The following is a 72089-nucleotide window of genomic DNA, read 5'->3' as shown; positions in this document are numbered from 1 at the left end:
GACAAGGCTGGAGCAAAGCTTGGTAAGTCCAGTGAGGGTGGAACAAGACTTGGACTGTTAGGTACAGAGTGCAGGCAATGCTGGAACAATGGAAGTAGGACTGGAATAGTGTGCAGGGAAGGCTGGAACTCTGGACCAGCATGCAGGTAAGAGTGGAAGTCTGGAACAGAGTTTAGATAAGACTGGAACCGAAGAACAGAGTGCTATAGAGTATGCTCACTGGGGTCCCTTGGTAAAGGCATGGCTGCACAGCAGCTGGAACCATAACAGTACACATTCCCCTTTAATAGCCCCTCCACCTGGGTCCTATTTTCTATGGGTTTCACAGCTAGTTGTGTGAGGCAATGCCCCCTGCTGGGCAAACTGGCAGTGGACAGGTTCTCCCTGCTAGATGGACTGACTGTAGGCAGGTACCTCCTGCTGGATGGACTAGCTGAAGAGCATGCTCTACTGGGTGGTCAGGCTGTTGAAGAGCACACACTGCTGGGTGGTCAGATTGTGGAAGCTTGCACTCTTTTGTTCAATCAGGCTGTGGAAGAGTGGTCATTGCTGGGCAGTCATATTGTGGAAAAGTGCCCTCTTCTGGGTGGCAGGCTATGGAAGCACAATCTCTGCTGGGCGATTGGCCTGTAGAAAAGCACCCTCTTCTGGGCAGTCACTTTATGAAAGAGCGCTTTTTGTTGGGCAGAAAACTGTGGTAGAGCGCTCTCTTCTGGGTGATCAGACTATAGAAGAGTGCCCTCTGCTGTACAGATGAGATCAGACTTTGGATGTATGTCCTTGGATGGACTGGCTGTATCAGAATGGGAGCCAAGTGTTGTGCAGTCTGCATCTGGGCAAGAGCCCTCTGCTGCACTGGCTGCATTTGGGTGAGAGCCCTCTGCTGGATTGACTGTATCTGGGTGAGAACCCTCTTCTGTGCTGGTTGGATGAGAGCCCTCTGCTGTGCTGGTTGGAGCAAAGCTGGGAGCCTTTGTTGAAATGAAGTTGTGGACATTGATTATTTTGAGCACTGGGATTCTGAGGCAGAGCTCTTCTTGATCTGGATATCTGGATTTTGTTTGTGAAGTTTAAGGTTAGAAAAAGTACACACTGCTCTCGGAGGCTTCACTGAGGGTCTCGTTAGCTGCTGCTGATTTGCAGCTGACAAAGACTGAGCTTTGCCTGCTTTAGTCAGTCAGGTGTCTACAATTGGAGCAGGGAAGCCACAGTTTCACTACAATCAAGGTTTGTGTCAGTCTTTTCTGGTAAAATTTCTACCGGTTTTAGTTTAATTGCAGGTTTTACAATTTTAATTTCAGAGTTAGTTGGTTCTTTTTCTCCAAAAGCTGAAGTCAAGCTAATCAAGCAGGCTGGGGTTTTCTGAGTTGCTCTTTTGAGTGCTTTTGGAGAAGACTGAACATAGGTAGTTTTATTTAGCTTCTCTCCTGGCCAAGGCTCTTTGTCTTCACTGGTAAAGATTTCTGAGAGTTGTACAAGGAGTAATGACTAGGGATTTTAATTCTGGTGCAAGTATTCTAGGAGTGCCACAATCAAAATGTGTCCCTGTCCAGTGGGGAGAAGCATCTTGACATTTTGTGTACCACCACATAGCTGGATTAAGGAGATGGCAGGCAACTCATTCAGGAAAGTTATGTGGATTATAAAGTTGACAACCAAGACAAATCTAATACAGCTATATATTACATACTGAGGGTTCTGGTTTAAGAGTTTCTAGTTTCTCTTTAGCAGTTTTTAGGTGGGGCTTGGCTATGGCTAAGGAGCAGTCAGAAGTAGAAAAATTTCCACAAGACTCAAAGGGCTGGTTTGGGGTTCTGCCCCCACTTGTGAAGGTGATGTTTGGCTTTGCAGCCTATTTTGGTTCTGGTTCAGGTGGAGCATAGGGGGCACCATCTCCAGAGTGGCATGGGATGGCATAATGAGGCTGGGGCAAATCTAGGGCAGTCCGGTAAGGATAGATTAAGGCTTGGACTGTCAGGTACTGAGTGCAGGCAATGCTGGAACCAGGGTTTGGACTGGAAGAGTGAGGAGGTAGGACTGGAAGTCAGGGATTGTGTGCAGGCAAGCTGGAACTTAGGAACAATGTGCAGGCAAGGCTGAAACTCTGGGACAGCATGCAGGTAAGACTGGAACTCTGGAACAGCATGTGCGTAAGACTGAAGCTGGGACAGGAATGGACTAAGGACAAGACAAGGATGACACAGAACATGAAACATAAAGACTGAAGACAGCAATACAGTAAGGCCCTGAGGGGCATGACAGAGAGAGGCCTAGAGAGACCTAAGCAAGGCCAGGATAGACCAGATGTCAGGAACAGGTCTAGAAGGCCCCAGAGCAAGGAAGGTCTATATAGACCAGAGCGCAGGAAGGCCAGATGGCTACAAGGCAAGACAAAGCTAAGAGTGGAAGGCTGAGAGGCCAGGAGACAAGGCAAAGCAAGGCTGGGTTTAGAAGGCCCAGAGGCCATGAGAGAAGGCATGGCAAGACTGAGGTCAGAAAGCCTGGAGGCCATGAGGCAAAGCAAGGATAGGCCAGAGAAGGCCACAAGACAAGAGTGGCTAGAGCAGGGAGCCAAAGGAGACTCTATGTAGAAGCATTGAGGCAAGGGTTAAGTAGGGCTGAAGTCTGTGGTACAGGCAGGAAGGAGGAGCTTGGTCAGCCTGTAAAGTATGCTTCTTGGGGTTCCCTGGTGGAGGAGAAGCTGCACAGGTGCCAGAACCGTAACACACAGGATTAAAAAATTCAGCTTATGTGGCTCACACACCCATATGTGCATGTATAGGTGCCTGTGCGTTCATTTTAAAGTTACCATCCCAGTCTGTAAATGGGCTTTTGAAAATTGCTAGGATTGTATGTTGCTTTGAAAATTACTTCCTTAATATGTGCAATTTTGCATACATTGTGATGGTCACTGGGCATTTGTTCATGTATATTAGATATAGCCAACCAGCAGACAAATGATGTAGCTGCTAAGCTGATAACTCTGCTTGCTAAGCTCTGCAAACTTGCTTACGTGTGTGACAGACAGTCATTAAGTATTAGAATGGTACTGTGTGAATAAACTACAGAATGCTACAAAATTGTATTGTGACCTTTAAAATTCCAGTGCCATAATTTCCAATTCCATTATGCCACTGCAAGGAAAGGGGAAATGAGGAATTGGCAGAGGAGAGAAGAATGGTAAGGCAGAGGAATGGATGTTCCTGCAGAGTCAGCCAAACTAGCCAGAAGCATAAGTATTGGCAGTACTAGTAATGAGGATAAAAGAAGTCTTGATCCTAAGGTAAAGAGAGATTACCCGCAGAAAGCCTGGAGTAGAAGGTTAAAACCATAAGAAATTAAAATTGGGAGAGTATGTGCCACCATTGGCTACTCCTGTTTCTATGGTTTTGGAGTAAGGGCAAAAGGTGGCAGTGCTATTGGAGGCTGAGCAGGGCAGGGACAGGAGAAGAGCAGCACCTAAAACCAGCACTGCACTCCTCCATGATTATTGCATCACAGGTAATGGAGACAGTATTTGCAAAAACTGTTTCAGAAGAAGGATCATGTCCTAGATTCCCTGAATCACAAGATATTGATAAGCTAATAGCTAAAGAGAATTTGAGGCCTGTATTCAGTAGTATCCTATCATAGAGTGAAGAGATGGAGGAAGCAGATGATACTGCGGCTAGGGGTTGAGGACTGAGAGTGCCTCCCCAAGAAGAGCAGGGAGTGCAGATAGCGTAAGTGATGCCCCTGGTCTTTCCTCTCCTAGGCCGCCCTCAAACTTGATGCCAGCAACACCCCACCCTCAAGGATCTAGAGAGGGAGAGGAGATCCCATCAGACATGTATGATATGGAAACATTTTAAAATGCTCAGTTTTGCTCAGTGCATTCACTGTAGAAAGGCTATTAGTCAAGGGAAGGTACTGGGACAGATATGCAGTATCATTTATAGAAACACCACCTGATACCATTGGCATTATTTTTGGATATTATGTTTACATTATTTATTTATTTATTTACTTATTTATTTAAAAGTGTTTCTATACCGCTTTTACAAACAAAGTTTAGTTAAATGATTTACATAAATATAAAATCATAAAAATAAACTAAAAAATTACATAAATCTCATAATAGTAACATAAAGATTCATAAATTATCAAAATCTAATTAAATCAAACATATCAAAATCAAAAATCAAGTGCCATCTTGTAGCCACTGCATATGTATGGGAAAGCGGAATTTGAGGAAAAGGGGTAATTCCAAATGTATATAAAGACTAATGGGAAGGGGAAATTTTGGAATTGAAATATTGATATGAAGTAGTTAGTGTTTAGCTGCTGTAATTTTGAAAGCAATCTGAAACAAATATGTTTTTAAGGATTTATTGACGTGTGTTAGATTAGATAGTAATCACAGGGAATCCAGTAATGCATTCCAAAGGGAGGGACCTGCTAATGAAAAAGCCCTTTTCCTTGTAATGTCTAATCTTGCTAGTCGAGGTGAAGGGATGTCCAAAAGGTTTTTTTGTTAAGGATCTCAGATGTCTGTGGATTTGTAAATGTGGAGTAAAGAGTAGAGCCAAGTAGAAGAGGAGTTATACATGAGGGAGTGGATAATGGTAAGAATTTTATATTGTATTCTAAATTTTATTGGTAACCAATGATAAGCCTGTAAAACTGGAGTGATGTGATTTCTGATGGAAGTACCTGATAGGATATGTGCTGCGGCATTCTGAACTAATTATAATGAATGGATGATATTATCAGGAAGACCTAAATAGAGGGAATTACAGTAATCAAGACCTGAGAAAATAAGAGATTGGAGAACTGTATGAAAATCATGGAAAAAGAGTAGCGGTCGAAGGCGTTTTAGAAGTTGTAGTTTGTAGAAGGGACTTTTTGTCACAGATGAAATATGTTGTTTCATGGATAAATCTGTATTAATAATTACTCCTAAATGTTTTGCATAACTAGAGATTGGAATAGATGTACCATTAAACAGAAAATGAGAAGGAGGACCAATAGAAAACTCTGAAATAGAAGTGAGGTGCACAATTTCTGTTTTAGATGGATTTAATTTTAAGCAATTGTGTGAAAGCCATGTGTTGATAGACTTTAAATATAAGGAAACCAAGGAGAGAGTAGCTGACCAGGATGTATTATATGGAATCATGAACTGTAAATCATCAGCATAGATTTTAAACTGTAGGTTTAGAGAAGAAAGAATACGACAGAGTGGTAACAGATAGATATTAAAGAGGGTGGGGGACAGTGATGAGCCCTGAGGGATGCCTGAGGAAATTGTATATGGATCAGAGGAATGATTGTCGATGTTAACTTGTTGAGTACATCCTGTAAGGAAAGAAGAGAACCACTGTAAAACTGTGTTTGAGATACCAATGGATTCGAGCCCAGAAATAAGAATCTGATGGTCAACCGTGTCGAAAGCCACGAAAATGTCCAGAAAAACTATAATATAACCTGTATAGGAGTCAAAAGCTTGGAAAAAAGTATCAAAAGAAACTAACGAGAGTTTCAGTGGAATGTCCTTTACAGAACCTGTGTTGATTTGCGTGAAGAATGTCATGTTCTGATAAGTAGTCTGAGAGTTGGTGCAGGACTACTGAATCAATGAGTTTTGCTAAGGAGGTTAAAGAAGCAATTGGTCTGAGATTGCTGAGGTCAGTTGCGTCTTTTGTTTTATTTTTAATGAAAGGTAGAATAGAAGTTTTTTTCAGACTATGTGGGAACTGCCCTGTTTCTAAAGATTGATTGACTAATAGATATTGTTTTGTTCAATTAATTTGATCTATTTTATTTTATTTATTTATTTAACTTCTTTTACTATACCGACACTCAAGACCAGGTCTTATCGTACCGGTTTACATTAGAACAAGGGGAAAAATCAATTAACGTATAAGTGGAAAAGAGAAGTTACATTAAAACAGGGAGAGTAAAAACATGGATGTCGGAAGATAGGACAGAATTAAGTAATTGAACAATAAGTTAACAAAATTACAAACTATAAATTAACATAAAACAATAAATTAATAATACAAAAAACATGGATTATCCATAAAAAAGGTCATACATTGGATTTAATCTTCATAAATAGCAGCTATTTTGAGCTTGTTGTATAATCTATTTCAGTTTTTCAAATTCCCTGGTCTGATCATGCCCTCTTATCTTTGAAAATGATTTCTTGCACTAATGTCCATGAGCTGCCTAGCTCTTCTGTGAATACATATATCTCTGAATGTGGTTATGTGAACAGTGATGATCTTAGAGATCAAGTAAAAGCTGCACATACTATTTCATCTTATGAATCTGTCCAATCTGCAGTCTCTAGCTGAAATGAAAACCTACAAACTAATATGGATAAGTTTGAACCTGTAAAATGCTTCCACCCCCACCACTCTAAATATGAACTATGGTACACTTCTGTATTGGGTACCTGTGACACAGTGAGGGCAAAGGCGATCGGTGCCATTTTGAGTACTGGCATCGGACGGCCAGCATACAGGAGGTCGCTCTCGGGCCCCCGCTAGACTTTTGACAAGTCTTGTGGGGGTCAGGAGCCCCCCCCCCCCAAGCTGGCCAAAAGTCCCTGGGGGTCCAACGGGGGTCCCGGAGCGATCTCCTGCACTCCAGCCATCCGATGCCAGTACTCAAATTGGCACCGATAGGCTTTGCCCATATTATGTCACAGGGGCTACCGGTGCCATTGGTCAGCCCCTGTCACATGGTAGGAGCAAAAGATGGCGCCGATGGCCATGTGACAGGGGCTGACCAATGGCACCGGTAGCCCCTGTGACAAAGGCTATCGGCACCATGATGAAACCGGTACCGAGGGTGTGAGTGCAGGGGATGGCTCCTGGACCCCCCGCTGGACCACCAGGGAGTTTTGGTAAGTCTTGGGGGGGTTCAGGAGGGTGGGGGGGGTTGTTTAAATTTTTATTTAGGAGGCTGTATAATTCGGCGAAAATTCGTGTATTCGTGGGGAATCACGACACGTTTCGCTTCCCCACGAATACTACAAATAGTGCAATATACGTTGCGGATCGCCAATACAGTGAAAACGAATGCACACCCCTAGTGTTCATGTCTGCGATCACCTCCAGGCGATAGGAGTCTTTTGAGTCTTCGGGAATGTAGGCCCTTGAGGAGCGAGTACCAGATCCCATCCAACAATCTGAAATCAAGAATAGAGAGAGCAGAGCCCCTGAGGAGCAGGTACACCTGGTAAGTTTGAAAAGGCCGAGCAGCGGAGAAGACTTCCCCTAGCTGACTCGGAACGTAGTTGCAAGTAGCGTGGACTGCCGAAGCAAGAACCGTTGGAGTTCCTTGCTAACTCGCTTGTAGTTAGCAAACAAAGACCTTTTAAATTGAAAACGGATGATGTCACTACGGGGGGATGCCCCCAAGGTTCGCGCCCTTGCTGGTACAAAGTCTGGAGCGCATGCGCGCGCCTTACTTCATCAGCAACATGGCGGATCCGTAGCGTCAAGCCAACCCGGGGATACCAGGACCAAGAAGCGGGGAGAAGCCGCAGCTGCATCTGTCTGTCTGAGCCGAAGGGAGTCGCCACAGAGATAGAGAGGGTGGAGCGAGGGCGAGAATAGGCACGAACGCAACAGTGAGTGGTTTATAACTCATGTACTTTATGCAAAATTTCAAAAAGAAACAACTTGTATTGTGTTTTGTTTAAAATGTACAAAAGCTAAAGCTTCCATGAACTTTGTATCTGATATTTCTGAGGATGGAGAAGCAGTGACAAACTTGACCCCATATATTTGAAAATCAAATGTATATGCACTGTTTTTTCCCCATCCTCTCCAAACTAAAGACAGCAATAAGTATTATAAGTACCTTTCAAAATGTCCTGCCAGGCACAAGCTGTCTTGAAAATCCAGAGTTTAACCATAAAAGAAAAAATATTCATAAAGGTCTAAAATCTCATGAAGAATCACAGTTTAATTATAAAATATAGAAAAGAACTAATGTGTGTTTTGGTTACAGATAGACCAGTCACATAGTTGAGTAATTACTAGGGATGAGCATCATTTTTATGATGAATTAAAATATCATACGATATTTCATAATTCATCATGTATTGGGGGTCCCCAAAAATGATAGGAAAACCCCATGAAATTTTGTGTTGTTTTCTTATCGTTATGGGGGGGGGAGGGGGGGGGAAGGGCACACAGAAAAAAAAACCCCAAACCCACCCCAACCCTTCAGATCTAATTATTTACAATTCCTTACCCTCCCGACCCCCCCCCCCCCCCCAAAACTTGCCTAAAGTCCCTGGTGGTCCAGCAGGGGTCCCGTGAGCGATGTCCCCCTCTTGGGCCGTTGGCTGCCACAAATCAAAATAGTGCCGATGGCTCTTTGCCCTTACCATGTGACAGGGGCTATCGGTGCCATTGGCCAGCCCCTGTCACATGGTAGGAGCAATGGATGGCCCGCATCATTTTTTAAGATGTGGTTCTGGCATAGTCTGCCTTCTTGCCTATACCCTTCTGGGCTCTTCCTTCTTAGGTTAGGCTGCAGGGATCTTCTCTGGGCCCAGAATCCCTTGCTGGCTTGGGTCCTAAGAAGCACCAGGCCAAATAGCTGAGGCCGATCCTTTAAATTGTTCTAAGGAAGTTTCTTATATACTCCCTCACTGTAATGTATATAAATGTTGGGCAATTTATTATGAAGTCATGAAGGTTAACTTTTAATGCCACCCTTCTTATTGTACCATTTTTTAATTAATTAAATTAGTGGACATCTGCCCTTTTGTTCTGGTAGAGGACTTAATAGTGGAAAAATAAAAAAAAAATCTATGTAAGTAACTAATATGAATGCATTAATAAATATTAATTAATTTTGTAATTTGGATATTTTGACTCATTATTTCTGGAGGAATATAAATAGTAAACTAAACAAAAATAAAATTAAATCCATAATCCACTGCAATGTGCTTACAAGGGTTTTGAAATTAGCACTCAAAACTTAATGCAAGTGTTGTTCAAGAATATTAAATGGTTAGGATCAAACTGAAAATTAATTTACAACACTGATCATGTCAGATCAACTTAATTAATTTTTGAGAATGTTAGCAGGGGGACAGATGGCATCAAGAATTTAGATAATATTTATCTGAATTTTGCTAAACATTTTTATACAGAACTGCAGAAGAAGCATGTCAAAAATATGCAAATAGGTTGTATACTGAGTATAAACAATAGTGATTACATGTTATAGGCTGTAACTATGTAGGGAAGGAAGAAGAGCTCTATAGAGAGCCACACTAGAACTAGAAATTGAGAACTTTATTATACCCACCAATGCTTGGCATAAGGTGTTGAAAGATAACAGCATTTTTCACAAGCAGATATTAGAATATTGAAGGGGTATTTGGATTTTACTAGGATGAAAAGTTATCAAGTGGGAATTTCAATTCAGCACAACAAGTGTCAGAAGAGATTAAATAAATTTCAGATGCTCATAGAGAGTCACAGGTTGAGGGGAAAGTAATGGCAGTTTGTTAGCATTTATGGTTACCTTATATATATTTTTCTGAGACAAAATTCAAATGTCAATTTCATTCAACTTTGCATTCAATGCATAATCAGCTAAGTTGTAAGCAGGAAAAGAGGACTAGAATCTCAAAACCTTCAATTCGTGAAGATGAATTTAATGGTGGTTAAAGAGGTTTGGTAACTGTACCTTTGGGAAATCTTTGGACTTAAAAAGTTTGGAGAAAGGTGAAATAGCGGCATATATTCTTTAGAGTTTGTGTGTGTCTGAGATAATAAACAAGCCAGAGGTAGTTAATTCTAGTGTCTATCTTTCCCACCCACTCAACCCTTGATTTTTAAGCAAGAGACACTTTATCATTAAAAATCAATCAGGCTCTTATCTAAATCATACTATTATACCAGCCCTTATTGAAAGATTAATCATCCCCTTATAGGATACTAGCTGATAGGGATGTGAATCGTTTTTCAACGATTAAAATTATCGTCCGATAATGTTTATATCGTCTTAAATCGTTATAGAACACGATACAATAGAAATTCTAACGATTTATCGTTAAAAATCGTTAAATCGTGTTAGTGCGCACTAACTCGAGTTAGTGCGCACTAACTCCCCGTTAGTGCGCACTAACTCGATTTAGTGCGCACTAACTGAAAATGATACAAATAAACACTTTCCAGGTCACTGAAGGTCAGTTAGGAATGAATATGTGTTCCTATTGGCTGGCTGCCCTCTTATCTATTGATGTTACCAAGGTTACCACTGAGGTGATGGTTGGGGGGATGGGAAATGGAACTGGAAACTAACGAACACCAACAGAAAATGAAACAAAGTGTTCACACTTCCCAGGTCAGTAAAGGTCACTTAGGAATGAATATGTATGTATGTATTCCTATTGGCTGGCTGTGCTCTTATCTATTGATGTTACCAATATGGTTGGGGGGATGTGAAATGGAAACAGTTGGAAGCTTGACAAAAAAAGTAATGTAATGATCAGCACTCACGTGACTAGAACTTGTTTGTTTATTATTTTTGTTAGCAGGCACCTGAAATGCTAGTGCATGTTGAATTTGCCAGTCACTGTGCATTTTAGAAAGGTGGTCCTGGCTGGAACTGTACACAGTTCAAATATATGTAATTGATTGTTGGTAAGTGTATTTTTTTAAGTAGCCACACTGGCACCAGTATGTTTACTTTTCCTCCTACTTAACTCACTAGCTCAGCTTTGTAAGAAGGGCTTCTCTGCTTGTGTGTTGTTTTTGTTTGGTGTGAGCAGAGCAGAAACATCAGATCTTTATTCAATCTACTACAGTCATCTCTTACAGTGCCCTATCCCTATTAATACCAGGAGTGTTGTGATCTTCCTGCACACAGTGCCCTAACCCTGATACCAGTCTGAGACAGCTCCCTCCCTGCATTACTAGTGAGAGGCTGGCTTCACAGACAGGGGGGAGCTGCCTGACCCTCACTCCTGACTTCCCCCATGTCCCAGCTAGTGAATGGTGTGTGGGTGAGGGGGGGGGGGAGGATGGTGAAGTCTGAGACAGCTCCCTCCCTGCATTACTAGTGAGAGGCTGGCTTCACAGACAGGGGGGAGCTGCCTGACCCCCACTCCTGACTTCCCCCATGTCCCAGCTAGTGAACGGTGTGTGGGTGAGGGGGGGGGGGGAGGATGGTGAAGTCTGAGACAGCTCCCTCCCTGCATTACTAGTGAGAGGCTGGCTTCACAGACAGGGGGGAGCTGCCTGACCCTCACTCCTGACTTCCCCCATGTCCCAGCTAGTGAATGGTGTGTGGGTGAGGGGGGGGGGGGGGATGGTGAAGTCTGAGACAGCTCCCTCCCTGCATTACTAGTGAGAGGCTGGCTTCACAGACAGGGGGGAGCTGCCTGACCCTCACTCCTGACTTCCCCCATGTCCCAGCTAGTGAATGGTGTGTGGGTGAGGGGGGGGGGGGGGTGGATGGTGAAGTCTGAGACAGCTCCCTCCCTGCATTACTAGTGAGAGGCTGGCTTCACAGACAGGGGGGAGCTGCCTGACCCTCACTCCTGACTTCCCCCATGTCCCAGCTAGTGAATGGTGTGTGGGTGAGGGGGGGGGGAGGATGGTGAAGTCTGAGACAGCTCCCTCCCTGCATTACTAGTGAGAGGCTGGCTTCACAGACAGGGGGGAGCTGCCTGACCCTCACTCCTGACTTCCCCCATGTCCCAGCTAGTGAATGGTGTGTGGGTGAGGGGGGGGGGAGGATGGTGAAGTCTGAGACAGCTCCCTCCCTGCATTACTAGTGAGAGGCTGGCTTCACAGACAGGGGGGAGCTGCCTGACCCTCACTCCTGACTTCCCCCATGTCCCAGCTAGTGAATGGTGTGTGGGTGAGGGGGGGGGAGGATGGTGAAGTCTGAGACAGCTCCCTCCCTGCATTACTAGTGAGAGGCTGGCTTCACAGACAGGGGGGAGCTGCCTGACCCTCACTCCTGACTTCCCCCATGTCCCAGCTAGTGAATGGTGTGTGGGTGAGGGGGGGGAGGATGGTGAAGTCTGAGACAGCTCCCTCCCTGCATTACTAGTGAGAGGCTGGCTTCACAGACAGGGGGGAGCTGCCTGACCCTCACTCCTGACTTCCCCCATGTCCCAGCTAGTGAATGGTGTGTGGGTGAGGGGGGGGGAGGATGGTGAAGTCTGAGACAGCTCCCTCCCTGCATTACTAGTGAGAGGCTGGCTTCACAGACAGGGGGGAGCTGCCTGACCCTCACTCCTCTGGGGTATTGTGATCTTCCTGCACACAGTGCCCTATCCCTGATACCAGGGGTGTTGTGATCTTCCTGCATGCAGTGCCCTATCCCTATTAATACCAGGAGTGTTGTGATCTTCCTGCATGCAGTGCCCTATCCCTATTAATACCAGGAGTGTTGTGATCTTCCTGCATGCAGTGCCCTATCCCTGATATCGGGATGTGTGCAAGAAGATCACAACACCCCCGGTATCAGGAATAGGGCACTGTGTGCAGGAAGATCACAACACCCCCAGTATCAGGAATAGGGCACTGTGTGCAGGAAGATCACAACACCCCTGGTATTAGGGATAGGGCACTGTGTGCAGGAAGATCACAACACTCCTGGTATTAATAGGGATAGGGCACTGTGTGCAGGAACATCACAATACCCCTGGTATCAGGGTTAGGGCACAAGTTCTAGTCACATTGACTGATCACATTACTTGTTTTGTCAAGCTACCAACTGTTTCCATTTCCCATCCCCCATATACTGTCAGTAGGAAACTTGGTAACATGAATAAATAAGAGGGCAGCCAATAGGAATACATATTCATTCCTAAACTGACCTTAACTGACCTGAAAAGTGTCAAATTGTATCATTTTCAGTTAGTGCGCACTAACTCCCAGTTAGTGCGCACTAACTCCCGTTAGTGCGCACTAATCGGAAAAAATGATTTTTAACGATTTTTTAACTAAAAAATCGTGCCTAAGACAATTTTCTTGCCCTGCCACACGATTTCTATCGTTAAGACGATATGGAAAACGATTCACATCCCTACTAGCTGATAGGGATGTGAATCGTTTTTTGACGATTTAAAACAATCGTCAGATATATTTTAAATCGTGAAAAATCATTAGAGCCGCGATACAATAACAATTCCCCCAATTTATCATCAAAAAATCGTAAATCGCGGGAGGGTGGGAAAAACGGCAACCAAAACAACCCTAAAACCCACCCCGACCCTTTAAAACAAATCCCCCACCCTCCCGAACCCCCCCAAAATGTTTTAAATTACCTGGGGTCCAGTGGGGGGGTCCTGACGCGATCTCCCGCTCTCGGGCCATGGCTGCGTTAATAGAAATGGCGCCGTTGGCCCTTTGCCCTTACCATATGACAGGGCAAAGGTAGCGCCGGCGCCATTTTGGTTCCTGTCACCCGACGTCACAAGTGCAGGAGATCGCTCCCGGACCCCCGCTGGACCCCCAGGGACTTTTGGTCAGCTTGGGGGGGCCTCCTGACCCCCACAAGACTTGCCAAAAGTCCAGCGGGGGTCCGGGAGCGACCTCCTGCACTCGCGCCGTATTGCCAATATTCAAAATGGTGCCGGCGCTACCTTTGCCCTCGCTATGTCATACGGGTCGGGGTCGGGGTTTTCTTTGAAGATTTGTCACTTTGGCATTTCATATTAGTATTGCTTCTGAAACCATGTGATCTTCCTGCACACATCCCTGATACTGGGATGTGTGCAGGAAGATCACAACACTCCCAGTATCAGGGATAGGGCACTGTGTGCAGGAAGATCACAACACTCCCAGTATCAGGGATAGGGCACTGTGTGCAGGAAGATCACAACACTCCCGGTATCAGGGTTAGGGCACTGTGTGCAGGAAGAGATCACAACACTCCCGGTAACTGGGATAGGGCACTGTGTGCAGGAAGATCACAATACTCCCGGTATCAGGGATAGGGCACTGTGTGCAGGAAGATCACAACACCCCCGGTATCAGGGATAGGGCACTGTGTCCAGGAAGATCACAACACTCCCGGTATCAGGGATAAGGCACTGTGTCCAGGAAGATCACAACACTCCCGGTATCAGGTTTAGGGCACAAGTTCTAGTCACATTGACTGATCACATAACCTTTTTTGTCAAGCTACCAACTGTTTCCATTTCCCATCCCCCATATATTAAACCATCATGTCAGTGGAAACCTTGGTAACATGAATAAATAAGAGGGCAGCCAATAGGAATACATATTCATTCCTAAACTGACCTTAACTGACCTGAAAAGTGTCAAATTGTATCATTTTCTGTTAGTGCACACTAACTTCCTGTTAGTGCGCACTAACCGAAAAACCGATTTTTTTTACAAAAAAAACCATGCCGATCAGATTTCCCCCCCCCCCCCAGCCAAAATCGATCGTTAAAACGATTGGGCACACGATTCACATCCCTACAAAATAACATTGCCTCTTATCCCTTGACTTTTAAGTTTTCTTAAAAGCCTCTCATGAGGGAGTTTTTCAAATGCCTTCTGAAAATCTAAATACACTACATCTACCAGTTCACCTTTATCCACATGTTTAATAACACCTTCAAAAAAAATGTAGCAGATTTGTGAGCCAAGACTTCCCTTGGGTAAATCCATGCTGTCTGTGTCCCATTAAAACATGTCTATCTATATGTTTGTGATTTTGCTCTTTAGAATAGTTTCTACTATTTTCCCTAGTACTCAAGTCAGGCTCACCAGTCTATAGAAGCCCGGATCACCCCAGGAGCCCTTTTTAAATATTGAGGTTATGTTGGCCATCCTCCAGTTTTCAGGTTCGATAGACAATTTTAATGATAGGTTACACATTTTTACTAAAGGTTTTGAAATTTCATTTTTTATTCTTTTAGATACCTGGGGTGTATACCATCTGGTGCAGGTGATTTACTACTCTTCAGTTTCTCAATCTGGCCTACTATACTTCCAGGTTCACTGTGATTTGGTTCAGATCTTCTGAATCATCACCCTTGAAAACCATCCCCAGACCCTTGCCCAAACAGTCTCATTTGTAAACATGGAAGCAAAGAATTCATTTATGGGTAGATTTTCAAAACGTTGTGCATGTGAAAAACAGGGGTTACATGAGTGGCCAGGTCTTGCACTCGCCGCATTCATTTTCAAAGGGGCCCAGCCATGCATGTAACTCCTGTTATGCGCAGATGTGCCAGACTGAAGGAAAGGGGCAGTGAGTGGGTGGGGCTGCTCCATTGGAGCAGTAAGCAACAAAATAAAAAAAACGAAAGGTAGGAAAAACGGTTTAGGGAGTGGGGAGGAGAGGGGTAGGGGAAGGGAGGTTAGGGTAGTGGGTAGGGAAGTTCCCTCCCAGTCAGCTCCTTAATTGGAGCAGAGTGGGAGGGAACTAGGGAAGGCCGGGATGCGTCGCTGCACAAAATTTGCTCAAGTCTATACCCCCCTTGTGAGCATCGCCCGCACATATACGTGTGGATTATAAAATCTGGCATGCATGTTATAAAATCAGCGCATCCATGTGTGCATGCCGGGAAGCATGTGAACATGGACATGTGCGTGCTTATTTTAAAATCTACCCCTTTGTCTTTCCATAATGGCTTTATCTTCCCTAAGTGCCCCTTTAACTGTCAATCATCTATTGGTCCAACCAACTCCCTCGTAAGTTTCCTGCTTCAGATATATTTTTAAAAGTTTTTATTATGAGTTTCTGCCTCTGTGACCAAATTCATTTCAAATTCTCTCTTAGCCTGTCTTATCAATGTTTTATATTCTTGACAATGCTTATGCTTTTTCATACTCTCTTCAGATGGATTCTTCTTCCAATTTTTGAAGAAAACTTTTTTGGCTAAAATAGCCTCTCTCACCCCGCAGCCTTCCTTCTACCTTTCTTAATGGGTGGAATACAAGTGGACTGTGCTTCTAAGATGGTATTTGTAAACAATGTCAATGTCTGTTATACCCTTAAACTTTGCACCTTTCAGTTTTTTTCTAACTATTTTCCTCATTATATCAAAGTTTCCCTTATGAAAGTTTAATGCTAGAGCTGTAAATTTACATATTGCCCCCCCTTCTAGTCATTAGTACAAATTTGATCATGTTATGATCACTATTGTCAAGTGGCCCCTCCACCATTACCTCTCTCACCAAATCCTGTGTTCCACTAAAAATTTGATCTAAAAAGTTTCCTTTCCCTTTGTTTCCTGAATTAATTGCTCCATGACACAGTCATTTATTCCACCTAGGAACTTTACATCTCTAGTGTGTTACATTTAACCAGTCAATATTGGGGTAATTGAAATCTCCCCTTATTACTGCACTGTCTAATTGGTTAATTTCCCTGATTTCTCTTAGGATTTCATCATCTGTCTCATTAGCCAGGTGAACGGTAGTATACTCCTTTTGCTATACTCTTCCCCAACACACACAGGATTTCTATCCATAAAGATTTTACTATTCATTTAGTCTCTTGTCTGATCTTTATCCTGTTGGACTCTAAGCCATCCTGAACATAAAGTATCATCCCCCCTTGAGGTTGATCTTCCCTGTCATTATAATATAATTTGCACCCTGGTGTAACAGTATCCCATTGGTTATCTTTCTTCCACCAGGTCTCTGAGATGCCAAATATGTCTACCTTATCATTCACTACTATACACTCCAACTCTCCCATATTACTACTTAGACTTCTGGCATTGGCATATAGACATTCAGTGTATTTTTTGTTTGTATTAATAACCTTCTTTTCACTCAATAGGATAATTTGGAATCCTTTCCCTCAAATGATTCTGTACTTATAGGCACATGGACTACTTTTGCTTTTAATTGTAACCTCTCTGTTGGGATGCCCTTAATCTCCTGTTTCATTAGTATCCTTTAGAGATACCTTTTTCTGAACCATGCACTTCTGAGCAACTGTCGACTTTTCCACTTGTTCTAGTTTAAAAGCTGCTTTATCTCTTTAATTGTGTAAATGTTTGCTCCTCCCCAGAACACTCATAGCCCACCCCCTTTTTACACATACAAATGTACTCATAGACCCTGATTTTGGTGTGTATGTTGAGGTTTCTAAAATAGCATATAATCGTGTGTGTGCTATTTTACACATTCAAAGGTGAATGTTAAAAGCAATATGCATGGTAAAATCAGGAGATGCATGAGCATGTATCATCTAAGTGTGCCAGGTTGATTTTTTAAAGCTGCCACCACACGCACAAATACTGATGAGCTAATATCTTGCATCAGGGAAAAAAGGGACTGAATGTGGGTAGGGCTTGCGTGTTCTAGGGCGGATCCAAGAGATATGCGCATATGTAGCTATGTGCATGGGCGCACGTCTAGGTCTATTTCAGTGCAAAGTTACTTCTGCTATCGATGAAATGTAAGTCTGAATAAAACTATTTCTTGGCTTAAATTTATTTCTAGCCATATATGAACTGCCTGAAGGTCTGACTTAACTGTAAGGAGTGCAGGCTAAAGAACCAAAGGGGGTACAATTTTTTACATGCATGACTTTTGAAAATTTCTCTCAAAGGTAGGAAAATTCTTGCAGGTTCTGTCCAGCTAAACTGATTGTGTGGAACAGAGTATAAAACTTTAAAGCTGATGCTATACTAGAAGGACCGTTATCACACAGTATATTATGGGCGATGGTGAGATTTTTTAATTTGATGAACCAAGGAATCTGTAACTAATGTAGCAAAAACAAAGCAGGTAATGTGTGCTTGGTCCCAGTAAGAACCCTCACTGCAGCATCTGTGCAGTCTGCAGCCCTATTTATTTATTTATTTAACATCTCTTTTATACCGATATCCGTTTGCACATCGCATCGGTTCACAATAAACAAAAACTTTTGGGCGGTGCCCTTACATGTAACAGATAACTTAGTGAACTAGGAAAAATACAATTAACTTTTGGGAGGAGCCCTTACATATAACAAACATCAATGGGTAGATGCAAAGCAATAGAACTGTAACTATAACTATATACATGAGAGTGCACAGTACAAAATCAGCGGACATAAGGCGTTCATAACAAAATGACATTGTAAAATTGTCATTTGAGTGAACTGTTAAAGTAGAAACAGGTAAAGAAGGTATTATAATAATCTAAGCCAATAGTGATCATTACCTGCAGAACAGAATGGAAATCAGCACAATTTAGAAATTGTTTGAATTGGCATAATAAGCAAAGCTTGTAAAAGAGAGTGATCAAACACTACACCTAAGTTAAGGACTTGCTTGGAGATTGGAATAGTCCAATCTCCTATTTGTAATGAAGAGAACAGGTCATCTTGTATTGATCTGGTTAGAATGATCAGTTCAGTTTTCTCTATCTTGAGCATTACCTATTCGCTGTCATCCATTGTTTTATACTAAGAATATAAATAGCTACTTAATATAGTGCTAATGAGAGAGGATACTATAGGGATAAAGAACTGTATATCATCAGCATAAAGGCAATATTCATTGCTAAGCTTACAGATGAGAAGTAAGTAATATAGAAGAGGATGGCAGATAATGCTGATCTCTGTGGACCAATGGAGTCCATGCTAAGGCTGAGTGATATGACCTGTTCTAATCTGTTGAGACCTATCAGTGAGGAATGAATGAAATCTCTAAAGTACAGTGTATTGAATACCAATGTCAGCCGGCTGGTACAGCAGGATCAAATGATCTAAGATATCAAATGCTTTGGATATGTCCAGAATAGCCAGAACAAAACTTTTACCAATATTAAAGCCTCAGCAGGTAGTATCAAGAATTGTCAAATTTTGAACTTCAGTGTTATAACCTTATCTAAAGCCATATTGATGACTTTCTTGTGAAGAAAATATTACAGTGTAACTCAACTAGCCATGGGGATAGGTGTTCATTTTATTTTTATTATTAAAATATTTATAAGCCACAGTATCCTTTGTTCTCAGTGGATAACAACAGATAATACATAATAAATATTCAGACAAAGGGCAAGCAAACAGACATGCAGGATACTATGGTGTAATACACAGCCAATCAACTAAAAAAGACTGCTATACTTGCTAAACAAAAGTATCAGGTATCAAAAAATATAAAATTAACTGATCCTTTCTCTTCTTCCCTTTCAACCTTCCCTTACTGATGAATAGTAAGTAGTAAAAGTTACTAAAGGAAAAAAAAAATGCACCTAACTCGGTTTCACATCCTTCCTCTATTTCTGCCCACTGCCAATGGATACATACAATCTCTTAGGATTTTTAAAGCCCAAAGGCCTCTTTAAAAAAAGGTACTTATTTAGCTGCTTTTTTGTAGGTAGCAAAGTGAGGCTCCTTCCAAAGTGGCTCAAGAAAGATGTTCCAGAGCTGGATCTAGCTACCACAAAATGGTTCTTGGAGAGTCTAAACATATGGAAGGAATATCTACCAAACAGCGACCCACTGACCTCAGGCTCCTGGTTAATCAATACATCTTCAGAAAGCTAACATACGATTGCACATCATTGCTGAGTGCACCATGAATTAACCAGTGAATTTTCAAAGGAGTTATGCAAGTAAATGTAACATACTATTGTTGTTATCGCCGCGGTCGCCGCGTCAGCGACCGGGCTCCTACCTCCTCAGCTGGGTCCGGGGGTCTGCCGCAAGCCGCGGGAGCCAGGGCCGGCTTGGCCGCATGGCGGTGATCCTCCCTCGTGGAGGACGCTGCCGAGCTCGGGAGATGGCTCCGCCCCCGAAGGGGAACGCGCGCGCGCGAGGGGCCGGCTTTTGATGGTCCAGCACCCGGATGTGCTGAACCGCCCCCTCTCTGACGTCAGCACCGGCGGGGAATTTAAGTCGCCTTCACTCCTTCCTACTTTGCCTTGCAACGAGTTCACTTCGGTGGATTAGTTGCTGCTCCAGGTGCCCCTGTTTCTGCTTGTCAGTCTCAGCATTCCAGTTTCCAGTTTCCTGTTGCCTGCCTTGATCCCGGATTGTCTTCTCGCTTCTGATTCCTGCTGCCTGCCTTGACCACGGATTGTTTCCTCGCTTCTGATTCCTGCTGCCTGCCTTGACCACGGATTGTTTTCTCGCTCCAGACTCCAGCTGCCTGCCTTGTTCACGGTGTGTCTCTCTCTCCTGCCTTCACGCCTGTTCCAGTTCCGGTCCGGGTCTTCCACGCCAGTCCTCGCCTAAGTCCCAGCGGTCCGGGTCCCTACCGGCTCCTCCTGGGGGGACCTCGGACTTCCAGGGTGAAGCCACCTAAGTCCTAGCGACCCGGGCGTTCACAGCTCCTCTGGGGGCGTCACGGGTTTCCAGGCGAAGGTTCATCTACGGCTGTGCGTGTCTGCCTCCCGACCACTTCCCAGCAGGGGTCGGCCCAAGGATCCACTTCCGGATTTCAACAGTTTGCAAGGCCATGGATCCGGCAGACCTCGCCGGCTTACAGGCCATCCCGGGTCTGGCTCAGCGTCTGGTCCAGCAACAGCAAGTGTTGGACTCCCTGGCCGCCACCGTGGAACGTTTGGCTATGCGCCTGGACGCCGAACCTCAGGCTCCGGTTTCGGTACCTGTACCCGCACCAGTTCCAGTGGTAACACTCCATTCGCCCACGCAGCTTCCGGCTCCGTCCAGATATTCCGGAGATGCCAAGGCTTGCCGCGGTTTTTTAAACCAATGTTTCGTGCGTTTTGCTCTCCTGCCCAATCAGTTCCCATCGGATGGCGTCAAAGTGGCCTATATCTTTTCGCTCCTGGATGGGCGGGCATTGAATTGGGCATCTCCCATGTGGGAGAAGAATGATCCAGCATTGAGTAATTTAAATCGATTTGTGGAGGATTTCAAGGCAGCCTTCGATGAACCTGCACGCCTGACCTCTGCGACCTCTGAACTGCTCCAGCTCCGGCAGGGCTCGCGGCCTCTTGCAGATTATGCTTTGGAGTTTCGCACGCTCGCCCTAGAAGTAGGCTGGCAAGATGATGCTCTCCGGGGCGTGTTCCTGGAGGGTCTGGCAGCCCGGATCAAGGACGAGTTAGCGGCCCGCGACCTGCCGGAGGACCTTAAAGGCCTCATCGACTTGGCAGGACGCATTGACCGTCGGCTTCAACAAAGAGCTAAGGAGGGGCGTCCTTCCCGACGATTGCCCTCATTCTCTTCTGTGCCCTCCAGGTCAGCGAACTCGGGGTCTCGGGGCCCCAACGCTCCGACTGACACTCCCACGGAGGAGCCCATGCAACTTGGGAGGTCTTCTTTGTCACCCGAGGAGAGGCAGCGTCGTCGCGACCTGAGGCTGTGCCTGTACTGTGGCGGTAAAGGTCATTTCCTTGCACAATGCAAGGAACGGGCGGAAAACTCCCGCGCCTAGGGGTTCGAGAGGAGTGCTCCCTAGGCTGTCTCCATGCAGCTCCTCAATGTACTGTACCAGTGACCTTGAGATATCCCGGTGGTTCTTTTCAGACCCAGGCCCTCATCGACTCCGGGGCTGGAGGGAACTTTATTACAAAGGAATTGGTACAACAGCTTCAACTCGCCACACAGCTTCGAGAACCCCCCTTAAGGGTTACTTCGATTCAGGGCACACCCCTGTCTGGTCGTATTTCCACGGTTACCACACCACTTATTCTTCAGACTGGCTTGTTTCATACCGAGAAGATTTCATTCTTGATTCTGGAAAGATCGGTACACCCGGTGGTTCTTGGCTTACCCTGGCTTCAGCAACATTCGCCTGAGATCCGCTGGAAGGATTTCCAGATCACCCGATGGAGTTCCAAATGTTTCCACTCTTGCATTCAACCTACGAAGGGACAACAGATTCTGCTGGCAAATACCGGACTATTATTACCGTCTCCATATGCAGACTTCGCAGATGTGTTTTCCAAAGAGAAAGCGGAACTGTTACCACAGCATCGACCTTTCGATTGCGCTATCGACCTGCTTCCAGGCTCCACTCCTCCTCGTGGAAGAGTATACCCCTTGTCTCAGCCTGAGACTCGGGCTATGTCAGATTATATTGCCGAAAATCTTGCGAAGGGGTTCATCCGGCCTTCAAAGTCTCCCGCAGGGGCGGGTTTCTTTTTTGTTGCCAAGAAGGATGGTACCTTGAGGCCGTGTATAGATTACCGCGGACTCAATGCCATTACGAGGAAGAATCGCTACCCACTTCCTTTAATTCCTGAGTTATTAGACAGACTTCAAGGAGCCCGAGTTTTCACGAAGCTGGATCTCCGAGGGGCGTACAATTTGGTCCGTATCCGTCCCGGGGATGAATGGAAGACGGCGTTCAATACCCGGGACGGGCATTATGAATACCTTGTGATGCCATTCGGCTTGTGTAATGCTCCCGCCGTGTTTCAACACTTAATGAATGAGGTTCTTCGGGATTTACTGCACTCATGCGTAATCGTGTATTTAGACGACGTCCTCATTTACTCTCCTGATCTGATCTCCCACCGGCAACACGTTAGGCAAGTCCTCCAGATCTTGCGGGATCATCAGTTATACGCAAAGTTTGAGAAATGTCTCTTTGAACAAGAGGCCTTGCCCTTTTTAGGGTATATTGTCTCTGCGACTGGATTCCGTATGGATCCCAGCAAAGTGTCCGCCATCAGGAAATGGCCCCGGCCGGTGGGTCTAAAGGCTCTACAACGTTCCTAGGATTTGCAAACTTCTACCGACACTTCATTCCTCAGTATTCCCGATTGGTGGCGCCCCTAACCGCTCTAACCAGAAAGGGCGCGGACCTTCGAGTATGGCCTCAAGAGGCTTGTAGAGCCTTTGAAGATTTAAAAGAGGCATTTCTCCAGGACACCTGTTTACGACATCCAGACCCGACTCGGCCTTTCTTCGTTGAGGTGGACGCCTCTAGTATGGCCGTAGGGGCAGTCCTGTCTCAGAACTCTAGTGCCGGTCATCTCCTGCCCTGCTCCTACTTTTCCAAGAAGTTCTCTCCAGCTGAGGGCAACTACGGGATAGGGGACAAGGAATTACTAGCAATTAAATTGGCGCTGGAAGAATGGAGACAATGGCTGGAAGGGTCTCTTCATCCGGTGACCATTTACACGGATCACAAAAATTTAGAGTTCCTGAATCAAGCCCAACGCCTAAATCCCAGGCAAGCGCGTTGGTCGCTTTTTCTTTAATCGCTTTGATTTCGTTTTGAAATATCGTCCAGCCTCAAAGAACGTTCGGGCGGATGCCTTGTCCCGTTGCGAAGTAAAGGAAGAAAAAGAAGAGGTTCCACAGCATATCATCGATCCTGCCAGGATCCAGGTAGCCAGTATCACTGTATCTGCTCTTGGGCGAGTAGTGGTGGCCCGCAGAGATCGCAAAAAAGTTCTCGTCTGGGCTCACGACTCCCTCTCCGGAGGTCACGCCGGAAGAGAGAGGACTCTCGATCTACTAAATCGCTACTATTGGTGGCCCAAGATACGACAAGATGTACGGTTATATGTAGATTCCTGCCCGGTCTGTGCAAGACAGAAACCTCTCAATGGCCGACCCTGGGGTCTTCTGCAACCACTGCTCATACCCACGGAGCCGTGGTCCCATATCGCCACGGATTTTGTTGTGGATTTGCCGGTATCTGAGGGTAACTCGGTAATATGGGTTACCGTGGACCGCTTCTCAAAAATGATTCACCTCGTTCCTCTGCCTAAATTACCTTCAGCACCAGAGCTAGCGCTACTATTCACACAGCACATCTTTCGGCCCCATGGTCTCCCGCAGAGTATTGTATCGGACAGAGGGCCACAGTTTACTGCTCGTTTCTGGCGTGCTCTTTGCAAAAAGTTTGGGGTGCAACTGAATTTGTCCACAGCATTCCATCCGCAGAGTAATGGACAAACTGAACGCATGAACCGGTCGCTAAAAAACTTTCCTTCGAAGTTTCATCTCCGAGAGAGGGACTAACTGGGTTCCCTGCTACCTTGGGCCGAGTTCGCCTACAACAATCATACTCATGCAGCTACTGGACAAACCCCCTTCCAGATAGTATTTGGTCACCATCCGAGACCTCCTGTACCTGTTCCTATCTCTGTTCCTTCGCCAGCCGCTCAAACTGTTGCCCGTCAGTTCCATCAGCAATGGAGAATAATTCAACAGAGACTTGTCACAGCCTCGGAGAAATCCCAACGGAGTGCCAATCGCCACCGACGGCCAGCCCCAGTGTTTCTACCTGGCACCAAGGTATGGTTGAGTACCAGAAACCTCCAGTTGCCTAACCGAACTCGTAAGTTGGCACCTAGGTACTGCGGTCCCTTTCAAATAGCAGAACGTATTGGGCTAGTTTCTTACCGGCTTCGCCTTCCCTCCGCATACATAACGTGTTCCACGTTTCCCTGCTGAAGCCTGTGATACTCTCACGGTTCCATCGTCCAACTACGGATGCACTATCTTCTTCCTCTGAGGATCCTACTTACCGAGTACAGGAAGTCCTGGATACCCGCTTCCACGGCCGTCGTTGGGAATACCTCTTGGCTTGGGAGGGTTGTGGTCCCGAGGAGAATTCTTGGGAGCCGGCTCGGAACATCTTGGACAAGTCACTGCTACACCCAATTTCATATGGACAATCCCGGAAAGCCAGGGCCTCTGCGGAGGGGGCGTAAGAAGGGGGGGTACTGTTATCCGCCGCGGTCGCCGCGTCAGCGACCGGGCTCCTACCTCCTCAGCTGGGTCCGGGGGTCTGCCGCAAGCCGCGGGAGCCAGGTCCGGCTTGGCCGCATGGCGGTGATCCTCCCTCGTGGAGGACGCTGCCGAGCTCGGGAGAGGGCTCCGCCCCCGAAGGGGAACGCGCGCGCGCGCGAGGGGCCGGCTTTTGACGGTCCAGCACCTGGATGTGCTGAACCGCCCCCTCTCTGACGTCATAGCACCGGCGGGGAATTTAAGTCGCCTTCACTCCTTCCTACTTTGCCTTGCAACGAGTTCACTTCGGTGGATTAGTTGCTGCTCCAGGTGCCCCTGTTTCTGCTTGTCAGTCTCAGCATTCCAGTTTCCAGTTTCCTGTTGCCTGCCTTGATCCCGGATTGTCTTCTCGCTTCTGATTCCTGCTGCCTGCCTTGACCACGGATTGTTTCCTCGCTTCTGATTCCTGCTGCCTGCCTTGACCACGGATTGTTTTCTCGCTCCAGACTCCAGCTGCCTGCCTTGTTCACGGTGCGTCTCTCTCTCCTGCCTTCACGCCTGTTCCAGTTCCGGTCCGGGTCTTCCACGCCAGTCCTCGCCTAAGTCCCAGCGGTCCGGGTCCCTACGGGCTCCTCCTGGGGGGACCTCGGACTTCCAGGGTGAAGCCACCTAAGTCCTAGCGACCCGGGCGTTCACAGCTCCTCTGGGGGCGTCACGGGTTTCCAGGCGAAGGTTCATCTACGGCTGTGCGTGTCTGCCTCCCGACCACTTCCCAGCAGGGGTCGGCCCAAGGATCCACTTCCGGATTTCAACAATTGTAGCAATTTTCAAAAGCCATTTACTCATGTTAAGTGCAGTTTATGCAGGAAAAACCTGTTGACAATTCAATGGTATATTGTAGCAAATTTCAAATGCCCACTTGCAGATGTAAAGTGCATTTACAGATGTAAAACAGGTTTAACCATGTAAATGCTTTTGAAAATCAGGCCTGCAGGTTAGAACAAGGAGTAACCTAGTGGTTAGAGCAGTGGGCTGCAACTCAGAGAAACCAGGATTCAAATCCCACTGTTGCTTCTTGTGACCTTGTGCATATCACTTCACCCTCCATTGCCTCAGGTACAAACTTATTCAATGATGTGTCGAGCCACGGTACTGATTTAAACAGCATATATTGAGTGATATTTTGCATCTCTTTGCCCAGGTTCCCTCACCTATTATACTGACCTTCTTTGCATATGATTTGCATCCTTGAATAAAGCAAATGCATGCAAAGATGATAATTAATAGAGAATTCCATGCAAATATTTGTCTGCGGCTGACCAAGAAGGTGGTCAGCTGCGATAAAATAGCGACACCTCTTTAGGAAAGCATTAAATGAGGTGGGAGACCTGGCACTCTAACGTGGGTCCCGGGCCTCCTGCCTCACATTTAAAGAGTCATAAAAGAAAAATCACGGGAAAACGGGAAGGTTGAGCGGGGTTCAAAAGTGACCCCTTGGTTCAAACCAGGGCCACCTTGACTCTCCCAAACTTAAAGAAAAGTAAAAATGTAGCTGCATAGAAATGATTCCATCCCCCCACACAGTAGTTAATATAAGCAGCCCCCTAGGCCCACTTCCCACGCACATAGTAATAAACAGAGGCAGCTCCCCCCCCCCCCCCAGTCCGCATTCCCCTATATAGTAGTAAATTGAGGTGGCCCACCCCCCAGCAGTCTGCATCCCAACTCCTCCAGAGAGAAAATAAATTAGGGTCCCAACCCACTTCCTGAACCCCTGGAACCTTAAATGCAAGTTGTGGCTCCCACACCAAACTGACCTTGCCAATGCCATGTGACTGAGGCAAGGTCTGGGGATCGCCAGACTTTGTACCACTCACATAGTTGTGGCAAGGCCAGGTTGGTGCTATTTTGAAAATGGCGTTGACTGGGCTAGGTACGAGCGTGTGCCCTGGCCCTAACACAGGAACAACAATTTGCATTTAAGGTTCTGGGGGGGTGCAGGATGGGGAGATGTGGGCAAAATCTTGTAACCCTAATTTTATTTTTTTTGCTCACGGGGGCAGGGGGTGGGGTAGGTCATCTCAATTTAGTATTATGAAGGGGGGAAGGGGTTCCGGGGAGGCTGCCTCTATTTACTACTATGTGGGGTGGGGAAGGAGAGCTGGGGGGCAGCCTTGATTTACTACTCTGTGGGGGAAAAGGGGCCCGGGCTGCTTATATTAACAACCCGGTGGGGGGATGCGACCATCATTGTGTGGCTACATTTTAACTTTATTTTACATTTGGGGGGAGTTGAGGTGGTCCTGGATTGAACTGGGGATGAGCCCTGACTCCTGCTTAACCTCCCTGTTTTCCACACAATTTTTTTTTTTTTGGGGGGGAGGCCTGTGGCCATTTAAGGCAATGGTGGTCTCTTGTGGTTTGGGCTGCCATTGCATTAAAGGGTTGCCAGGCACATTCTTTTGCCTTGTGATGTTTGGCCTTGAGACAAAAGCATGTGCCATAGAGTTGTGATGTTTTTTTAAGGGAAAGGTCCCACTATGTGGTGACATCCCCCCATGATAGTGGGACCCTCTTGCAGCTTAATGAATCTAGGCCTTAGACGGTAAACCTTCTTGGGATAGGAAAATACTTATGGTACTTGAATATAATCCGCTTTGAAGTATCTGAAAAAGCAGAATATACATAAAATTCAATTATTTTTATGATTCTCCATTGCACAAGAATCCAGTGAAGAAACTGAAAACAGGTGTAATGTGGTTATTGCCAGTTGTGCTGGTCAGTACTTGTGCCACAGAATTCTTAATTATTTGAAGTGTTATCAAGGCTGACATAGGGAAATGAAGGCAGAAAGAGTTACAATGGTCTATTTTCAACAGAATCAGTTCTTGCATAATTATTCTGAAATCTGTCATGTTGAATAGTTTGAACTTACATAAAATTCTCAACTTGAAAAAGGCACATTTTATTACTGATTCAATTTGCACATTAAAGGAAAGATTTGATTTAATTGTGACTCCCAAGTTCTGCACCTGATCTACAATTGGAACGACAGTGATGCCAAACTGAAAGCTAGCTGAGGGATTTGGTACAGGAGATCTGCTTAAAATAAGGACTTTGTTTTTTTGAAACTTTTAAAGAGAGATTTTTGGTCTTCCACAAGAATTAGATGGCATTTAGAATGATCATCAGAATAGCTAATTCAATGGACAGTGACAAAGTAATAGGGGAAAAGAACTGAATGTCATTGGCATAAAGCCTACAGTAAAGGCCAAGCCCAGCTAATAGCTTGCAGTTAGAATGAATGTAAATGTTAGAAAGAGTAGTTGAGAGAACGGAACCCTGTGGCACAGCAGTGGACAAGGTATAGCAGGGGGAAGAGTGGGAGCCAAAATGCATTTGCTGTACACGCCCAGACAACTAAGATTAGACTAGTTCCTCACAGTTCCAGAAGCACCCAGTTCAGACAACTGGTATAACAAAATACTGTGATTCAGGGTGTCAAAGGCTGAGGAGATATTGAGTTGCAGCAGCAAATATTTGATGCCAGAATAAAAGCTATGTCTGATAACGTCAAGGCTGGTATCAATGTCTCCGTGCTGTGCTCAGGCCTAAACCCAAATTGCTGTTTATCCAAAACATCATGGCTACAGCCTATAATCAGCTGGGCTGCTGAGTTTTGGAGCAATCGAAATACCCACAACTGGTTTGTTGGCAGTGATACATAGAGTGTGTTACAGTAATCTAATGTCCCTAGGACTAGAACCTGCACAATGATGCAGAAATCTGTTGCAGAAAGAATATATCTGAGGCGTTGAACAAGATGTAACTTGTGAAATCTAGACTTTAGCAGTGCTTTAATTTGAAATTTATAAATTAAAGCACAGTCAACTATAAACCTATTGAAGAGATAAAGTATTAAATTTGGGGGCATATGCAATTAAAAGTGTGAAAAAAAAATTAGTGCGGGTTCACAAACAATGTAGCATGGTTGTTAAAAAGCCATTTAACCAGTGATGCAAAAAGATTAAGCATGGTTATGCTATTTGTATGCATAGAAATAAAAACTGAATTGACTGAGTAGCATGAGCTTATTAATTACCAAAGGGATGCTAAATACTGTGACAAGGTCAAAGGAGAGCAAAGAGTTCCATAACAGCAGAAAACTGACATGAGTGTGTATTTAGACCCACTTATCTTAAATATCATTAAGGATCTTCAAAGTGCAGTATGAGAGGACATGATTGGGAACAAAATGGAATATACAAGAAAGAAACCCAGAGAGGAATCTGGCTGCAATGATTCTGAAGGGCAGTGATATCTGAATATTTTGTATTTTATGACCACACTGTAATTTAGACACCACCATGGCTATACTGCACAGTTTTATGGTGTCTCACAGCTAAGAACATGCCAGAAAATATACATGCAGAGATTTGAAAATGCAATCACTAGGCATAACTTTCCTCCCCTGACATAACTTTGCCCCTTCTCTACTGCAGGCAGAAATATGTGTGCTATGAAACAGCACCTGCTCTAGAAGAGCACAATAATCAATCCACATTTCTACTCGGGTAAACATGCAGTTACAGAATAAAATCTTTGATTATTTCCCTATGTAAGGAGAGGCTGCTGTAAGGAAGATAACATCCTCTACCCTCCAAGTAGAAAACGGGATAAAGATGATAACATACCTAGAAAATGTAGTGGCAACGATAGAGGGGATATTGCAAACTTAATGCTAGGAGGCCTATATCTCCCTATAAGTATTTCTCATAACCTTAATCCAGAACCTCTAGCTGTTGAAAAAGAATGACAATGAACATGCAACCTTGGATATAGATGTGGATCCAGAATAAGAAAAATCAGAAGAAAAGCAACGATGACTGCCTGGCATATCTCTGCTACAATATAAATTAATTTGGCACTGGTAAAAGGCTGCTTCTGATCTTCTCTGTGTTGCAATGTTCTCACACATTCATTGTGCCAGAAAGAGAAGCAGTGAACTTGTCACTGAGGGAAGGTCAGATTAGGAGACATGTAGAGATTGCAGTTGCAGCAATTGTTTGTCTCTGTCTGGATACCAGTGAGGTAAGTAGTGCACACTCAGAGACTGACGAGAAGATTCTTTCCAGGCTACCAGTCTTTTTGGTTCTGTTACTGTTTAACAGTTTGTTTAAGTGTTGCGTCAGTCATCACTAGTACATACAACACATCACATATATACTGTATATCTGTGTATGTGTAGGTATAACAGAAAGTTTGCCATATAGTGAGTGGTATTATGAAGAGTACAGTTATAGTACCTCTAAATAAATTGATCTGTATTATCCAAACTGCTAATAGGCAGGACACTTCAACAAATTTTATCATGTTAGGAAAAAGGAGAGGAAAGAATATTGGCAGATTAGGTAGTTTTCGCAGGGACAACAAGTCCTGCAACCAAATTGAAGAGGGACCTTTTAGGTATATAATGGCAGGAAAGGAAAGCAATGCAAGGCAGAAGAAAATGAAATTTAGACAGCATATGCAAATATTGCCTGTTCCTCTCTCTCTCTTGCTTTGGAGGAGAGGAAAAGGTAGGTGAGCAATCAAAGGTTGGCATTAACAGGGTAAAGGCAGCAGAAGTAAAATGTTCATAACCAGCTGCACAAGTGCTCTCCTCTATGGTTAATGCTTCTGAGGCAGTAAGGGCAATATTTTCAACAATTGATTCAGAGGAAACATCTTGTTTAGGATTCTCTGAATCAGAATATTTTGAAGAGCTAGTAGCAGAAGAGAGTTTGAGAAGTTTAGTTAATAGTGTCTTAGCCTCTAATGGGGAGAGAAAGGATACTGACAATGTTGAGATCAAAACTCAGGAAGAACAGGCATGGTAGGTAGAAAGTGTGAGTGATTCCTCAGGGTTTATCTTCTACCTCAGCTCTAGTGCCAGCATCAGCTCCCAAGGATGTAGAGAAAGGATTGCGGAATAAATCCCTGAACTAGATGCAGTTTAAAATGAAGGAGGACCGCTTATTATTCAGTGTATTCACTGTAGCAAAAATATTGGTCAAGGGAAACAAGTGGGGCCTCTCAGAAATGCTGGTATGCATCGCCTGTAAAAGCAACATCTAGCATTGGCAACAGAGGAAAGTGGAAGTACCAGTCTAAGGACCTGTTTTGCTACTCAAAATAAAAACAAGAGGGAAAGGGTTAAAAACAGGAAGACTTTCCCTGAGATGATTACACAGCCCCTTCCAGCACTCAGCAGTCCCTAATCATGTGTTTGAAGCAGCAATCCATCATAGAGGAAACTGGATCGTATTCCATAGCACTGTTCTGGGGCAAGAGGCAGTCAGTATTTAAAGTAGTAATGAGGAGCATTGGATAAATGATTGCCTTGATGATCAGCCTCTACAGGTAGTGGAGAACATGTCTTTAAATATCTGCTGTATGTATTAGCCCTAATTACAAAGTCCCATCTAGGACAAAATTATAGTAGAAAGGTCATCACCACCCTGTTCAACCAGTGCCATAGTCACATACAGGTGCAATTAGCTAAAGCAGAGGGAAAATAGTATGCATCTCACCAGTGATATCTGGATAAGCAAAAGCACTATGCATGTTTACCTATCCCCGATGGCACACTGGTGAGAACCTGGCAGAGGCAGGAGCTGGCAGCAGCTCTAGCAGGCATAGAGCATCAAAGTACAGATGGTCTTTCCTGCATACTGGGCTGATGCACAACTCCCATACCTTGTGCAATATTCAGCTACAAGAAAGATGCTGGAGGACTGGCAGCTAGTTCAAAGAGACAGAAGTCTTCAGGCAGGTTTCTTTGTGACAGACAGTGATACAAATATGGTAAAGGTAATAGAAAATGACTTTCAGCATATCTGTTGCTTTGTACACTTGCTGCACCTGGCAGTAAGGGATACCATGAGCTTGGGGTCCAAGAATGACAAGAATCTATTTCTGAAGAACATGATAGAGAAGTGTGGGGAAACAGCAGGGCATTTCCATCAAAGTATGAAGACAGGACAGCTTCCCCATGAGAAACAGTATGAATTTGGAATGCCTCACAAGTGTCTGATTAAAGATTTTGGCACTTGCTGGAATTCCACCTATAAGATGATGCAGAGTAACAGATACTACTTTTTGATATGTTTCTGAAAGTATAGATAAGTATAGATCACCCCCTGGGGCATCATAATTGGGGATGTAGGATAGGAAAGAGTGGCCATTTCAGTGAGTAGTATAAGCAGGAACAATACCCTTTCAGCTGCCACGTCTTTCCTCACCTGAATACACGAAAGACACATTGCAGGCATAAAATCATCTCTACTGACAGAGGCCATATCTAAAGCAGCTGGCAAGAGAGACCCTTGGCCCATACCAGCAAGTGACTGCAGCAGAAATTTCTGTGAAACATTATCTCACAGAGTTCATCAAGAACCTGGACAAAGATGCACGTGCATATTGGGCACACAAGTCCGCAGTCTAGCCAGACCTAATCAAGATGGCTCAGTACTCTCTTTGCTATCCATTAATCAGTATGCTCAATAAATGTGTCTTCTTAATTGCAGGGGACATCGTGAGCCCTCATCTCTTAAAACCGGTGCCAGATTTCATGGAAAAGCTTGACTTTTTCAAAATCAATCTGCCTTTGCATGCGTTTCCAGAATTTACATGCAAGTATCAAGATGTCTGAAAGCACCTTGAAGGCCTTGCTACCGCTCTTCCTACCTGCCATGCCCCAGATGCACCACCTTAGGGGACTTTCTGCTATTTTTCTGCTCCCTGTCTTGCCATCTATATACCATCTTAGGGGTCTTGCTGCCACATGCCTACCTGCCATACTTCAGATGTGTGTTTTCTACTACCACTCTGCCTACCTACCTTGCCCCTAATTTTCAACCTTAGGGTCATGCTGTTAATATGTCTACCTACCATGCCTATATTGTACCACAATGGGAATTTTGGTGATTCCATGTTGTTTTCTGTTTAGATCTCATTCCATTTCATTTATTAAAATGTATTAATTGCCTGACACAAAATAGGTCTAGGCCACTCCCACTCCCACCCCTAACTCCTACTCTTTTTTGGATTTGCATCGCATCATATGATATGGTGCTATCACTTGCGTTAAAAGCGTTTTCACATGGAATAAACCCTTAACACATGCGAAAACGCCTTAGCGCATTTTGATAAATGAGGAGGTAAGTCAACAAAAACTAACAGAAATGCCAAAATAGCAAAATTAGACCCCCTTCCCTCAGATCTTCTCCATAAACTAGGGATGTGCAGCAGGGACGGATTTGTCTCATTTGGTATTTGTTTTCGTGGGGAGCCAAATTTGTTGCATCCGTTCTCGGGGGACCCCGATCCATTCATTAGTTATGTATGTATTCTTTTCCCAAACAAAACCCCATCCATACCCTTTAAATTTAATTAACTACAACCCCCCACCCTCCTGACCCCTCCCCCCCCCAAGACTTACCAAAAGTCCCTGGTGGTCCAGTGGAGGTCCTGGCGTGATCTCCTGCACTCGGGCTGTCGGCTGCCGGTATTCAAAATGGCGCCAATAACCTTTGCTCTCACTATGTCACAGGGGCTACCAGTGCCATTGGTTGGCCCCCCTGTCACATGGTAGGAGCAATGGATGGCTGGCACCATCTTGTGCTCCTTATATGAAGCATATAAGGCATAGAAGAAAGGAAAAGAAGTAAATGCATTTGCTCAAACATTGCCTAAGGTCAATGCAGCTTTAATCTGACTTGCCATCTTTTGTTATGAGTAAGGTGAGTATGTGGTAACTTATCTTATTTTTATTCAGATTTATGAATTGCCTAAAGCAATACACTAGGCCATGCACAAATAAAACAAGCATAAAAAATAAATTACAGATAGTCACCAACACATAGAAATAATCCATAGCCATCAGAAATTGGGGCAATAGCAGCGAGGGTAACGGCCAGGAGGAATAAGGAGGCAGGCTCTGGCTGTTTCCCTTATGTGCAATTTATTTACAGTACAAAGCAAATCAAAACAAAGAATGCAGCTCACCTTAAGTTCAGGTAGTATACACATCAAACATAGCAGGTCTTAGCATAGCCTGGCTTCCTGCCTGCTCCCCAGGGGGACCTCTCTAAAACATTTAGGCCCTGCCTTCTTATGCTAGGTTGAAGGGATTCTTCCTGGGTCCAGAAACTCTTGCTGTGTTGAGAGTTAAGGGGGACTGGGCCAGATAGCTGTAACCGGTCCCTTAAGGTAGTCTAAGGGAACTTCCTGTAGACTCCCTAATAAAAGCATTATCATCAATGTTTGTTTTATTTTTACTTAACATTAGTTAGACTTCTGAAAATACAAGACAAAACAATGAATTATTTCAAGTCAACTGAATGCTCTAACCAATAATAAAATCCTACACTTTTTTTTAAAGAATATAACAGGTTGAAACATTTAAAAATGAGATAATTCATATAAGAAAAATTGAGAGGAAACAGCAGGACACAGAGTTAGTAATTAGTAAAAACTGGCTTTCATTGCTGTTCCTAATGACCTAGAGTCAGTCATCCTAGCCCCTATGAAACAAGGTCAGCATTCTCCCAGCTCCCAAGGCTTTAGGAGGTAATGAACCATCACAATGCACTTGCTGTTTCTTCCCATTTTAGTTACTAATCCTTTTATCTATATGATCTTGATTTGTCTGAAGAATCCTTTAAGGCCTATTATTTATTTTATTGTGACAAAACGTTTGCTCATATGACCTTTAAATATGCATAATGATATATTCACTATATATTAAGGGCACAATTTTCAAACTATGCACAGTAGCATAACATCTGCTGGTACATTTTACCTTCATTCTTTAATCTTAAAAAGAATGTACACAGACCTTCACCTGATATCTGTGTGCATACTTTTTCTAGGTAACTATCAGGCCAATACAGTAAAAATCGCAGGAGAGCGGGCGAGTGCCCACTCTCCCGGCGCGCGCACAGGTCACTCTCCTGTGCGTGCGATTCAGAAAAAAAAAAAAATTCAAATTAGGGCCCGCAGTAAAAAGAGGCGCTAGGGACACTAGCGCGTCCCTAGCGCCTCTTTTTGGACAGGAGCGGCGGCTGTCAGTGGGTTTGACAGCCGACGCTCATTTGCCAGCGTCGGTTCTCAAACCCGCTGACAGCCATGGGTTCGGAAACCGGATGCCGGCAAAATTGAGCGTCCAGTTTTCAACCCGCGAGCCATGGGCCGATTTTAATTTCTTTTTAAATTATTTTTGATTATTTTTAACTTTGGGACCATCCGACTTAATATCACCATGATATTAAGTCGGAGGGTGTACAGAAAAGCAGTTTTTACTGCTTTTCTGTACACTTTCCCGGTGATGACACAGATCTTTACAAAAATGTGAATACATTTGATATATACAAATCTAATATATTCTGTATTTATTAACCTGACAGAATTCCTCTAGTAGATCAAAGCCAGGGCCTCTAGGATTCTACATAGATACAAAGTAACATAGTAAGTAATGGCAGATAAGGATTTGTTTACCCATGCAGTCTGTCCACTTATCTTAAGAACATAAGAACATGCCATACTGGGTCAGACCAGGGTCCATCAAGCCCAGCATCCTGGTTTCCAACAGAGGGCCAAACCAGGCCACAAGAACCTGGCAAGTACCCCAAACACCAAGAAGATCCCATGCTACTGATGCAATTAATAGCAGTGGTTATTCCCGATGCCTTGGCCTCACCCTAGATAAAAGCCCGGGCCCAGGCCCGATGCCAGGTCCTCGGCCAGGACCCAATCCTTACACATTTGTGTTTCACCCCCATCACCTACAGATCTTTTGGATTACTGCACCCCAGTGCATGACTCTTCACTTCTTGGCATTCAATCCCAGCTGCCAAATCTTCAACCGCACTTCAAGCTTTCTTAAATCACTTTTCATTCTCTTATCTCCTTCAGGCGCACTCTCTTCTCTAAATGGTATTGGGTCTACTTCATTCCCATCTATGATCTTGTCAATCAGCAACAGTCCTTCTCCAGGGTCATTTTAAGTGAAGACCAAACTGAAGTATTTGTTTAATATTTCTGTTATTTCTTTGTCTCTCTCTCTCTCTACACATTGCTCCTTGTCACCTTTCAATTTCATTATACCACTTCTAGTCTTCCTTTTTCCCCTGATATATCTGAAAAATGTTTTGTCATAATAATCTCACTTTATGTCTTTGGCAATTCTTCTTTCTTCTGTTTGACCATTAGCTTTCCTAATTTCTTTCCTCATCCACCTCACTTTCACCTGGTATTCTTACTTGTATTCCTCTTTTTGGGAGCCATTATATTTCTTGAACACTGTTTTGTTTTTTTTCTTTATTTTTTCATCACCTCTATTTCTTCTTAATTTTGTTTACTTTTCTAACATATAGATTTGTGCCTTTGTAATAACTTCTTTTAATTTGACTCACTTAAATGGGCAAGGTTGTCCCTCTTCACCCATTTTCTCCTAGTCTTCTAGCTCTTCCTCCAGGTAGTCCCCATTTTGACAAAGCCCATATTTTTGATATTCAAAACTTGGGTCTCACTGTAACTTTTCTTTATCCCTTTTCAGATGTCAAATTATACCATCAGGTGATTACTCATGCTCAGGTGGGCACATACCTGAACATTAGAAACATTATCCCCATTAGTGAGCACTAGGTCAAATTTCACACCCTCCCTAATAGGTTCCATAACCATTTGTTTGAGCAGAGACCCTTAAAGGGCATCCACTCTCTCTCTACTTAAGAACATAAGAACATGCCATACTGGGTCAGACCAAGGGTCAGTCCAAGGGTCCATCAAGCCCAGCATCCTCTCTCCAACAGTGGCCAATCCAGGCATAAAAACCTGGCAAGTTCCCAAAATCTAAGTCTATCCCATGTTACTGTTGCTAGTAATAGCAGTGGCTATTTTCTATTTAAGTCAGCTTAATTAATAGCAGGTAATGGACTTCTCCTCCAAGAACTATCCAATCCTTTTTTAAACCCAGCTACACTAACTGCACTAACCACATCCCCTGGCAACAAATTCCGGAGTTTAATTGTGTGTTGAGTGAAAAAGAACTTTCTCTGATTAGCTTTAAATGTGCCACATGCTAACTTCATGGAGTTCCCCCTAGTCCTTCTATTATCCAAAAAAGTAAATAACCGATTCACATTTACCCGTTCTAGACCTCTCATGATTTTAAAACACCTCTACCATAACCCCCCTCAGCCATCTCTTCTCCAAGCCGAAAGTCCTAACCTCTTTAGTCTATCCTCAAAGGGGAGCTGTTCCATCCCCTTTATCATTTTGGTTGCCCTTCTCTGTACCTTCTCCATCGCAACTATATCATTTTTGAGATGTGTCGACCAGAATTGTACACTGTATTCAAGGTGCGGTCTCACCATGGAGCGATACAGAGGCATTATGACATTTTCTGTTTTATTCACCATACCCTTTCTAATAATTCCCAACATTCTGTTTGCTTTTTTGACTGCCACAGCACACTGAGCCGACAATTTCAATGTGTTATCCACTATGACGCCTAGATCTCTTTCTTGGTTGGTAGCTCCTAATATGGAACCTAACATTGTGTAACTATAGCATGGGCTATTTTTCCCTAAATGCATCACCTTGCACTTATCCACATTAAATTTCATCTACCATTTAGATGCCCAATTTTCCATACAGATTAAAATTTCCTGCGAGCAACACTTCTCCCTTCTTTTGGGAGGAAATGGAGGGGAACCAGCAACTTTGCTGTGATGCCACATAAAGAGCCAGACTTTCAAAAGGTTACATGCATAAATCCAGAGGATTTACATGTGTAACCTGTCTTATGTGCACTAGGCCTATTTTAAAAAGGCCCAGAAACACGTGTAAAGCCCCGGGACGTGTGTAAGTCCCGGAGCTTTACAAAAGGGGTGGTCTGGGGTTGGGGCTGGGTGGTCTGGGGGCAGGGCAGGGCCAGAGGCCTCCGACAGAATGGCCATTGCCGCTGTGTCGGACAATCGCGTGCTGGATGCCTGCCTGCCTGGAGGCAGGTGCAAAAGGTAAGACAAAGGACAGGGGGAGGGTTAGAGTAGGGCATGCATGTTATAAAATCGGGTGTACATGTGTGCGCGCCTGGTACCCTTGGGCAGAAAATGTTTGAGAAACTAGAGCAAACCAGGAGCACATGCCTTCAACCAGATTTCTGACCAGTTCTGGAAATAATGATTGTAACATGAATTTGAATTAATCACTGGAGAGAGGACGCTAACAAAATCAACTGTACTAGAATGTAACTTTCAAAAGGGAGATTATAATAAAATGAGGAAAATGGTTAGGAAAAAATGAATTATAGTAGCTGAAACGTTTAAGAGTTAACATTAGGCATGGATGTTTCTAAATATACCATCTTGGAAGCCCAGACTAGATATATTCCATTAAAAAGGTGAAAGGAAAGTCAAATAGCCGAAATGGTTAAAATGTGAGGCGAGAGAGGCTATTAGGAAAAATAACATATTTCAAGAAATGGAAAAGGTATTCAAATAATGAAACTTAGGAATGTACATTTGTTTGAAATTAAATAAGAATGATTGGATGATAGTTTTATTGTGAATTATCACCCTGATGCTTATTTTATATTGTTTTATTATGTTTATTTACCTGTGTTTTATTGTTTATGTTTTGTTGTGAACCACTCCAAGTGGGGCAGCTTATAAATACATTTTAACTATAACCATAAACATTTTCCACTTTCATTTCATGACATTTTCAAAAAGAAAAAAAATGAAATTTTGTTGATTTACTTTTGGTTTTTTTTGAAAATACAAAAAGAAAAAGCCCTCTGTTGTGTGCTATCTCTGAAGAGGATCTACTGTGAAATGACTTAGACAGAATACCTGTACTGAAAGTAAGCCTTACCCAAATGTGAATTACCTGTTAGAATTACCTGAAGTGCATGTCAGGAACTGTTATTTTGTCACCGTTTTTAAATAAAAATAGTATGGAGATGCAATATCTGTGTGAGTGCGCTGCAAGGGCCTTCAGCTTCACAATACATCATCAAGTAATAAATTGGGTCATTCTCCTAGTGAATAAGAAATGAGTAATAGAGTTACTGGAATTTACATCCTTATTTGATGGGTACTTGTGAAATTAATGAGGGTAGCTTAAAGAAGAATTTATAGAATAATATCAATAATAATATCAATAATATTAAAATATATGAAGAAAATGTCATTCTAAAGATGATCTTTAGCCATATTCCATTTGTAGTTTATAAAATGCACACAACCAGCTCTTAGATGGCAGTTAGGAAAACTTTATAATTACACTGAAGGATGACTTTAGCATGGCATGAGGGTAGAAGAAAGAGCAGCATGCATACATTTCACAAAATATAAGACTTAGATGTCTTACTTCTATATGCTAAAATTCTGAAATGAATTTAGATGTTCTACAAATGCACAGTGGCAAATGCTGATAAAGTGATATGCTGCCAGCACAAACCTGCATCAAATAGCTTTTATTGGTTCATAAAACACTGTTTAGCCTGAAGAGGCACAATCAGGCTATAGAGCCCCCTTTAGACTTCTCATAACGTTATCTGACTCATACATTCTTTACTCATGAAACAATTTGGAATAGCATCGGAATACAATAAAAGCCATCCCCTTTTGCATTTGAACTGGCTTTCGAGTCCACTGTTATTAAAATACATAAAGGCTGACCTCATTGTAAACACTTGACCAACTAAAATTAAATGTAAGAAATAAATTAGAATTTCTTTGAAAAAATAAATAAAAGAAAATGGTGTATATGTGTTGCTGGGAAAGCAGCTCTGTATTCATAGAGGTTGATATTTAGTGGGATAGTGAGCAGGAAAGTTACCTGGGTAACCTTTACCAGATATTCAGGATAAGTCTGCTACTGAGTATACTTGCCTAAATTTATTAAGGCAATGCTACCCATGTAAATTTAGGGCGATTTTTCCAACTAAAATTACACAGCTAAGCTTATCTGGCTAGCACTGAATATTGGTTTTAGCAGGATAAGTTTATCCAAGCTCCTCATAATGCCCCCTCTCTGCCTCTTATTCACCCGGTTACATTTTAGCTGGATAATTACTTATTTGAGTCAAATTTTGCAAGCTGTACAGAGCCAGAAATTCAAATCTCAAGGTTTTGTCTGGCTAATTTAAAAATTAGATGAATAAATCCTTTTAAATATCAACTTTATAGTTCAAAGTATAGTGAACTCCCATATTAAATTACTATTTGGATGCAAAATGGCATCCAGGAAGCTGGTTAAATTATGCTATGTAGATAATTTAAACTCTCTTTCTTCATTCCAAAATTAAAAGTAATGGCATTACAACCCTATTTGAATGGTTTCCTGTGCCTGAGGACAGTATGACTATTGGAATATGCATGTATATATTTCAATATAATTCTCTTTATATCCTCCTGGATTGAAGGTTTTTATCTGAAACATTTTACAAGGGAATACTGCATTTCCTTATTACCAATTTTTGTTTGAAAATATCTGGGCCTTGATATACAGCAGAAAATGAAATGTGTTTAATATGTGGTAAATATACCCCCAGCATCCTCCCCACCAAAAATATCCTCCTAAATGATGATGCTTCTCTCATTGTTCTCCATGTTAATTAAAACACTCTCTCCAGTGACCTACAATCATGACTCCTATGGAGACCCCCTCCCCCCATTGGCTCCCCAGGTCCTGGATCCAGGGTCCAGGACCTTTGAGGGAATTGGCATAGGAGAGTATATAACCAGCAGGGGGAGCACAGTATGCTGTGTGTATCAGCAGAGGATGGGGTTTGCAAGTCATGGAGAGGTGCACAATCAGGGACATTGGTGGAGGGAGGTCATTACTGGGGTCTGGAACAAGAGTAAAAGCAATTAAAAAAAGTCATTGTATGTATCTATATCTATAACAGTATCTATATTTATTAGGGATATTCAGACCCAATATTTTTTGTTTTGGTTCCTTTTTTTTTTTTTTTTTTTTCATTTTGTTGTGTTTTTAAATTTAGGTTTCAGTTTATTTAATTTTTATTTCAATTTGGTTTGTTTGATGAACTAAAATAAGTATTACAGAATCCAAAGCAATAAAATAAAGAAAAAAGTTCCTCCCTCTCCCCCCCCCCCTCCCACCCGCCTCAGATCCCAGGAGTCTATCACTAATAAACCAGTGCTGGGACCTACAAAGATGGACTGAGTGAAGTCCAGTCAGGCTTTCCCTGGATCCCTCCACCCCTACATAGAATTTACAAATAAACCATGGCTTGGGACCTCCCATGCCCCCTGCTTACCCCTTCTGTGGAGTTGCCCATGAGGAAAGGGGTAGGAGCAATCCCAAGTCACTCCTGACCCACAGATCCCCTTAAAAGTTGGTTCCAGCTGGTCTCAGAGTTAGGTGGTGCCATTTTTAAAGTGGTACCAGTAGGGCAGATGTGACTTGGCTTCATTTCTGCCCTTTTACTTATGGCTGTACCTACGGATCACTTCTGTCACTTTTTTTGTGGGTGACCCCACAGAAGGAATGAGTGGGGGCTGAGGTGGGACCCGCTCTGGCCCATTTGAGAGGGGTCGGAGTTGTAGTCCGAGGGGCTCCAGGAGGTCATGGTTGGGCTTGGATCTATTTAGCCTCAGCTTATTGGTGGGTAGGGCCCAAGGAGGCCCAGGGAGACCCAAGGAAACCCTGGAAATGGCAGCAAAGGCCCATATATGTCCTGTTTTGTTTTGATTTTGTTATGGCAGTTTTTTAAAAAATTATTATTTTGGTTCTGTAAATGAACTGAACTAAAATAATTTAATGACTGAAGAAATGAATAAATCCCATCCCCTGAATGAAAAAAATAAAGCATCCTTTCTTATGCTGGGGAGAAGGAACAGCAGTGATGCACACTCCTGGGGGCCAAGTTTATCCCTGTGAATTGTTTCTTCTGATTAGGGGACAGACAGTGGTGGTGCACACTTCCAGGGGTCAGTCGGCCTCACACTTCCTTCTGGTATTGGGGATGGGAGGGACAGCAGCAGTATACACTCCCAGGGGCTGTGATATGTCCCACATTTATTTCCTTTTGGTGGGGCAGCAGAGACACATAGTTCTGGGAACTATGATCTACTTGACAGGCAGCCAAAAAGGTTCCAGGTTGATGATACAGCTTGACCAAGCACAAAGGCACCATTAATTTAAGGCATGTTTTGCATACTTTGCCCTTTCCCATTGAATTATGGATACAGCCTTTCTTCCCACCAGACTCTAGGTTCAACTTCTGCATCAGCACCCATGCCAGCATACAATGGCCACCTTCTATCCCCTGACATACAACCTCTGCAGACACCAGGGTCTCTCCTTACCTTGTTCTGTCCACATGACTGTCATCTTTCTTTCAGGGGAGTCTTTGCCCCTTTGCAACTCTGTGCATCTCTGTGAACTCTGAAATGTGCGGTACCATTCATAGTTTTGATTTTTATGAATCTATGACTGGCACTGAATTCCTCACAGTGAATTGAGATGCTTGGCACTAAAGAAGAATGGGGGCACGTCTGTTTCAAAATTAGCAACTGTATGGGCAAAAGAAGAACAAGAATTAAAAATCAAAATTATTTCTGGGGGGGGGGGGGTCTGTAGGAGGAGGAGAAGAAGGACTGTTTCTTTTTTTCTGCAGGAGGAAGAGAGGGTACGGATGGCATATTTGGAGAGAAGAGAGATAATATTTGCAAGGTGAGAAAAGGAGGAGGGAGCTGGTGTCTTTGAGGGGTGAGATGGAGATGCAGAGGAGATGGCATCTGCCTGGAAAGTGAGAGAGAGGTCATCAGCTGGTAGGATAAAGAGATGATGCTGCTGTCTAGTTGTTGGGACTGAAGAGGAAAGAAGAGAGAGAGAGGAGGGAGTTAGACTGGGGGAGAGAGAGAGAGGTTGGGTGGGAGGTCAAGTAGGACAGCAAATGGATGAGGAGAGAAAGTGAAAAGAAGTAAATGGGGCAACAATATTTTTAGGGAGGTGAGACTCAGAAAAGAAATGGATAGAAGAGAGACAAAGAAAGAAACGAGGATAATAGAATAGAGAGGAGGTAGAGGGGGAAATGAGGAAGAGAGGAAAGACTGGAGAAGGAAAAAAGGGAAGACTAGGACAGAAAGAATACAAAAGCAACCTATAGGTAGAAAGAAGCAGACTGAAGGAGGGCAGAATGAAAGAAAAGAAGACAGAAAATAAAAGAAAGAAAAAGAAACGTAAAGTAAAAAATATAAAACAAATGGAGAATGAAAGAAAAATATAAATTATATTGGATTAATACTATTTTAGCTAACAAAATAAAGCTAAGATAAAAAAGTTATTTCTATACATCATATAATATGCAGTCATTTATAAACTTATGAACACAGAGGAAACAGAGAAATGTGACAGCAGAAAAAGACATTATAGCCTATCTAGTCTCCCCATCTCCTAGCTAATTTAGCATCACAATGCCCAACAGCCCCTGTGTTTATCCCATATTTTCTTGAAACAGATACTGTGTTTGCCTTCTCCACCTCCAGTGGGAGGGTCTTCTAGGCATCCATTACCCTCTCTGCAAAGAAATATTTCCTATGATTACTCTTCAGTCTACCCCCTTTCATCATCATCCCATGACTCCTTATTCTAGAACTTTGTTTCTGTTGAAAGAGGCTTGTCGTTAGTACATGGAAACCTTGGAGATATTTAAGTGTCTCTATTATATGTCCCTATCTTACTTTTCCTTGAGGGTGTACATGTTTAGATCTTTAAGCCTGTCTCATATGCTTTAGAATGAAGTCCACTGACCATGACCATTTTAGTAGCCACTCTCTGAACCAACTCCATACAATTTATATCATTTTGAAGATGTAGTCTCCAGAATTGTACAAAGTATTTTATATGAGGTCTCACCAGGGCCATATAAGGGGCAAAATCACCTGCTTTTTTCTGCTGACCATTCCTCTCCCTATGTGGCCACATATTTTTCTGATTTTTGCTGTCACTTTAACCACCTGTTTGCCAACCTTAAGATCATAAGATACAATAACTCCCAGATTCTGCCACCACTAGGGTGACCGCCTGCCTGGTTTATTATTTATTTATTAGAAATACTTCTATTCCACCTATAAAGACTTTGTCAAGCTAATCAGATTACAAAATCAACATAAAACAATGTTAAGACAAATATTGCTTATCCGGTTTTCCCCTCAAAGCAGGCAGATGAAATCTAAAACATGGTGGTTGGGCCAGGGCCAAGCAATCAAATTACCTGTTTTGATCTGTCACACCAGTCAGGCGGCTGGCTGGTCGCAGGCAGGAAACAACAGAAAGGAGTTTGAGCATGTTCAGGATATAGTGCAGGGCTTCCCAGGTCTGTCCCGGGGACCCCGCAGCCAGTTGACTTTTCAGGGTGTCCAAGGTGAATATTCATGAGATAAATTTGCATACCATACAGATTCAGTATATGGAGGTTTGTCTCATGCATTTTCATTTTGGAAGTTCTGGGGGCCCGACTGGCTGTGGGATCCCTGGGACAGGTTTGGGTAGCCCTGCTATAGGATATGGGTGTTGGAAAGGGGTGGTCCATAGGAGCCATCGCCTCACCCTCTAGAGTGCTGAGGTCATGCTCTCATCCTCCCCCTTTCCTGCAACTTGCTGGCAATGTAACTTCTGCTGTAAGCAAGTTAAAAAAAAACAGCAGCTCTACAATTTAGCCCTGTTTGCTGCCAGAGCTCTCCCTGCTAGCTGCCACTAGTTACTCAATTGTCTGTTGCTGCCGCTTCTGGGCAGCCTGGATCATCCTTCTCTTATTGCCATCACTGCATGCAGTCAGGGCCATGGGGACTGCTTTTCCTTCTGACAGTGCTGCGTTTGCAGTTTTGTATGTGGGAGTCACGTCCTGCTGTCACCTGCCTGCTGCTGGCTAGTTCAGCACCGCTCCAATCCAAAGATACCCACAAACTATTAGGACCAGGTATGGGAAGGACTAGGAGAGCTGAGGAGAAGTGACCAGGGGGTGGAGCAGGAGTGAGAGAGAGAGCAAGAGAAGAGGGAGCGAGGCGAGCAGGGAGAAGAGAAAACCTGGGGGTGGGAGCTGGGAGCAGGGAAAAGGTGGAGATAGGCTGAGAAGAGGGGCAGAAAATAGCAAGCATTGGGGAAGGAATGGAGGACTGAGTGGCAAAGAAGAAGCAATGGAGGTGGGGAGGGATGAGGATTTTGCTGAAGGGGGAGAGGCTGGTGGCAGGAGGGAGAGAAGGGAAGACTAGCCCCCCCTCTTTTCTCCTTCTAAGCTCATTCCCTCCCTGTTCTTTCCCTTCTCACCTGCCATCGGCCATTTCCTCCTGCTCTCACTATATTGATGGTGTCATAAGTCTTAATTTTACTTTATGCAAATGAGAGGAAGGGGAGGGACACCCCCCAACTTAGTCCTCCAGTGTCAAGCCTGGACTGTGGAAAAGTTGGCAAACCTAGCCTACACTTACCCATATAAATGCTGATTTATCTGGCAGAGGATAATAGCTCCACTTATTTGGAGCCAATTGGAGAGGGTGGGGGGGGGGGGGGGATGCCTAAAATGCCCTTCCGGAGGAGGTAGTGAAGATGAAAACAGTGAAATAATTCAAAAGAGCATGGGATAAACACTGTGGGTCCTCTAAAGCCTAGAGGATGGAATTGAAGAAAAGAATGCATGCGGGTAATTTGCTACCCTTAACCAATAAACCTCGATGCTTTTGATCCAACTACAACATTGCTCTCTGCTTTAATGGTAGGGGGGGGGAAAGAGAACTGGATTCAGACAGCAACCAATGTGGGCCCAACATGTGCAGTCTACTCTAGAGTACGGATAAGCATGGGAGTAACCTGCACAGACTGGCAGTTACTACCCTTAACAGAAGGCATGGAGGATTAATACCCTTAACTATTAATCATTTATGCTTTTGACATACAGATCTTTGCCCCGTATAAATCATCATGGGCAGAGACAATCTCTTTAAGCAAAATCTATATCAAGACAATTGAACAATGGCTGACTCATAGCAGACTAAAACTAAATACCAAAAAAACTGAGAGTTTACTGCTAAGTGTGATTGAAAATCCGGTAAATAGTCCACCATCATCAATTACATTAGGAAATGAGATGATAGCAAATAAAAAAGTAGCTCATAACTTAGGAATTCAATTAGATACCAACTTATCATTAACACAGCACATCTCAAATACAGTTAAAAACTCATTTTTTAAATAACATACTCTGAAAATATTAAAACCACTCCTCTTCAAGTCTGATTTTCAAACGGTGCTTCAATACCTTAATTTTTCTGGGCTGGACTATTGCAATGGCCTTTATTTAGGCCTACCTGATTCTACAACAAAACCTTTACAGTTGATCCAAAATGCAGCAGCCCGGTTACTAACAGGTTTTCCAAAGAAACAACACATTACACCTATTCTATATAAATTACACTGGCTTCCAATTAAGTCCAGAGTTAAATATAAAATATTATCTCTACTACACTCACATGTAAATAATCAGGATTCCATCTGGGTATGCACTGCTCTGAGGCTTTATAAACCAACTGGGAACCTCAGATCCACCAGCAAGAATTTGCTTGAAGTTCCAACAGTTCAGCTTGCCAGATTAAATATAACAAGAGAAAGAGCTTTTTCCATAGCTGGTCCCATACTTTGGAACTCTCTTCCAAATGTTTTGATACAAATCTCCAATCATAAAGAATTTTAAAAATCACTAAAAACACATCTGTTTAAAGAGGCATTTGTAGGATTAGAGCAACTGAACAAATAATAATGTCATCATATATCAATTTACCTGATACCTGATTCTGATTAATGGAATTCTTTTTATTTTATTTTTTCTGAATCTTATTCTGACTGTTCCTGTTTTTGTAATTTAAGCATAGGAGACTTATATAAGCATACGGAGATGTATTAGAATAGGGTTTAAATTACAAACTGTATTTTTCTCTATTATTACTCATATTGTTCGCTTATTTTTTTTTTCATTTTTATTTTATTTTAAAAAAAATTATTTTATTTAATTTTTTTCATTTATTATCACCAAAATTGTTATGGTAATTGTGAACCATTTTGGTCAATACCCATTGTGAAAGACGGTATAGAAATGTTTTAAATAAATAAACTGCAACTTCACTCTCCACTTTGATGGTGGGGGAAGGGGAATTGGATTCAGGTGACAACCAACATGGGCCCTGACTTTTACGGTCTGAGGTACTGATATGCAGACATTTATTTATTTATTTATTTATTTATTTATTTTTATATACCGGTGTTCGATTTTACACATCACATCGGTTTACATTCCAACAAAAAATGCAGGAAATCAAGCATTTCCTTTGTCAATACATTGAACAATAATAAACATGGGAATTGTTAACAAGGGAGATAAAAACATGGGAAAGGTTAACATTAAGGGTTGCACAAAGGGGTGCCCAAAGGGGAGTGAATAAAAGAAAAAGCATAGAACTGCTTCTACGGGCAAGTCCATAAGCAAAGCATGTCAAGCAGCACTATCTGAATTTTCAAAAAGGCTCATCGCCCAGTAAAAATGTTGTTAGCAGTAATTTTGTCATGGGTTATCATAAGACTTGGTAATAACTGCACAGAGTGGCAGGTACTGCCCTTAACAGAAACATGGGGGTAACCTACACAGAACAGTTACTACTCTTAAGAGAAACATGGGGGTAAACTGCATAGAGTGGCAGTTACTTCCCTTAACAGTTACATGGGTTAACATTCCCGGAGTGGCAGTTACTATATTTAAGAGAAACATAAGGTAATCTGCATGGAGCGGCAGTTACCGTCTTTAACAGAAACATGGGGTAATCTGTATGGAGTGGCATTTATTACCCTTAACAGAAGGCATGTGGGTAACATGAAGAGAGCGTCAGTTACTACCCTTAAGAGAAACATGGGGTAACCTGCACAGAACGGCAGTTAATACCCTTAACAGAAACATGGGAGGAACCTGCACAGAGCAGCAGTTACTAGAGATGAGCATTGTTTTTTTCTACCGGGTTGTTTTTTGAGTCGGAGGCTTCAGGGTAAAGTTTATTTTTCCTCGGTTAGTTTTTTGGAAAAACAAACAAAAACTAACTAGGGAAAAACAAAACGGGCCCAAAAAACGACGCAGGAAAATGAAGCTCAAACAAACCCACCCCAAGCATTAAAATGTACTTTAATACATTAAATACAAACCCCCTCACCATCCCGATCCCTCCCCAAGACTTACTAACATCCCTGGTGGTCCAGCGGGGTCCCGCGAGGGACCCCGCTGGACCAGAGTGGAGCTGTGTCTCGCCTTTTCCTGGCGAGACACAGCTCCACTCTCGGCGATCCGTCCCATCCACGCGGCAGCTGGAGCGAGGGAGGGCCTGCGCGATCGGCGCCAGGGACCCATCGGGGTAAGGCCTCTAAATTTCTCCGTTGCCCCTGCTGGGTCCGAGGCCGACCACGCGGCCTACCGCGCTGTCCTGCCGTCGTCCTACCGCCGACCCGACCGCGAGAAGGCCCGCCGACCCGCCGACACGAACGGAGAGAAGGCCCGCCTCCAAACCTACCTGCAGCCAATCGCAAAGGGCACAGGGGCCCTTTAAAGACACTGCAGCTCCGGCGCCGCGCACCGTGCGTCGCGCGCCGAAGGAGCGTGACAAAGGGGCCTGCCCCTTTGAGCGCGCCCCTTCGAGCAGACCCCTTCCGACAGCCCAGAGGATCGTATTTGAATTCCCCTGCACACGCAACCATCCACCAAGCGAGCCGTTCAGTTCCACATTCCAGCAAAACATTATCTCCCACCCCCGGAAAAGACCAAGGAACCTCACCCCCTGAGGCACTGGCACACCTCAGAGAATCCAACTTCTGAACCCTGCACTGCATGGGCCACGTCCTACCAGACCCTAACCAGCTTACTGGTTTTCCCTAAGGAACTCTTCTGTACCCCGCAGTCTCAGTTCCCCCCCCCCCCCCCAAGTCATACCTCTCTGCAGGCTTCCCCGCAATCCCCTCTAACTGGAAGCGTTCTCCAACCTGTTCCAACCTGTTCCAACCTCCGCCATTCTTCCCAATTGTAAGTACTACAACCACAATGTACTCTGTCTCTTAAACAATGTACTCTATCTCTTAAACAAACAGTTTGGTGCTGCTCATCATATTGCACTGTACGTCAAACCCTGTAACATTGCAAAACATTGCTCTGTATTTGTATTGTACTGTATTTCTGACTCTGTAATATTGCAAAAACATTTTGGTGCTGCTCATGATACCGCACTGTATTATATTGCACTGGATTTCTGACCCTGTAACACATTTCACAGCCCAAAACTCTGGATTTTCTCAGTACTCACCTACCCTATCTCCTAACCAAACAACCGACATCTACCCACCCGCCTCACTACCACCCATCTGTCACACCCTAAAATGTGCTTCCCCACTATACCCGTCATACACCACCCCCATCGGCGGATCATCCACCCAGCACACCCTCACTCCTTTACCCAGCATAAATCCCTAGTGCCCATCATGATTTCACCCATCACACAGCTGCTAGGCCTAACCACGCTTGCCATCTCCCTATTCAATGCACAATCTATCCTAAAGAAAGCCCCCATCCTTCAAGATTTACTCTCTGACACTAACCCAGATATCTGTGCCATTACAGAATCCTGGCTAAAGAATTCGGACCATGTCTTCATCAACCAACTCCCTACACAGACATACGACATTTTCTCCATCCCAAGGCCCAAAAAAAGAGGAGGAGGCATGCTCCTGGCTACTAAGAAACACCTCAACCTCAAGCTACAGACTAGCTCCCCCCCACCAAGACTTGAAATTGGTCTTTTTAAATCCAAATCCCTACAAGTCTGCCTCGAATATGCCCCTCCCGGTATACTTGAACAGGACCCATCCCCCCTCATTGAATACATCACCGACAACATTAAGCCGAACACACCCGCAGTGATACTCGGAGATTTCAATCTTCACGTAGACACCCACCCCAACACACCTTCCTGTGAAACACTACTTGTCACCCTCAAAGCCCTGGGCTTCAGTCAGCTAATCTCCGAACCCACACATAAAGCTGGTCACACTCTCGACCTTCTTCTTGTTAACTCAAGCATCACAGTACCTCAAGCACCCATCACCACCCCCATCCCCTGGTCCGACCACTTTCTCATCAACGCCCACCTTACCTTCAATACCGACACACCGAGTACAAGATCACACAAAAAAACCATCTCCTTCAGTAAAACATGCCCTTCGGAGGAACTCTCCCTAGCCTTCAGCAAAGTAAACGAAAACCTCGACCTAACAAACCCAGACACTGCTCTACTATCATGGGATAAGTCTATCTCCAATATAGCCAATGACTTTTGCCCCACCATCCACAAAACTACAACACCTACACGTACCGAGAAAAAGCCATGGTACACTATTGAACTAAGAAAACTGAAACAAGACCTACGAACCAAGGAACGTACCTGGCGCAAACAACCAACACCCACACACAAAATGGCTTACAAACATACACTGCATACATACCGACAAGCAACCCTCCACTCCATCCACACAAGAAGTAAATAGTATAGAGAAATGTGAAAAACTAGCCGATTACTTTAAAAGTAAAATATCCAAAATTCTTACTCGACTCCCCTCCAACCCCGCCCCCACCGACCCACTACCCATCGACAACAAAATTAATCTAGACTCCCTTGACACCACCTCCGTGAAGGAAGTTGAATCCATACTAAAAAAAGATGCGACCAGCCACTCATATCGCAGACATCATCCCATCAAAAATCCTCCTCACCATTCCCTCCGCCATTGCGAAACCAATAGCAGAAATCATCAACTGCTCCATCACATCTGGGAAAGTCCCCGACCCACTTAAACTTGCCATCGTGAAGCCTCTACTAAAAAAACCCACCCTCGACCACAATGACCCTGCAAACTACAGGCCCATATCCAATCTCCCTTTCTTATCTAAAATCATGGAGAAAGTGGTTAACACACGACTCACCGATTTCTTAGAAGAAAACAATATTCTTCATCCTGCACAATATGGTTTTCGTAAAGATCGTAGTACCGAAAAACTTCTACTTGCTATAACGGACACCATCCTCAAAGGCATGGACCACAGCCAATCATACATACTTGCCCTTCTTGATATTTCAGCCGCCTTTGATACCGTGAACCATCAAATCCTAATATCACGCTTAGCAGAGATAGGAATCTCAAACACAGCCCTAGCTTGGTTCTCCTCATACCTCGACCACCGAAAGTACTTAGTCAAGCTTGATAATATTGAATCCGCTCACATTCCCCTTACACAAGGCGTTCCCCAAGGCTCCTCTCTATCCTCCACCCTTTTCAATATATACTTACTCCCACTATGCCACCTCCTCTCTAAACTTGGACTAAAATTCTTCTTATATGCAGACGTCCAAATACTCATTCCCATCCAGAAATCCATCAATGAAACCCTTCAGTACTGGGAATCTTGTCTGACATCCATCAATTCCCTCCTCTCCAATTTACACCTAGCACTCAATGCCTCTAAAACTGAAATCCTTATCATAGCAAATCAACCAATCGATTCAATCCATCAAATGATTCAAAACGCCTCACAAACTCACACACTACCTCCCAGTGTCAGAGATCTAGGAGTCTCCCTAGACAATCAACTAAGCTTCAAATCCCACATTAATTCACTACTAAAAGGGGGCTTCTATAAACTTCAAATCCTCAAAAAACTGAAGCCCCTCCTCCACGCCCATGACTTCCGTACTGTGATGCAAACCACTATACTATCCAAACTTGACTATTGCAACTCCCTCCTCTTAGGCCTACCAGCATCCACCATTAAACCCCTCCAAATCCTCCAAAACACCATGGCAAGAATCTTAACAAACACCAGAAAAACAGACCATATCACTCCCATACTCCAGGACCTCCATTGGCTCCCCATCGCCTTCCGTTCCCAGTACAAAACACTCACCATCCTCCATAACACGCTATACAATAACAATTCACCCTGGCTTGAAAATATGCCAAAATTCCGTCAAGCTAATCGCCCCACGAGAAACTCCCTTGCTGGCACTCTCCAAATCCCCTCACTGAAAATTGGGCACCTTACCAATACCAGGGATAGAGCCTTCTCCTTGCGGGCCCCACCCTCTGGAATTCCCTCCCCGTCAAACTCCGCCTAGAACCATCCCTGAGCCACTTCAAAAACGGAATCATAACATGGCTCTTTAGACAGGCATACCCCAACTCCTCTCAATCCTAATTTTGTCCTACGAACCACCTTAGCTCACGCTCAGCCTTTATACCACCTCCCTGTCCTCCCACTCTCCTTCCCATCACCCCTCCTGCTTCCTTCCCTTGCACTCTTAGCCCCCTAATACCCCTAATACCCCTAATACCTAATACCTCCTAATACACTCCTAATACACTCCTAGCCCCCTAATACCCCCATTACCCCTCCCTCTCACCCCCTAGTAACCCCTCCCTCAAAGTACCCGTGCCTCACTGTACCCCTTTTTCACTTTACCCCACCCGCCCCTCTCCCCCTGCTCCCTCCCTACTTTCTCCCCCCCCCTCTAGCTTTTAACTATACATATGTGCACTTGCCTCCCCTTACTGTAAATAAGCCCACACATGTCAATTTCTCAAGTGTACATGCCTCGTTTAATTTGTATATAAGTTCCTTTGCATACTTAACCCTAACTTGAATGCAAAAGTTGTAATTCTGCTGTTAACTCTCTCTTCCTTGGTATTTTGTATTACCCAGTTAGCCCCTCCCTTGTTCTTTGTAATTTCCTTTCTCAGTTGACTGTAAACCGACATGATGTGTCCTACGAATGCCGGTATAAAAAAAGTGTTAAAATAAAATAAATAAAATTTCTCCCTCCGTGCCGTCAGGCTTTTCGGCCTGCCTCACATCAAAATGGCGCCGATAGCCTTTGACCTACTATGTCACAGGGGCTACAGGTGCCATTGGTCAGCCCCTGTCACAAGGTAGGAGCAATGGATGGCCAGTGTCATCTTGTGCTCCTACCATGTGACAGGGACTGACCAATGGCACCGGTAGCCCCTGTGACATAGTAAGGGCAAAGGCTATCGGCGCCATTTTGATTACTGGCAACCGATGGCGAGATCACACCCGGACCCCTGCTGGACCACCAGGGACTTTTGGCAAGTCTTGTGGGATTCTGTCCCCCACAAGATTCTGTCCCCCCACAAGACTTGCCAAAAGTCCCTGGTGGTCCAGCGGGGGTCCGGGAGCGATCTCGCCGTCGGTTGCCAGTAATCAAAATCACGCCGATAGCCTTTGCCCTTACTGTGTCACAGGGGCTACCAGTGCCAGTGGTCAGTCCCTGTCACATGGTAGGAGCACAAGATGGCACTGGCCATCCATTGCTCTTGTGGGGGACAGAATGGTCCCCCAAGACTTGCCAAAAGTCCCTGGTGGTCCAGCGGGAGTCCAGGAGCGATCTCCTGCACTCAGGCCATTGGCTGCCAGTAACCAAAATGGTGCCGATAGCCTTTGCCCTTACTATGTCACAGGGGATACCGGTGCCATTGGTCAGCCCCTGTCACATGGTAGGAGCACAAGATGGCACCAATGGCCATGTGACAGGGGCTGACCAATTGTACCTGTAGCCCCTGTGACATAGTAGGTCAAAGGCTATTGGCACCATTTTGATGTGAGGCAGGCCGGAAAGCCCAATGGCACGGAGGGAGAAATCCCTCGTGGGACCCCGCTGGACCACCAGGGTTGTTAGTAAGTTTTGGGGAGGGATCAGGATGGTGGTGGTGGTGGTGGGGGGGGGGTTGTATTACAGTAAATTGTAATGCTTGGGGTGTTTTCTTATTTAAAAAAATAAAATGTGCCCCTCCCCCGTACAAAAACCCGAAAAACTAATTTTCCTCATAGTTCGGGGAAAATCAGTTTCAGGGTTCGGGACCCCCGACGAATTAGGCAATTTCGTTGAAATTGCCTAATTCATGATAAATGAACCACATCTCTAGCAGTTACTACCCTTAACAGAAACATGGGGGGAACCTGCACAGAGTGGCAGTTACTACCCTTAAGAGAAACATGGGGTAACCTGCACAGAGCGGCAGTTACTACCCTTAATGGAAACATGGGGGGAACCTGCACAGAGCAGCAGTTACTACCCTTAAGAGAAATATGGGGGTAACCTGCACAGAGCAGCAGTTACTACCCTTAACAGAAACATGAGAGTAACCTGCACAGAGCGGCAGTTACTACGCTTAACAGAAACATGGGGGGACCCTGCACAGAGTGGTAGTTACTATCTTTAACAGAAACATGTGAGTAACCTGCAGAGAGTGTCAGTTACTAGGGATGTGAATCGTTTTTTGACGATTTAAAATATCGTCCGATATATTTTAAATCGTCAAAAATCGTTAGGGCTACGATAAAATAACAATTCCCCCGATTTATCGTCAAAAAATCGTAAATCGGGGGAAGGGGGAAGGGGGAGGGCGGGAAAACCGGCACACTAAAACACCGTAAAACCCACCGCCGACCCTTTAAATTAAATCCCCCACCCTCCCGAACCCCCCCCAAAATGCCTTAAATTACCTGGGGGTCCGGAACGGCCTCCTGAAATCGAATCATGTTGTCTTCAGCCGGCGCCATTTTGCGCCGCCATTTTGCAAAATGGCGGCGCAAAATGGCGCCGGCCATAGACCAACACGATTCGACTGCAGGAGGTCGTTCCGGACCCCCGCTGGACTTTTGGCAAGTCTTGTGGGGGTCAGGAGGCCCCCCCAAGCTGGCCAAAAGTCCCTGGGGGTCCAGCGGGGGTCCGGAAGCGATCTCCTGCCGCAAATCGTTTTTCCGTACGGAAAATGGCGCCGGCCATACGCGTATGGCGCCGGCTGAAGACAACACAATTCGATTTCAGGAGGCCGTTCCGGACCTCCGCTGGACCCCCAGGTAATTTAAGGCATTTTGGGGGGGTTCGGGAGGGTGGGGGATTTAATTTAAAGGGTCGGGGGTGGGTTTTACGGTGTTTTAGTGTGCCGGCTCACGATTTTAACGATTTTCATGATACTTTAAACACCCAAACGGCAACAATACGATTCCCTCCCCCTCCCAGCCGAAATCGATCGTTAAGACGATCGAGGACACGATTCACATCTCTATCAGTTACTACCCTTAAGAGAAATATGGGGTAACCTGCACAGAGCGGCAGTTACTACCCTGAACAGAAACATGGGGGGACCCTGCACAGAGTGGTAGTTACTATCTTTAACAGAAACATGTGAGTAACCTGCAGAGAGTGTCAGTTACTACCCTTAAGAGAAATACCCTTAAGAGAAATATCTAAAAATGTTATTACTAATGTAAATATCTACATCCTATGTTATCCTCTCCCTTTCTTCTCTTTTCCCAGTTCTAGTAACTTGTTATTTGTAACTGCTTCCTCCTCACTAATAGATTACTCAATTTGTTATTTGTACATCCCTGTTTTATGTAAACCGGCATGATGTGATTGTATCATGAATGCCGGTATATAAAAATTTTAAATAAATAAATAAATAAAATATGGGGTAACCTGCACAGAGCAGCAGTTACTACCCTTAACAGAACCATGGGGGGACCCTGCACAGAGTGGTAGTTACTATCTTTAACAGAAACACGTGAGTAACCTGCAGAGAGCGTCAGTTACTACCCTTAAGAGAAATATGGGGTAACCTGCACAGAGCGGCAGTTACTACCCTTAACAGAAACATGGGGGGGAACCTGCACAAAGTGGCAGTTACTACCCTTAATAGAAACATGAGGGTAACCTGCACAGTGTGATAGTTATTATAAGAAGCTTGCTGGGCAGAGTAAATGGATCATTTGGTCCTTTTCTGCCATCATTACTATGTTACTATGCTTCTGTAATTAGGAAAAATACAGTATCCACTTAGCTCATTCTTCTCAATGTGGAATACCACACAGTCATGCTGTGGTTATTATCTATGTTGGACCAAAGCTAGCTAAAAATAACTTGTTCTCATTAACATTTGAGTTGATACCTAAGAGAAAGCATATTAAACCACTGAAGGGTGGAATTGAATTTAAATGACATCTGGTCACAACGAATATTTACCATACAGAATCAATTTTGTCAAATACAATTAATCTTGACCAAATGAACATGGTAGTGATTTTACGTATTATGCCTTATAGTGGCACCTTGAACCATTAAATATGTGAGGGCTGTCAAGATAAGCTATTTTCCCTGCAGGATTTTTCTGTGAAAATCATCTACCATTATAAAAGGAAATAGAAAGCTTCCATTAGTTTTAATTGGAATATCTGCAAGTTATTTTACGCTCATGTAATGTATATACAATGCTTTTCATCCCCAATGGAGTTATTGTTTCCCTAATTATGGCATATCACTTGATTGTCTGTCTATCTATATCTATATATAGAGAGAGAGAGCAAAAGAGAGTCAGAGTGAAGAGAACAGTAAGAATGATGAAGGGAATGGAATAGCTCCCCTATGATAAGTGGCTATACAGGCTAGGGATGTGCAGAGGGACGCCATATGTTGCAGTCGGGATTCGTATTTGTCAGGGGGCAGATACGTTGCATTCGGCAAGGGGGGCCTCCGATTCATACATGCGTTTCTTATTCATTTCCTGGCTAAAATTGAAGTACAACCTCCCACCCTCCTGACCCCCCCCCCCCCCCCCCAAGACTTACCAAAACTCCCTGGTGGTCCAGTGGGGGGTCCAGGAGCCATCTCCTGCACTCACACCCTTGGCTGCCGGTATTCAAAATGGCTCCGATAGCCTTTGACCTTCTATGTCACATGGGCTACAGGTGCCATTGGTCAGCTCCTGTCACATGGTAGGAACAATGGATGGCCGGCACCATCTTGTGCTCCTACCATGTGACAGGGGCTGACCAATGGCACCGGTAGCCCCTGTGACATAGTGAGGGCAAAGGCTATCGGCGCCATTTTGATTACTGGCAGCCGACGGCTCGAGTGCAGAAGATGGCTCCGGACCCCCCGCTGGACTACCAGGGAGTTTTGGTAAGTCTTGGGGGGGGGGGGGGGTCAGGAAGGTGGGGGGTTTGTTTAAATTCACCTCTTTAGACGGCCACATAATTTGGCAAAGATTTGTTATATTCATAGGGAATCACGATACATTTCGCTTCCCCACGAATACAACGAATATGGCCCTATATGTTGCAGATTACAAATACATAGGAAACAAATGCACACCTCTAATACAGGCTAAGGCTCTTCAGCTTGGAAAGCACACTGCAGAGAGGGTACAAGATAGTTTATAAAATGAGTGGAGTGAAGTAGATAAATAAAAAGATGGTTATTTACCCTTTCTATCAATAATAAAAGGAGTGGACACTCCATGAAACTAAAAACCAGCAGATTTAAATATAATGGTGGAATCTGTTGCCAAAGGACATGATCAAGGCAACTAGCATAGTGGAGTTTGAAAAAGGTATGGACAAGTTCCTAGAGGAAAAGTCTATAAAACATTATTAGCCAGGTAGACAAAGGAAAGCTATTAGTATTAAATGAATAGCACATCAAATTTTGAATGCTCTTGTATGAAAATACTCCAAAATTTTCAGGTATTTTCATTTTGTTGCTGCCTCCCATCATCTTGACTCCTCTCCCTCTGAATGAAATCACAGGGGCCAAGCAGGGCTCAGCTGTGGCCTCCCTGGGTCCATGTAACCCCCCCTCCCATCTCCCAAATATTTCTGGGGATGCAGATCTCCCTGTCTCCTACTTACCCTTCTGTGGGGGTCCCCAAGGTGCAGAAGGCAGGAGTGATCCCCATTCACTCTGAGCTCCATTGTTTAAAAATGTCACTGGCAGCCTTGAGGCCAGCAGCAAAGTAATGTCACTTTGGCACCAGTCTCAGGGACAGCCAGTGCCATTATATTGTATGGCTGGATGACATAATACTACCTTGGGGGGGGGGGGGGGAGTATTTTTTTATTTTGGTTCTTTTCGGTTTTTAATGTCTTTTTTTCTGGTTCAGGAAACAAATGAAACTGAAATAAATATAAAATGAACCCAAAAGTAAAAAACATATACCCCAAAATGAAAAAAGAAAGCAAATTGAACATTTTTGTCCTGCTATCCCTGGGAGTAACAAACAATAGATCTACTTTATGGGATTTGTCAGGTACTTAAAACCTAGACTAGCCACTGTTGGAGACAGCATGTTGGGCTCGATGGACATTTCTTAAGTTCTTATGGTTAAATATAACTTTTATGTTAAGCTGTTTCAAATGGTACACACCGAGGGATGCATTTTTCAAAACTTTACATGCATACAAATGAGCATATGTGCACGTAAATAGCCTCTAATAGCATATTGGGCATTTTATAAAAGTCAGAAATATGCACATATTTTTACTTTCACGTGCATATATACGAGTATAAAAAAGGGGCTGTCTATGGGTGATCAGGGACAGAGCCAACACTTACCTGTGTAAGTTACTATTTTAAAATTTACTTTCTTGCATATTTTTACACTTCCTAATTATCTGGTGTAATAGATATCATACGTGTTTTTTGTGTAGTACTAATTGGGAGGCAAGTCTGGGTCAACTGGGGGCATTCAGGCTGAAGAACCAGGAAGGTCTTGGTGGAGAAGAACTGGCTGACCTGGTGGACTAATTGATAAACTGGTTATTTTCATTTATGTACATGTTTAAAATTGACTGACTTGCATGGTATAAATCAGGATTTATACAAGTCCAACTTTACTTTTGTGCATAAAATATATGTGTGAATATTTTTAAAATAGGTAAGAAAAGTTTGTGGTTTCAATGCATTGAGTGTATTCATACCTAAGCCTACATACACACGCATCTTGTGGGATAGAGATTAGGGATGTGAATCGGGCTTCGGACGATTGAAAATATCGTACGATATTTTTAAAATCATCAGAAATCGGGGGAGGGCGGGAAAAACGGCACACAAAAATAGAGATGTGAATCGTTTTCCATATCGTCTTAACGATAGAAATCGTGTGGCAGGGCAAGAAAATCGTGTTAGGCACAATTTTTTAGTTAAAAAATCGTTAAAAATCGTTTTTTCCAATTAGTGCGCACTAACTCGAGTTAGTGCGCACTAACTGGGAGTTAGTGCGCACTAACTGAAAATGATACAATTTGACACTTTTCAGGTCAGTTAAGGTCAGTTTAGGAATGAATATGTATTCCTATTGGCTGCCCTCTTATTTATTCATGTTACCAAGCTTCCCACTGACAGTATATGGGGGATGGGAAATGGAAACAGTTGGTAGCTTGACAAAACAAGTAATGTGATCAGTCAATGTGACTAGAACTTGTGCCCTAACCCTGATACCAGGGGTATTGTGATCTTCCTGCACACAGTGCCCTATCCCTATTAATACCAGGAGTGTTGTGATCTTCCTGCACACAGTGCCCTAACCCTGGCACCAGGGGTGTTGTGATCTTCCTGCACACAGTGCCCTATCCCTATTAATACCAGGAGTGTTGTGATCTTCCTACACACAGTGCCCTAACCCTGGCACCAGAGGTGTTGTGATCTTCCTGCACACAGTGCCCAATCCCTATTAATACCAAGAGTGTTGTGATCTTCCTGCACACAGTGCCCTAACCCTGGCACCAGGGGTGTTGTGTTCTTCCTGCACACAGTGCCCTATCCCTATTAATACCAGGAGTGTTGTGATCTTCCTGCACACAGTGCCCTAACCCTGGCACCAGGGGTGTTGTGATCTTCCTGCACACAGTGCCCTATCCCTATTAATACCAGGAGTATTGTGATCTTCCTGCACACAGTGCCCTAACCCTGACACCAGGGGTGTTGTGATCTTCCTGCACACAGTGCCCTATCCCTGGCACCAGGGGTGTTGTGATCTTCATGTACACCGTGCCCTATCCCTATTAATACCAGGAGTGTTGTGATCTTCCTGCACACAGTGCCCTATTCCTGATACCGGGGGTGTTGGGATCTTATTGCATACATCCCGGTATCAGGGATAGGGCACTGCATGCAGGAAGATCACAACACTCCTGGTATCAGGAATAGGGCACTGTGTGCAGGAAGATCACAACACCCCTGGTATTAGGGATAGGGCACTGCGTGCAGGAAGATCACAACACTCCTGGTATTAATAGAGATAGGGCACTGCATGCAGGAAGATCACAACACCCCTGGTATCAGGGATAGGGCACTGTGTGCAGGAAGATCACAATACCCCAGAGGAGTGAGGGTCAGGCAGCTCCCCCCTGTCTGTGAAGCCAGCCTCTCACTAGTAATGCAGGCAGGGAGCTGTCTCAGACTTCACCATCCTCCCCCCCCTCACCCACACACCATTCACTAGCTGGGACATGGGGGAAGTCAGGAGTGAGGGTCAGGCAGCTCCCCCCGTCTGTGAAGCCAGCCTCTCACTAGTAATGCAGGGAGGGAGCTGTCTCAGACTGGTATCAGGGATAGGGCACTGAGTGCAGGAAGATCACAACACCCCTGGTATCAGGAATAGGGCACAGGTTCTAGTCATATTGACTGATTACATTACTTTTTTTGTCAACTACCAACAGCTTTCATTTCCCATCCCCCCAACCATCACCTCAGTGGGAACCTGGTTAACATCAATAGATAAGAGGGCAGCCAGCCAATAGGAACACATATTCATTCCTAACTGACCTTTACTGACCTGGAAAGTGTCAATTTGTATCATTTTCAGTTAGTGCGCACTAACTCCCGTTAGTGCGCACTAACACAATTTTTAACGATAAATCATTAGAATTTCTATTGTATCGTGTTCTATAACGATTTAAGACGATATTAAAATTATCGGACGATAATTTTAATCGTTAAAAAACGATTCACATCCCTACACAAAAATAACCCCTAAACCCACCCCGACCCTTTAAAACTAATCCCTTAGCTTCCCCCACCCTCCCGACCCCCCCAAAAAACTTTACAGGTACCTGGTGGTCCAGTGGGGGTCCCGGGAGCGATCTCCCACTCCCGGGCCGTCAGCTGCCACTAATAAAAATGGTGCCGATGGCCTTGCCCTTACCATGTGACAGGGTATCCGTGCCATTGGCCGGCCCCTGTCACATGGAGGGAGCACTGGATGGCTGGCGCCATCTTTAAAAATGGAGCGGGCCATCCAGTGCTCCTCCCATGTGACAGGTGCCGGCCAATGGCACGGATACCCTGTCACATGGTAAGGGCAAAGGGCCATCGGCGCCATTTTGATTAGTGGCAGCCGACGGCCCGGGAGCGGGAGATCGCTCCCGGGACCCACATTGGACTACCAGGTACCTGTAAAATGTTTCTGGGGGGGGGGGGGGGGGGGTCGAGAGGGTGGGGGAAGCTAAGGGATTAATTTTAAAGGGTTGGGGTGGGTTTTTTGTTTATCGGCTCGGGCAAGGCCGATAAACAAAACCGCGATCAGGCCGGATGAAAAAAAAAACCACGATGTGAATTGGAACCAGAATCTGAACTGATTCCGGTTCTGATTCACATCTCTAATAGAGATACACGTACTTTATTATATGTACAGGTTATAAAATACTTGCATATATCTGCTTGTGGCCATATATGTGCATATATGCCACTGCACACATTTTTTGAAAGTTATCCTCAGAATAGTTATTTATTTATTTATGTATTTATTTATTCATTTATTCATTCTTTCAGTCTTATTAACTGCTCACACAGGGAATCACTGGTTAGTGCAGTGTACTAAAAAATTTAAATACAAAGAATATACAATGAAACAAAAAACAAACAAAAAATTAAATCATACAAATTAAAGAGAAAGGTTAAACTAATAAAATTACTTAAAATTAGCTAGGCCAGAGAATTAAGACAAACTGCTTAACAGATCTAACATGGAAAGAGCCAAGATTTCACCCTGTTCCAAAAGAGAAGATAATTTGCCTGCATCTGCAACTCCCTTGAAACTGGATTCTACAATTCAAGGCCTATGATGGAAAAAAGCCTCTTTCTAACTTTACTTCTCGATACCTCCTTAACTGTTGGAACAGTTAAGGAGGTATTCAGACCGTTGCTCTAATGCTGTTATTCTAAAGTATTGTAAATGGTGTTTGGTGAATCGTGTATTCAAAAAAGCAAGTATCAAATCCAAATAAATAAATAAAATAAATTGTATGAATATCTATATACAGATATAAACAAAGTTGCAAATATAGATATAGCTATAAGAAGAAAGAAATTGCCATTCTTGGTTAGACTAAGGTTCTTCGCGCTCAGAATCCTCTCTCCAACAGTAGCCAATCCAGGTTGAAGTACTTGGCAGATCCTATAAAGTAGATCTATTCTTGTTATTCCCAGGGATAGCAATAATCTCTAGAGAGTCTGCCTGAATACACATTTTTATCCATGTATCTATATCTTCATCAGTTAGATAGATAGATGGAGATGGAGCTACGGAGAGAAGGTAGATGTACTTGTAATTTCTGGTAGTGAGTAACAGGAACAACCCCGAAAAGAGGTAGCAATAAAAGGGAGTAATCAAAAATACAGACAAAAACACCAAAGTGTTCTCCCTAAAAAAAAAAAAAAAAAATACATTTTTTATATTCCACAACTAAATGTCAACCACTGGAATGCAGCTCTAAAATGGGCTAATGGAGGAAAAGACCTCAGAATACCAGCGAGTACCATCCATTTAAAGGACTCGCTCTATTCCAATCATTGCTCTGAAAAACCTCCAACCCCCCTTTCTTTCTATGAACTCATATTAGGTTAATCCATTTGTGCCTTTTTTTTAAAAATTTCAATTATATATGCATAAAAGTCATGCACAAGACCCACAGCAGTGCATATAAAACAGTCCATTTTTCAAAATCACCAAAGCAATTCCCCACAGACAAATAATGAAGTATAATTAAAAAATTCTTAAAAATCAACTTAGCTGCATTGCTAGATTGATCCAATATCAGTCTCAATTCCTCACATTTTCTGTGAGGCTTCATCGGGGCAATATGTATTTATTTATTTAGAAACTTTTCTATACCGATATTAGTGGGTACATCATATCGGTTTACATCCAAACTGAAGGTAGAAATTACATAAAATATGATCTCAAAGGAGGATTTAGAGCTTAATTTTCAATGAATATCTCCAGCGGTTCTATCTTAGTCCAAAGCACATGGATCTCAACTCATTTTTGATGACCAAAAGATGCCGGTGCATGAGCATTGCATTTAAACCTTGCCTGCCAAAATTCCGGGGCCCTTTCCCAAAAAGTACATGGATTAGCAAATTCAAAATATGCACTTAGGGCCCGATTTTATAACATGCGTGTGCAGCCACATGCATGTTATAAAATCCAGGGTCGGCGCACGCAATGGGGTACACAATTGTGTACCTTGCATGTGCCAAGCCCTAGGGGAGCCCCGATGGCTTAACCCATTCCCTACGACCCCACCTTCCCCTACCTAACTTGCCCCCAGTCCTATCTAACCCCCCCCCGACCTTTGTTGAATAAGTTGCACCTGCCTCTGGGCAGGCATAGGTTGCGTGCACCGGCCAAGTGCCGGCATGCGATCCCCCAGCAAGGTCGCTGTGCCGGAGGCCTCGGTCCCGTCCCTGCCCCGCCCACTCCCCACCCCTTTTTTCAAGCCCCAGGACATACACGTGTCCCGGGGCTCGTGCGTGTCGCCGGGCCTATGCAAAATAGGCTCGGCACACACAGGAGTGGGTATTCGGGGTTACGCACGTAATATATGCACGTAACCCTTTTAAAATCCACCCCTTACAGTGCATGTTTATCCTGGCTAGAACATGATGCTAATATTACTTGTTTATTTACACTTGTAACCAGCCAGGTCGAATCTTCCCCCCACATAATTCAGTACCTTGCAACTATGGCAACACAAACAATTAAGTAAAGAGACAACCAATGGGGATGCAGAATCTTAGATTTAGCTGACAGACTGCACCCCATTTGACACTTTTAAATCTATTTGTAACATTTTCAGTAGTGCACACTATATGCAGTTAGTCTGCCTTAAGTCCATTTAGTGAGTAACAGGAAACATACTGTATCTACTTTATAGGATCTGCCAAGTTCTTTCAGCTTGAATAGGTCACTGTCAGAGACAGAATGCTGAGCTCAATGGACATTGAAGAGAAGCCTGCCATAGAAATAAAAACAATTAATAATACTTTTTCAAATACATTTGGAGAAGAAAGCCTAAGAGGGAGAAAGTTGTGCCACTAGATTACCAATGGGTAAATGGGATGAACCTGGAGGACTAGTAAATAGAAGAAAAAATAAATGAATGTTGGGGGTCATACTCAGTCCGAAAACATTTTTTATTTGTGATGACTCTGAAAAATTATACAAAATCACTGTGAAACTGGAGGACTTAAAAACTCAGATTCACAGACTAAAGAATAATGAATCACTGGAACCAGACCTGCTTCTGGTGATTTTTGGTCTATTATTTAAAACAGTCAAGGTACCAGAAGACTGGAGGGTAGACAATGTGAAGCCAATTTTTAAAAAAGGCTCAAGGGTGATCCAGGAAACTAGAAACCATTCACCCTGACCTTGGTGCTGGGCAAAATGGTAGAAGATATTCTTACAAACAAAATTGATTACATAAATAGACATGGCTTAATGGGGGAGAGTCAACATGGTTTTGTAAATGGAAATCTTGCCTTATCAACTTTCTAGAATTTTTTGAAGGTGTAAATGAACTTGCGGATAAAGGTTAACGAGTTAATATAGTATACTTAGAATTTCAGAAGGCATTTGATAAAGTCCCTCATGAGAAACTACTCAGGAAATTGGGAAGTCATGGGATCAGAGGTAGTGTTCTATATGGATTGGTAACTGCATAAAAGACATTAAAAAAGAGGGAAGGACTAAATGGTCAGTTTTCCAAATGGAGAAAGGTTGTTAGTGACATGCCCCAAGGCTCTTTGTTTTAACCTGTGCTATTTATGATATTCATAAATGATCTGGAGAAAATGATAAGCAAACCTAAGGAATCATTTATCAAAGGCTATATGGCATTTTCACATGCGTTAAGCACCTTTAACGCATGCAAAAGCACCATAACGCATGTTGCGATGCAAATGAGAAAAATAGGAGGAGTTTGGACTCAACCTGGGTAACATCAAGCTAGGTTGAGAGAACATTGCACAAATCTCATTTTGTGTGATTTTCCTCACTTCGAAGGTCATCAAATCTTCATAAGAGAGCACTGTTCTGTTCGTACGTCTCACTTTGAATGTCAAAGTGGCCCCTGACCCCTACACTAATACCTAAACCTCACCTCGAGTTACTAGGTGGGTCTCCTATAGAGATATAAATACCTACCTAGGATTAAGGCATTACGGCTAGCCTCTCTTTCTCCCTCTCCCACAACATGGTTCCCCCAGTGGTTGGTATGCAGGAAATACAACAATTCTGGCACTTATCATAAAGCACAAAAAAGTTATCACAATTTGCACTATCATAGTGCTTCACAGAGGTATTAGCACAAATTGCAATAAACTTCCTATTACCATAAAGCAGACCCCTTTCCTATCACATGCATTTTGATAAACCCAGGCCCAAATTTGCAGATGACACAATAATATTTCAGGATGTTAAAACACAGTAGATTATGATGAACTATAGAAGGACCTTGTAACTGTAGGAGATTGAGCTTCTAAATGGCAGATGAAATTTAATGTGACAGATGCAAAGAAATGCACATAAGGAAAAATAATCCTAACTACAAATTCACAATACATGGTTCTGTATTAGGAGTCACCACCTAAGAAAAAGATCTCATAGTCCATGTGAACAATACCTTGACATTTCAGCTCAGTGTGTTGTGGCAGTCAGAAAGGCAAATCGAAAGTTAGGATCAACTTGGTGGGGGATGGCGCTTTATGTCTGGGTGGGTTTAGAGTCCAAAAGGATAAAGATCATACAAGAAACTAAATGCACAGTAGAATCATTATAGGTAGAAATCCTGTGCATGTTGGGTAAGACTATATTAATATTAAAACCATCCATCTGGCCAAAATGATGAGACAGATGATAAAATGGCAAGAGAAATCAGGGAAGATAATCAATTTGGCAGGGCAGTAATAATAATGGTGATTTCAATTACTACAATATTGACTGGGTAATTGTAACATCAGGACATGCTAGAGAAGTAAAGTTTCTGGATAGAGTAAATGACCGATTCATGGAGCAATTGGTTTAGAAACCTATGAGAGAGGGAGCTTTCTAGATCTAAATCTTAATGGAATGCAGGATTTGGTAAGAGAGGTAACAGTGGCGGGGCCACTTGACAATAGTGATCATAATGTGAACACATTTGAACTAATGACTGAAAGGGGCAATATGTAAATCTCAGCTCGAACACTAAACTTTCAAAAGGGAAACAGATAAAATGAGGAAAATATTGAGAAAAAAAAGAAAGGTTCAGCCGCAAAGGTTAAGAGCGTGCAACTGCTATGGACATTGTTTAAAAATAGCATCTTAACAGCATCGTCCAGATGGATTCCTCACATTAAGAAAGGTAAAAGGAAGGCAAAAAAATTACCGACATGGTTAAGAGGTGAAAGAGGCAATTTTCCATGTCCTCTATAAACTGGAATACTCGCTGAGGTCAGTGGGCAATAGGCCAGTGGCCAGGTCGTACAGCAAATGACAATCAGAAACCAAGAATATTAAAATCTCTCACTAAGGGTAAAGCAGAAAGGGAGACTTTCAGGCCGATACAGTACAGTGCGTTCCGGCAGAGCGCACTGTTAACCCGCGTTTGGACGTGCTAGCTTTACCCCTTATTCAGTAAGGGGTAATAGCGCATTGAAAACGCGCGTCCAACCCCCCGAAACTAATAGCGCCCGCAACATGCAAATGCATGTTGATGGCCCTATTAGTTATTCCCGCGCGATTCACTAAGGGGCAGATTTTTAAAAAGTATGCGAGCGCGTACTTTTGTTCGCGCATCCAGCACAAACAAGAGTACGCTGGATTTTAATAGATACGCGCGTAACTGTGCGTATCTTTTAAAATCCGAGGTCGACACGCGCAAGGATGCGCAAAATCGGCAGCCTGCTCGTGCCGAGCCGTGCAGCCTGCCTCCGTTCCCTCTGAGGCCGCTCCGAAATCAGAGCAGCCTCGGAGGGAACTTTCTTTCCGGTGCCCCCCACCTTCCCCTTCCTTCCCCTAACTAACCCGCCCCCCGGCCCTAATTCCTCCCTTTATTGCAAAAGTTACGCCTGCCCAAGGTAGGCGTAACTTGTGCGCGCCGGGCCGGCTGCCGACGCACCATGTTCCGGTCCCGGGGCTGGTCCGGAGGCTGTGACCATGCCCCCAGAACACCCCTGGGCCAGAACCACAGCCGCAGCCCCACCCCGGAACACCCCCGAGGGCGAGCCGGCTGCGACACCCCCCCCCCCCCCGACACGCCCCCGAAACCCCCCCAGGAAAGCTCCAGGACTTGGGGCAGGTTTTCAGGGGGTACGCGCGTATCTTATGCACGTACCCCATTGAAAATCTGCCTCTAAGTAAAATGTGTAGCCAAGCCGCACATTTTACTTTCATAAATTAGCGCCTACCCAAAGATAGGCGTTAATTTCTGCCGGCACCAGGAAAGTGTTCAGCAGTAAAAACTGCTTTTCTGTACATCCTCCCGTGACTTTTACTGAATCGGCCTGCAAGTCAGATTAATGGCAAAGCACTGCAGCAGTTAGTATAAGATCACACTGTTACTATGTTGCTTGCTAGAAGGTCTATCCACTAATGCCCTAACTGGCCGGCTTAGGGCCTCTCAAGACTGACACTAACTAAATCAAATCAATCATAATTATTTATACAATGATAATTAATTTGAAAATTGAGAAAATATTAACTACTACCCTGTTTCCCCGAAAATAAGACCTCCCCCGAAAGTAAGACCTAGCAAAGTTTTTATTTGGGAGCATGCCCGTCGCACAGAACACCAGAGCATGCAGCTGTGATTTTCTTACCCTGCAGGATTCACAGTTGTCATCACAAACCAGCATAACCAGACAACTATTCAGAATATAATAAATGTTCATTTTTTTGTTCAACAATATATGTGAATTCTTCTTCATGGAAAAATAAGACATCCCCTGAAAATAAGGCCTAGTGCATCTTTGGTAGCAAAAATTAATATAAGACACTGTCTTATTTTCGGGGAAACACGGTATCTTTCTCAAAAGAACAAAGAGTTACAGCTTGCTGTCTCCTCAATTCACCCTAAAGCAAAGCAGCAAACAGAACTCCTCCCCGCCTTAATATATCTGCTTTCAATAGTCAAACTAGCAAAAATAAATACAACTACATAATTGGCAGAATCAAAATACAATTACCATGTACTCCTAAAGATACAATTACCATGTACTCTTTAAAAAATTAAGCAGGACTGGGTAATTCAAAAAATGCATAGCCCAAAATTTCAGGGCCCTTTCCCAAAATGTACATGGATTAGCAAATTCAAAATATGCACTTACAGTGCATGCTTATCCTGGCTAGAACGAGATGCTATTATTACCTGTTGGTTTACACTTGTAACCAGCCAGGTCGAATCTTCCCCCACATACAACAGTACCTTGCAACTATGGCAACACAAACAATTAAGTAAAGAGATAACCAATGGGAATGTAGAATCTTAGATTTAGCTAACAGACTGCACCCCATTTGACACTTTTAAATCTATTTGTAACATTTTCAGTTACGGGTAGATTTTTAAAAAATACGCGCACAGAGAAGCATGATTTTATAATATGCGTGCGCCGGCCCACGTGCATGGGTGGTAGATTCCCCCAATTTACGTGAGGAGACGAGATCGGGCCTCTGCCAGTTCCCTCCCAGTCTGCTCCTTAATTGGAGTGGACTGAGAGGGAACTTTCCTTCTCACCCACCTACCCTCCCTCCCTCTTCCCCTCTCCTTCCCAGCCCCTTTGAAGGCTCTACCTTGTGTAATTTTCTTTATTTTGGAACTTACACCAGCAAATGGCTGCTGTACCAGCAGCCTCCAGCTCTGCCCCTCCCAGCCCCCGGACCACACTTCCCCACCGCTGGGACTGCCCCTTGATAGAGGCCTGGCTCTTGTGCGTGTAACGGGGGTTACTCGTGTGGCTGGGTCTCTTCTAAAATGGGTGCAGCGCAAGCAAGGCCCAGCCACATGCATAACCTCCGTTTTCCCCACACCTAGGGGATTTAAAATTTAACTGTAAGAGAACACCAAATCCAGTTAGTGTGCACTAAGTCCATTTAGTGCACTCAATGAACAGGGATGGTAACTTTTAAAGCTGCACACAGGCGCACATGTGTGTGGCTGCACATGTTTGTCAGCCTGTGCCCAGGGATGTGGCTATTTTATAACATATGCACATATTATAAAATTGCCTGGCTGGGCGTATAAGTAACTGCATGCACATTTATTTATTTATTTATTTATGTTTAACTTTTATATACCGACATTCTTGCATTAAATGCAAATCATGCCGGTTTACAGTGAAACAGAAAAAGCAGGAAAAAATTCCTTAGTCGAATACAATGAAACAGCTTAGTTAACAGAGGAAACATAAAAATAAATTTTTACATATACACAAATTTACCATATACCATATACACATATACCATTTCTACCATGTAATTGGGGATATTTTTAAAAGGACGTACGTTAACATCATTTCCTGTTTTACTAGTTCGTCCCCAGTTCACACAGTTAAGATATATGTCTTTCAACCCCCTTAGTTTAATAGCCTTCACTCTCCCGAGTTAGCACCTACCCTTTCAAGCCCTCCGAAATGGGTCATTTTTATTTTTTGACTTACATGCCATCGATTGCAGAAGTTATATGGCAGGGGACCTCAGCGAATGTCAGATCATGTAAGTATTGTCTTAAGTTTCAAACTGTCCATGTAGCGCCCATGCCCTGCCTCTTTTTGAGAAGTTCCAAGATGTGTGTGCAGCAGTATTTTCACGAATATCCAGGCAGTTTTTAAAATCCGCTCAGTGCATGCCGGCCCAACATATTCACACATCCCCTAACTGATGTGCATGTTGGATTTTTAAAATTCATCTTTAATTGCACACTAACACAACTTAAAAAAAGGTCACATTTTGGCATTTTTTTCTTTCTTTTCATGGTATCGATGAAATGAAATGAATTAGAAAATGACGTTGACATTGTCTATTTTGTTTCAAACTAATGCACATCCCTAGAAATAAATGTCTTCCCTCTCTCTCCTTATTGAACTTTGGGCAAGTTCAATAAAGTCCATTTTTTCCGATTCTACATTGTCATCCTTTGCTGCTAGCCACATTGGATCGGTTACCGGTTTGTTTCCTTGGACCTTCCCTCTCTCTCCTTCCACCATCCCCCAATCCAATCCTAATCCCCCCAACCACCTCTGGGATTGCCATTGGAACACACTGCAATCACAGAACAAGAAAGGAATTTCTGCAGGCACTGGACGGGTGGGAAGATTAGGGTTAGGCTGGGAGATTGGGGAGAATAAGGGAGAAGGAGGGGCATCAATTTTGCATTTTGCTTTACCAGGAAGGGTACAGGGAATGGGGGTTGTCGGGTGGCTAACAGTCTTATTTGGAGTGGTTTGAGGGGGTTGATTTAGGGGGTGGCTTTGAGCACAGCAGAGTCTTTTTTTTATACTTTGAGTGGAAAGCTGGCAATTGGGCAGATAGGTCCATGTACCACGCTTTATTTTATTTTATAAACTGTCACCACTTAACCATCTATATGCTGTTGAATATAGTTGGTTAAGTCTAAAGTTAGCCGGGAACATGTTCCTCAATAACTTTAGACCTGTTCCTGGATCCAGCTATTTGACCAACTCCTAATATTGGACTTAACAGGATACGTTTCCTGGCTATCTCATCCCACAGTCTGAAATACCCCTGAAATGCCCATTGCTTATATAGTTAATTTTTTAGCTGGATAATGCTTTTTCTGCCTAAAAACTGGATAAGTACCAGGGATAACAAAAACTCAGCATTTAACTGGATAACGTGTGAGTTATCCTGCATCTAAATGCTTTTGCATATTGGCCTCTCTTATATATTAAATATTATATATATTTAAAGAGAGAGAAAGAGACATATAGATATAGATAGATAGATATACATTATAAGGCCAATATGCAAAGACATTTAGCTGGATAACTCACAAGTTATCTGGTTAAAAACTGAGTTTTTTATATTCCTGGTACTTTTCTATCTACAATTTATATAGATAGATCTTGATCAATATAGTTAAATGAATAGGTATATATAGATATTGTTTGATTGATATCCATTAAGAGATCAGCAAAAATGCAATCGATGTTGTGGAGCGTTAGGAGAGCGATCCCACTCCTGGGAGATGTGTGTGCCCTTGGGCTGCGGCTCGACGCCAGAGGGGTCTGGAGAGGTGCCGCGGGAGGCGTGGCATGCCCGAGCATGGGCTGGACGAGAGCAGGGCTGGAGTGAAGACTGGCTGACAGGCGCTCCTCTGCACCTGCGCGCTTCGGAAGACCCAACAACGCAATGTTGGTCTTGTGAACAGTCCTCCGACCGTTCCCAGCCCTTTCGGACCTGCCGCAGGGTATGGCACGAAGCGGCAGGCCAGATGGAGGCCAGGACAGTGAAGACTGGAACATGGATACAGACGAGACTCAGGAACGACGTAGACTCAGGCGTAGACGTGGATTCAGGAATGAGGTGCAGGATACACAGACGTGGACTCAGGACGAGGTGCTGGATGCACAGACGTGGAGACAGGAACGAGGTATGATGCATACAGGAGACTCAAGGGCGAGGTACGAGACTGGCAACATGAAGCGCCCTACACAGCCCTCCCGTGGGGCTGGTCACGGACCACGACAGGGGTTGCTGCAGGATACCAGGCTTTCAGAAGATTCAGGAACAAGGTAAGGCATTCTCACGGACTTAGAAACGAGGTGCATGGCTTGCATCACGAAGCGCCCTACACAGCCCCGCCCCGTGGGGCTGGTCACGGACCACGACATGGCTTGCCGCGAGGCACCAGGACATTTTGAAGACACAGGAACGAAGTGCTAGCTTTCAGAAGATTCAGGAACAAGGTAAGGCTTTCTCACGGACTTAGAAACGAGGTGCATGGCTTGCATCATGAAGCGCCCTACTCAGCCCCGCCCCGTGGGGCTGGTCACGGACCACGACATGGCTTGCCGCGAGGCACCAGGACATTTTGAAGACACAGGAATGAAGTGCTAGCTTTTCAGAAGATTCAGGAACAAGGTAAGGCTTTCTCACGGACTTAGAAACGAGGTGCATGGCTTGCATCATGAAGCGCCCTACTCAGCCCCGCCCCGTGGGACTGGTCACGGACCACGACATGGCTTGCCGCGAGGCACCAGGACATT

This window comes from Rhinatrema bivittatum, chromosome 7, assembly GCF_901001135.1.
Source record: "Rhinatrema bivittatum chromosome 7, aRhiBiv1.1, whole genome shotgun sequence".
Lineage (NCBI taxonomy): Eukaryota > Metazoa > Chordata > Amphibia > Gymnophiona > Rhinatrematidae > Rhinatrema > Rhinatrema bivittatum.
Note: the sequence above shows the minus strand (reverse complement) of the source record.